Raw genomic sequence first — 72,089 nt, 5'->3', positions numbered from 1 at the left:
GAGAGAGAGAGAGAGTGCATAGCACGGAGCTTGCCCGTGCCTTGCCTTGCTTCTGCATGCGAGGGTCTCGTTGCCAGTGCAGTCCACACACACACACACACACACACACACACACACATAGAGAGAGAGAGAGAGAGAGAGAGAGAGAGAGAGAGAGAGTAGCACCCTCCCATAGCTCTCACCAGCTCCACCCACGGTAGTTGTCAGCACTTGCATCGGCCCACATGCAAGATGTCGCCTACACTCACATCCTCCAACCACCCTCTCTATCCCCTCTCTTGTCCAGATGGAAAGTGCGAAATGGAGGGATTTGGTGAGATTACCTTCAAAACAAAATGGGCACCACCCTACTCTGCTCATTAAAAAAAAAAAGTTGCTTAGTGTGGCTTGCCCTCAGTTACTCAGTAGTGCCCTCTCTCAATGGCCTGCTGCTCGTGGTATCATATGCCAACAGCTCGCAGAAGCTTGCACAGTAGCCCTCAACGGTTGGGTAGCCTCAGGCTTGGAAGGGCACCAAGGTCGACCGGGCCTCTCTCTCTATCTCTCTATCTTGTTTTTAATTATGTACATCTCCTAATGGTCATTTTGCAGGCCTCGTGATTTCATCACTTTTTTGGCCTGCCCAAAAGGGCTAAGGCCATAGTGATGTGTTCCCTTTTTGTTAGTGAAAAATCTCATATGTAAATTTTTGGCCTATCCAAAGGGCAAAGGCTATAGAGATGCTTTCTCTTTTTGCTGACTAAAATAGAAAAAAGATGTTGTATTTTCAAGCATTTTTTGATAGGCCAAAAATGCTGATTGGTTGAAACAAGATAGTGGGCACTCATTTAAATGGAGAGTGTGTAAATCTAACGATGGACATGTCTTGAGTTTCCAAATATGAAGTGAATGTTCATTGCTCATTTACAAAGGAAAGGATATATATATAAAATATATATTAGTTTAAAAAGACAGGGGTGGTTGTCCATGTGTCTGCAAGCACACATGCCTGAAAGGGTGCGCACATGAGCCTGAGAGTCCACAGCTACGGCTAAAAACCGTGACCTGGATGGAATCTTACTGCCGCTGCGTCAATGCGTTTAAGTAGGGCTTGCTACACAGTTAGCCGCTGCGGCCCTACATTCCAGGTGCTAAGCAAAATAGGAGAGAGCGATTTCCATGGGTTAAGTGCTCTCATGTGCGCGAAAGGGCTTCTGCGGTAACCTCCTGAATTCCCGGCTGAAGTACTATCTGTGTTTTGAAGATCTCATGTGCGTAGCCTTTGATGCCCCTCTCTTTCTTTTCCTCTGTGTGAAAGGATATCTATATATATATTAATTTTATATAATATAATATATTAGTTTAAAAAGATCGGGGTGCTCGTCCATGTGTTTGGAAGCACACATGCCTGATGCCCCTCTCTTTCTTTTCCTCTGTGAATGATCCACGTGGCCTGCTAACGTGGGATCATGGATGCTAACGGCGACCTGCCTTGAACATTTTCATGAGTGGTGGGATGGGTCTTATCGCATTGGGTCACGGGTGATGGGATTGCACTAAAGACTATGTTAGGGTTATGAGAGATTTTTGACTATGCACTCCTCCACAGCGCTACGTTTGGGATGGCCTCTCCAGCCATGGAACTTCTCTGTGTGTGGGCTCTTCCCCCCTATGCCATGATGTTGCACTGCCTGCTTGGACTATCGGAAGCGCTATCCATGAATAGCTTATTGCTAGTTTCTCTCATGTGAGTGAGCTGTGTTTTTTTAGGCTACCTTATTTTCCCTCTTAGATAGAGCAGGCATCTAAGTGTGTTTCTTTCTTGCTTGCAGGACAATTAACTGAAGGTCGACGATAGGGCAAGGTGTTGATTACCATCCTCCAACATTGCCATAGAGGGTTCTGTTCTTCGAACGAGGGACCGCAAGGCCTTTTTGCATGTGATCTGCCGCCCATCCACTGTCGATGTAAGTGCGCTATCTGGGATGTGAAAGGAGCCTGTGAAGGTGGCTTGTGATCCACTTATGTCTAGTTCAAGAACTTCAGCCCTCAAGGCCTCGGATGCATGGGCATACCTCTGGTTGTGGTCCCCCCAAGTTTGACGTCGTCGACATGTTGACCTAGCTTGCCTCAGATCACATTATCCCTGCCTTGCTGCATTGCTGGTCCCAAGCTTGTTATTTGTGTCTCAACTTGTCAATCCCTCCCACTGGTTGTGAGCCTACACTCAAAAGCTCATGATCATCTTGCTTGGAGAACACGCAGCAAAGGCAACTTGGATATTTGTTTGCGTTTTTTAGGTTAAAGGTGTGGCGAGGTTTCTCTTATTGAAAGCTTGGTATAACGCTTTGTCTGTTGTGCATTTATTGTTAAGGATATAAAGCACAACACAGTGATAAGGAATCCCACAAGCCATTATCTAGAGCTGCATCACTCACTCTCTCTCTCTCTCTCTCTCTCTCTCTCTCTCTCTCTCTCCCCCCCCCCCCCCCAGGCACAAGCATGGGCCACTGGATGACCACCGTGCTAGACATCTAACAACATTGCCACCATGGCGGTTCCCACGTGTACCATGCCAAACTAACACTGTCCCATGCTTTCTCGGTTTGTACACTTCTCTGCAAATGCACTCTCAAATTCTCCTTCGATCGCTCCTTTAAGACATCCTCATAAATCTACCAGCAAGTCGTCATTCAACCATTTGATTGAGTTTCGAGGCAAGTCTCTAGTTCTCGCTTGTTGGTTGGGACTTCGGGGCTCCAGAGTCTGAGTGCCCTTGCAAATTAACACTCATGAGATCAGTGTGGCAAACCCTGTTTGATATTTTGCAATTGTTGACGAAGGTGGGATTAAGATTAGCTGAACTGCAGGTTTTGTGTTGCAGCTCTAGCCATTGTGCAAAGTGGGGGGGAGGTAAGTAGCAAGTGGGTTAGGTGGGGTCCATGCATAAGGGCATTAGCTCAGGGAGGAACACTCTGCCCAGTTGTAAAGCTCTTGCATTTTGATAATGTGTCATTTCCATTTTTGAAACGCTTATGCTCATGCTTAAGTTTGTTGGCCACAGATTTTGACCATTCGTGGCCCTTTTCACTCCTCTTGGTAAGTGTGAAGCAAATTGCATTTTGTTTAGTTCTGTTCTTACTACCGGTGGATTTTTATTGTTCTCTTGTAGCAAGCTTGCAAGAGTCGGCACAGAGGCTCTAGGGAGCAGTGATGCGGTGCTCCACACATCAACAACACTCTACCTGTTTTTTGTGATGTGACTGCTTCAGTGTTCTTCCCCTTCTTGCAACTTAGTCTCAATTTTTAGTATCCTTTCAGATGTTTTTGGCATCATTACTAGGTTCCCATTTGTTCCTCTTCTTTCAACTTAGACTCATGTTAACTGGGGTTCTCAGGTGTTACTTAATCTGAGTCACTTAGTCTTCTTTGGTTCTCAAAAAGTAGGTTTTTTTTGCTGGTTTTTGATGCTCAAAAGTCAAGGTTGAATTTGAATTGCTTTGTGTATTGTTGTGCCATGTTGTTGCACAAAAATTGCTCATGTATTCTTTTTTTAAAAAATAGCCTAATGCTCAAGCTCATGTTTGTATGGTTAATTTGTGTTTCTATTTTGTGTTTGTTTGTTGTTAGCGCTCTAATGGTTGTGCTTGTTGCCTAATTTAAGTCACGAAGTTGTGGCTATGGGAATGTTGCCACCTTATTGTTTTGAATGAAGGTTGTCTATAGTTAACCTAATGATTTTAAAAAATATGCAGGTAAAGGGAAGCACAGGGCTCCAGGCCTGAGGCTGTAGCTAGTTCTCATTGCTCGCAATGCCAGCCCAATAACGCATAGGAAATGTATTTTACAAAGCAATTCAAACTAATGTGAGTGATTAGACGATAGATGATGCTTTGCACGAGTAGCCTTTGTGGCCTCTTTGTGATGCATTGCAGTCTTGTGCAAACCTTTCATTACAAAGCAAAAGTCCAGTATGAAGTCGCTTGGAATGCTCCATTCACCTTTCCTACGCATATTAACATATTACAAACACGCTTGTCACAAGAATCCGACTCAGGTTCCATATGCATTATGTTGAAGGTTGTTGGTGGTAGAGTGGTTTTGTGATGTCTTTTTGCGTAAGCTTTAAAAGATAAGTCTTCTTCGAAGCAGAATAAGAACTCGTTCTTTTGCATGGGTGTAGGTCCAAGAGCGCTTTGATGTGGATATCAAAGAGCTACCTGAGCAAATTGTTGCTATGACTGTAAGTTCTCATTTTTAAGCTGCTGTGTTGTTCTTTACCTTTCGGAGTTAATAAAGCCCTTCTGTGTCTTTGGATGATGATCATCTTTTATGTACTTGCAGTGCCATCATAGAAGATGTCGTTGGTTTTCAGTGAGCTTCACTTTGTACAAAGGAGCAAAGGAACCTTGTTAAGTGCCTCAAATTTGTTCTGGTGGAGTTGTTTCCTGAGTTGGAGGAAAGTGATCGTTGAGGTGTCTGCTTGGAATAATGTTGTTTTTTTTTCAAAGCCTATTTACTTGAGTGAAGCTGGAATGATTCAAATATCTGAAAAGCAGCTCTAGTCTTTAGCATGGCTGGGGTTATTTGTGCTTTGAGGCATGAGCTTATTTGCTTTGTGCCTAAGTAACCTGTAGAAAAGGTCAATTATTAGCCGAGTAGGTTTTAAGGGTTTCCTACCATGCTTAGCTAGAATTGGTGGTAGTTTTTGTTATCTGCTATTGTGTCACTTGAGAGAGTGTTAAGCTTCTGCCTTATGTTGACCTTCAGTTTTTAGTCACAAATCAACTCATGTCTGGCTTCAAGTTAAAAGACATGGTTATCATTGTACTGAGAAAAGATTTTGTATTTTTTTTTAACAAATCAGTTCATGTCTGTTGTGAAGTTAAGACATGGATAATGTATTCTAGGAGAGCTTCATTGATATCGAAGCCCAGGTTGTGTTTACTTAAAAGGGACAAGGGGACAAGTTTCTTCTCCTGTTAAATATGCCGTTTGTGAAGGCTTCACAATATCTCTGTTTACAACAGACACAGATGACATCATACATAACAGGTATTTGCAAAAAATGTGATGAATTGTCTTTCAATTCATGTAGATGTATCTTGCATATATATATGTAGAACAGATGTCAATTGTACACAGAATTTTGAATTTAAAAGGTTTAGAATGAACTGTTGTCTTTAATCATTAATAGCAGTGAGCAGTGGGTTCTTGAAAGTGGCATGCAATGAATACTACTGTCATGAAAATGTTGAATACTGGAACAATCTACTACATAAATGAAAGTGAAATTTTAGTTAAAACTTTGGAGAATGGGAATCTTACACACACACACACACACAGCTACTCTTCCTCTCCATCACCCTATGCCAGTGGCATCGTGGTGGTCCCTAAACAACCACCTCAACCTCCCAAAGCAATCCCATGTCACCAACAAAATTCTCTCAGCCTTCCTCCTTTGCTCCTCTCCCAGAATCTCAATAAGGTCCCGGTCCTTCGAGGCCTCAGTTCTCCCTTTATCGGCTGCTGACTTGGCACCCCTTTGTGAGCCCTCTGTAAATTTCCCATGAGGTTGTGCAAGGTCTGGAGCAGGGCCCACGTCACCTCAAACATCTGGTCATTGGAATACAGTGGTGGAGGTGTCACATCCCAACTCCTCAGGCTTCCTCCCACCCCCTTCTCCCCTTCCATTGTTGCGTGTTGTTGCTCATATGGATTTTGGGCCTGTTGCTTCTGGATCACTGTCGTTGTCAGTATTGGGTAGCTCAAGCTCACTCAAGTGTTATCACTAATAGTAACTTGCATCATCCTCTACTTCAGCATGTTAGGAAATAAGACGTAGCTAAATAGATAATTGAGTAGATTACTTAATGGAGAGAGACAGATTTATACACACAAGATTATAGAGTAGAGAGAGAGAGAGAGAGTACACACGATATAGGTGGTTCACCCAATGTGGGCTACGTCCACGGGAAAGCAGCCACTCAATGGCTTGAGTACTTCAAAATAAGAAGTAGTTTACAAAGGGATTATACCCTTAATGGAGCTCCCGCCTTGCTTCACTCTCACCACTTCACAATCACCTTGTTGCATCAACTTCACACTATGAAATGTGTGTAGAAATGGCCTCTTTTTATAGGCCAAAAAGGGCTGCCCTCTCTTATGAGAGAGAGCCATGTGTAGCCGCCCTTGAGAAGACAAGTCCGCTTTTGAATTCGGCCACCGGCCATTGACTTCCGACCATCGGCCATCGGCCATTGACTACCGGCCACCGGCCAACCGACTGGTTGTTTTCCGACCACTTTCCGGCCGCCGTCCAGCCATAATATTCCGGTGAAAAAGAATATTCCGGCGGAAAAAAAAGTCTCGGCCTTTAAAGTTGCCCCTGATTCTTATCCGCGAAAATTTTGGTTTCCGGTGAGTGATTTTCCTTCACGCACGATGGCTTCTCCTCATAATGGGGGCCTTACAAATGTGCGCTTTTACCACATAAAATTACAAGGGTAAATCAGGCTCCATACTTAACAATCTCCCACTTGGAGACTGATCTCCAAACCAAACCTGTGACTGCTTTCCATTCTGGCTTCTTATCCTTGAATGCCGATTGAAGATGAGCAAAAGCTCAACTTCTCCTTGTTGACCACCTTTGTAAACAGGTCTGCAGGATTTTCACTTGTATGCACCTTTCCTAGCTTTAGTTGTCCCTCTTCCAAAAGAGTGCGTATGAAGTGATATCTCACCTCAATGTGCTTTGTCCTTGAATGAAAGGCTGAGTTCTTCGCAAGATGGATAGCGCTTTGGCTATCACTGTGCAAGACACAATTGTCTTGTTTGAATCCAAGCTCTTCTAAGAATCTGTGAAGCCACAGAATTTCTTTGCTTGCCTCCGTCATTGCTACATACTCTGCTTCCGTGGTAGAAAGTGAAACCATTTTCTGCAGCTTTGAAGCCCAGCTTACTGCTGTGCCTCCAACCGTGAACACATAGCCAGTAGTGCTCCTTTGAGTATCTTTGTCACCTGTCATATCTGCATCAGCATATCCTTCTAGAAAAATATCAGTTCCTCCAAAATACAAAGCATTTGTTGTTGTCCCTTTTAGATACCTTAGTATCCACTTCACAGCTTGCCAATGCTCTTTACCTGGGTTGTCCATGAACCTACTCACAACTCCCACTGCATGTGCAATGTCTGGCCTTGTCCAGACCATAGCATACATTAGAGAACCTACCCCTGCAGCATATGGAACTTTAGACATATAGGCTATCTCCTCTTGTGTCTTTGGACACATATCCTTCGTTAGTTTAAAATGACCAGCCAAAGGTGTAGAAACTGGTTTTTCATTTTGCATTGCAAACCTTTCTAGTACCTTCTTGATGTAATCTTCTTGAGATAGCTTTATTGTCTTCTTTGTCCTGTCCCTTGATATTTTCATACCAAGTATCCTCTTTGCAACACCTAAATCTTTCATTGAAAAAGATTTGGACAGCTCCTCTTTTAGGTCTTTGATGTCCTGCATGTTAGCACTTGCAATCAACATGTCATCAACATACAACATTAGGATGATGAATTTCCCATCTCCCAAATTCTCCGTGTAGACGCAGTGATCCGAGTTGCATCTTGTGAATCCATGATCCAACATCCATCGATCAAACTTCAAGTACCATTGTCTTGATGCTTGATTTAAACCATACAAGCTCTTCTTTAATCTGCAAACCATTTTCTCCTTACCTTTTACTTCATACCCCTTTGGTTGAAGCATGTAGATTTCCTCCTCTAAGTCACCGTGAGGGAATGCCGTATTTACATCCATTTGCTCGAGATTTAGATCATGAGCAGCCACAAGGCTTAAGACAAGCCTAATTGAGTTCATTTTTACAACAGGAGAAAATATTTCATTGAAGTCAATACCTTTCTTTTGAGAAAAACCTTTTACCACAATCCTAGACTTGTACCTTTTCTTCCCACCTTCTTCTTCCTTTAGCTTGTACACCCATTTGTTTTGAAGTGCCCGCTTACCTTTAGGCAACTCAACCAACTCCCATGTTTGGTTGCGATGTAGTGAGTCCATCTCCACTTGCATGCTCTTCGTCCATTCTTCTTTGGATTCATGTTGCATAGCTTCTTCATATGATTCCGGCTCTCCAGAATCTGAGATCAAGAGATGGTTGAAGGAAGGAACAAACCTTTCTGGAGGTCTACTTGCTCTTGTAGATCTTTGGGGAATAGGTTGAGGCTCCTCATTTGGTTGACGTTGTTGCACATTGTCACCGTTTGCAGTCCTTGAGTCTTCACCGTCCTCAAGCTCCATGTACTCATCACCTGTTTCTTTTGTTTGTTTTCTTTCCAAGTAATCTTTGTACATATTTTGTTCGTTAAAAATTACATCCTCCTTAAGATTTTACCATCTTCAGGATTCCATAGGCGATACCCAAAGTCTCCTTCTCCATAGCCAATGAAGAAACACTTTTTGGACTTTGCATCTAACTTTGATCTTAGGCTTCTATCTATGTGCATGAAAGCCTCACACCCAAACACTTTGAGAAATGCATAATTCACCGGTTTACCTGTCCATGCCTCTTCTGGAACTCCCCCATCCAATGCCGTTGAGGGTGACCAATTGATTAAGTACACAGACATACTTACAGCTTCCGCCCAAAGCTCAAGCGGTAGGCCTGCATGTAGCCGCATGCTTCGTGCTCGTTCCATGATTGTCCCGTTCATCCTTTTCGAAATCCCATTTTGTTGAGGTGTCCTTGGGGTTGTCCTTTGCCTCCGAATGCCATTGCTAGCACAAAAGCTTTCAAAAGCTTGGCTGCAATATTCGCCTCCATTGTCGGATCTGAGGCATTTAACCTTGGTACCTGTTTCATTCTCCACAAAGGCTTTTCACCTTTGAAATATGGAAAATACATCGGATTTATTCTTCATGACATAAACCCATGTTTTTCTAGTCGCATCGTCTATGAATGTTACATAGTACAATGAGCCACCAAGTGATGGTGTACTTGCAGGACCCCAAACATCAGAATGAACCAACTCAAGTTTTTTATTTTTTCTTTCATTTCCTGATTTTTGAAATTTTACCCTCTTTTGTTTACCATAAACACAATCTTCACAGAACTCTAAGTCCACTTCTTTCAAACCTGGTAGAAGCTTCTTTGTTTGAAGGATTTGCATTCCTTTGGCACTAATATGCCCAAGTCGGTAGTGCCACACCACACTGTCAACTTCTGTAGTTGCTGCACAAGCTGAAGGTTGCGTGCTAACAGTACACAAGTAAAGTGTACCGACTTTTTCACCCTTGGCAACCACCAAAGATCCCTTTGAGATCTTCCATTGTTTGTTTCCGAATGCAATGTTGTGACCTTCATCATCCAATTGTCCTGTAGAGATCAAATTTTTGCGAAGAGAAGGAACATGCCTAACATCTTTAAGCTTCCATTCATTTCCGTTAGCAGTTTTGACAGAAACTGTACCTTTGCCGACAATCTCACAAGCTTCATCATCTCCCAAGTATACATACCCAAAATTACCTTTGGTGTAGTCTTGGAAATGTTGCTTGTGTGGTGTCGCATGGAATGAAGCCCCGGAATCTACTATCCAGGAATTAGACACATTGTCTAATGAGAGAATTAGAGCATCTTGCTCTACTTTACCTGCCACATTGGCCTCCGATGTTGGCTTGTTGTCTTGAGACTCTGTCTCCTTCTTCTTCTTGGACCAGCAATCCTTCTTGACGTGGCCCTTCTTGCCGCAGTTCCAACATTCAAGAACTGACTTTGTGCGTGACTTGCTCCGCCTTGAGCAATCACGACTCTTTTGGTTTTTGAACCTCTCCTTAAGCCTTCCTCTTGTTTCCACTGATAGTGCAACACTTGATGATTCTCCTGTGCTTCTCCTTCGCATTTCCTCGCTTAGGAGAACACCCACAACATCATCAAACTTAAGAGTATTTGTGAATTACTTACAGCCATCACAAGGCTGTCCCAACTATCCGGTAGAGATGATAGTATAAGGAGAGCTCGCACTTCGTCATCGAAATTGATTTTCACTGATCGAAGTTGACTTATGTTTGTGTTAAAGTCATTTAGGTGTTCTGCAACTGAACCATTCTCTGCCATCTTTAGATTGAACAAGCGCTTCATAAGAAATACCTTATTGGATGCCGATGGTTTCTCGTAGAAGTCGTCAAGTGACTTCATCAAGTCCTCCGTGGTCTTCATCTCCGAAACATTGAAGGCCACCGTTGACGCCAAGCTTAACCGGATTGTTCCCAGTGCCTTTCGATCAAGGACAATCCATGCTTCATCTGCCATTGTTGCGGGCTTCTTCGCAAGACTGCCTAGTGGCAAATAGAGGTCCTTCTGGTAGACATAGTCTTTAATCTGCATCTTCCAATGTTGGTAGTTTTTGCCATTGAACTTCTCAATCTTGAGCTTCCCTTCCTCCGCCATAACTCCCACTCAATTCAAGGAATCCTTTCCTTGAGATAATTTAGCTACGAGCAAACCTTGCTCTGATACCAGTTGTTAGGAAATAAGACGTAGCTAAATAGATAACTGAGTAGATTACTTAATGGAGAGAGACATATTTATATACACGAGATTATAGAGTAGAGAGAGAGAGAGAGAGAGTACACACGATATACGTGGTTCACCCAATGTGGGTTACGTCCACGGGAAAGCAGCCACTCAATGGCTTTAGTACTTCAAAACAAGAAGTAGTTTACAAAGGGATTATACCCTTAATGGAGCTCCCGCCTTGCTTCACTCTCACCACTTCACAATCACCTTGTTGCATCAACTTCACACTATGAAATGTGTGTAGAAATGGCCTCTTTTTATAGGCCAAAAAGGGCTGCCCTCTCTTATGAGAGAGAGCCATGTGTAGCCGCCCTTGTGCGAATAAGTCCAAATCGGACCCTCCAATCCGCCCATGTGTGGCCGCCCTTGAGAAGACAAGTCCGCTTTTGAATTCGACCACCGGCCATTGACTTCCGACCACCGGCCATCGGCCATTGACTACCGGCCACCGGCCAACCGACTAGTTGTTTTCCGACCACTTTCCGGCCGCCGTCCGGCCATAATATTTCGGCGAAAAAAAAGTCTCGGCCTTTAAAGTTGCCCCTGATTCTTGTCCGCGAAAATTTTGGTTTCCGGTGAGTGATTTTCCTTCACGCACGATGGCTTCTCCTCATAATGGGGGCCTTACAAATGTGCGCTTTTACCTCAGAAAATTACAAGGGTAAATCAGGCTCCATACTTAACACAGCATAGTCATAATCAGAAAAATTGGTATCCTATATCAATATTAGCATACCCCAAAATTTGGCAAAAATGCAAGTATTTGGTTATACTTGGCTTCCAAGCTTAGAATTAGGGGAGGGAGGGAGGTTTGAAAGATCTATCATCTGAGAAAGGGAGACAAGCAAAGTACAGCACTGGTGATTTCCACAAGGGGATTGATCATGGGGGGATTGGATTGTAGATCTTGAGAATCTTGACTTGCATCGAGTTGCACAAGCAGAACCTCCTCTGGCCTTGGCAAGAACACCTATAGACGATGGTGGGCAAGGGTCAAATGCAACATTGAGTAGTAGTACTTAGCTCCCGCTCCCCTTTCCCACTATGGTAGGCTATCTTCTTCATTATGATCACCTCTTATGGCTCTCAGTAATTGAACTCTGTTAGGCAGCCATGGAACTAACATATAATGACAAACTTGAGATTAAATTGGTTTTCTCTCAAAATCTAACCAGAGTTGGTCTAGCTATATGGTGGTCCCGAGGTGGGTGTACAGGCAGACCATTGGACTTCACAACAAGCGTATGTGGGATTTTACTGTTGTTCATGGCCTTCAGTGTGCTTAGCATGAGCTTTCCACCTTCCGCCACGTAATTCGACCCTTTCGTGCTCCCCGTGCTTATCTCCCATCTTGACCTCTTTAGAGCTACACTTAAATAATTTGTGACCCTAAATAGTTACATGGTAGGCCTCGTTATTTTATCACTTTTTTTACCTTGTTCTCCTTTTTTTTATTATTGGTGAGTGTTGCAATGAGTGCTCAGAAGAAAGTTATGACTAAGGGTAGTGGGTTCTTGAGTGCATTTAAGGATGTTGCCAGCATGGAGGCAGAAGGTAACTTGTGTTGGTGGGTGAAAACTTAAAAGGCTCTCAAGAAGGTGCAGTTACCGAAATGGTATCATTGTGGAGGTTTATTTTTTGAGGTTCTCACTTCTTCATTAGATGAGGGTAGTGACTATGCTAGTCCCCTAAAACCCTAGGTCCCTTCCCTCACGTTCTATCTTTTGCTCACTTTCTCTTTCTTGCCCTATGCTTTTCTGAACAATCCTATACATTTATATCGGGTTTTCAAGCCCTCGACCGCTCTTCACCTAATGCTTCACAAGTCTCTTTGCAGGTAGTGGCTCGGTTATGCTCGACTTCTTGCATAGGAGCATCTCAAGCCGTTTTTCAGCGCTTTCCCTCTCCTTTCTCCTCATATGTTAACAACCCCATGTTGGAAGAGCTTTTCAGTACTTATAATTTTAAAGGCACACCAAAAGATTAAAAGAAGGAAGAGAGCGGAGTCTCAGGGCGGGTTCAGACGAGCTCGTTGGTAAAAGAGGTACAAAAACTTTTCTCCCACCTTATTTGTTCACATAAGGCGACGACAGCACATGTATCAAACCTTACAAACAAGCTTTCAACTAATCAGTGATAATGCAATGGTGAAGTGGATGGCATGATTAGGGCTTCTTACACTCAAGCTGCATGATGTTTCCATGCCTTGACTAGTTTTACTCGGTTAGATCATGTGAGGCATAAATTTTATATGTAAGATACATGTACGATAGTTTTCGTCATTGATTGTCGTATAAGTGTAGAAAGGGGGGTCATATTCCCTAGTATGAGTCATATATAGGGGTTTTATCACAGGTGTCCGCTCGCAGGTGGCATCCCGTTTTGTATATAGAGTGAATCCCCCGGGTCTCTCTCTCTCTCTCTCTCTCCAGCTCGAGGTGAGAGCAATGAAAAACTCCATTACCATTGTGTGCATCAACATTTCTCTCTCTAAAGCTCTCATGATCAATAATTTGAATTCAAAGGAGATTGAGATGCATTCCCTCTCTTTCTTTTCTCCACAACATAATCCTTTTCTACTATCTCTGAGTACTCTCCACTCTTTCCCTCCATAGCTAGATTTTCGTGACTTGCAGCAATCACCATTACACATTCTCTCTCTAATTTGCTTGATTAGCTAACAAACATGTCATTCAATCCCCCTTCATTGCATGACATTCCTAATAGGTTAAAATGATATCTATTAAACACTGAATTGGAGCAGGAGTACGCTACTGTGCGACTTGGCACATCAAGCCCTAATACTGCAGATCAGCTATACGGAGCATTGGCCGGTGCAAGGCAATCAACTTATGGGTTGATGGCCACATTTACCCTGGTGATCCAATGACCAATGCACCACTACCCTTTTGTAATGTCATTGAGCTTCTACGTTTTATTCCATCAAACTACTTGATGTAATACTCTTCTTTCTCAAGAGATCCAACCATAACAGATAAGAGCAAATGTAAGAGAGTGAGACTAAGGATTTATGGAGAAAAAATTGTGGAAATTTCGGCAAAGTCTCCACTGTTCAGAGATCAAAATCTCACCCAAAATTCAACATAAAATCAATGCGTAAACCGTAAAAGAGTGCTGACAGGGTATCAACTAGCATATACTACTCAAAAAACATTATTGAAACAGTGCCAACTTGGCATCAAAGCACATATACCCTTCTATACATATCCTATAGAGAGGCCATGAATCAGGATTTCCAGCAACCTTATCCACCTCACGTTGGGTAACCCGAACCCCATTCCTCGGCTTCAAAAAACCTCACGCATGACCCTCACAAAAGGCTATGCAGACACAATGACTTGCCACAGTCTCAGAGGCTCTTCCAAAACGGATTCTCAGAAACTGTTAGGACTGCCAAATCAAGACAAAATATGCTCCACAATGGCAAACTGGTAGTATCCGCAACACAACGTACATGGGTCATAATAGGCACTGCTAAGCTCAAGGCATGCGCTCAAACAAGCGCCAACAAGTGTGCAAGCAAATCCACAAATATATTAAACTTTTCTCCCTGCGGGGATTCAATGCACCAAAGCACAAGCACTCTCAATACAAGTCCCACCTAAAGTGAAATCACTAATATGCTTGTAAACATTTACCCTCACCAACAAATCGGTAAACTATCAAGACATGTGATAGCCAACTAGACTAGATCAAAGATCAAACCATAGATGTTATACATCATAGCCAAAGGTGCATATGGCGATGCAAATATGAGCTCTCCAAAACGCATGGAGAGCTCAAAACATTGTGAACGCATGAAGTCTTCTGCTAATGGCAAGATGTAATTCCACTTGTACCTACCTCTCATTTCCAAGCTCTCTTCTTCTCTCTCTCTTTCTACAATGCCAGAGAGTGTGTATGTGAGAATTCGGAGTCGATGTTGTCGTCGGCTTGCCGATGTTGATGCCGGATGTCACTCCTCTATAGAAGAGGCACCTCACCCGAGCATGTCGATGATGTAGGTGTTTGCGGGAAATGGTGTCAATGCTAGAGGAGAGCCAATGTGCTCTCTCTCTCTCTCTCTCTCTCTCTCTCTCTCTCTCTCTCTCTCTCTCTCTCTGCCAAAGTCACCATGCCGTTAAGATGACAAAAATCGACGAGAAATTTAAATGTTGAAGAAGGTGTTTGTGTGTATGTGCATGTCCGAAAACTCTGTGTGTTTGTGTCTTCGAAAAACACACCTTTGAAAGGCTGAAAACACTGCCATGCTTTCAATCAATGTCGTTTTTGAAGTGTGTGTGTGTTGTGTAGAGCCACGCTCTGCCCACAACCTCTCTTTGCATGATACCGAGAGGGTTGGGTCTAGAGCGTCCCTCTCTCTTCCTCTGTCTTGAGCTTGCATAAATCTCTTTCTCTACATGTGCCACCTCTACCTTGCATTGAAAATTCCCAACTCTACCTCAACAAATCCAAAGAAATTTTTTTTAATCAGCGCTTCCTCGTTTGGGTTTCAAATGTCCAGTGCTACTGTAAATTCTAAAGTTTTGCTTGCTCAAATCTCCCTTGCGCTACCTGCAGGTTAAAGAAAACGTTTGCGTGGCCATTTTGATTCAATGTGGCCTTCAAAATGCTGAGTGTTATTATTTTGCAAGGATTTAATGTGCTCTCTCATAAGCTCTTCTCCAAGAGCTTTCAAGCCACTCACCAAGCTCAAACTCCAAGCTGTCATCACGAGCTTCCACTGTGTGCAATTTGAACTCTATGCAGCAACTCAAAGTTCAATCGAACTCAAGTTCCACTTTGCAGATATTAGTGCTAGCAACCATAGGCTTGCTGTGAAGCTCGTGCGCATGCGGAGAAGGAGATGAACATCATGGCTCTAATACCACTTGTGAAGTGTGTGTGTGTGTGTGTGTGTGTGTGTGTGGATGTGTGCGTGTGTGTAGTGTTATGAGGATGGAGAGCGAGAGTGCAGAGCGGGTATAGCACAGTGAGGATAATACCCTCACGCTCCTTATTCTATTTACTAGTTGGCTTGAGCCCCAACACTAGGTTTATTTCGTTGAATGGAAAATGTGACAAGGGAAATTCTCTGGAGTACACTTTGTCAACAAGCGCTACTTTTTATGCCAATAAGTTAGGCATCTCTGGTGCCACACGATCCTCCCCCTCCCCCTCTCTCTAAGAACAACTCAGACGTTGTGCCTCATAGCAAAGCGCCTCCATTTATGTCAATAAGCTAGTACATTCCAAAACAATCTCACGTCAAGAACCCAAGCCTCTCCGGCACCGGACCATGGTATCATAGGGTGGGTGTAAATGAGCCAGTCGACAGACTCTCGCATTTCTAACTTCCTCCATTCTGAGGTTCACATAAGAGAGAAGTATTGCTCATCCAAATGCTCATGGATAAGATAAAGCTCTCTTCTTTTGCCCACTTAATGTGTGTCATGCAATATGCACCACCCTACCCTCGCTCTATCATCGGATCATCTAAACCCAACGACAGAACACAAGGTCCGAAAAAGAAAGCTTTCCGGCCCTCCAATGTTTGCAAGCCATGCGAGCAAGATGCCCCGAGCCTTTTAAACTCTTAAAGGTGAACAGTGCTGTTGTGACTCCGTCTTATTCCTTCACATGTGGGGTAGCACGCCACGTAGGCGGATTGACTTGGCGTTTTCTGGTCCAGCTTTTGCCCCCCCACTCTCTCTCTGTCCTGCTGTGTTTGTCATACTCTTTCCTTTGCTCACAAATTCGGCGATGGCGGCCTCTTTGTTTGGTGCGGCAGACTTGCCTATCGCCTTGCGTAGCAGGATGCCCTCCTAGTTTTGTCTATGGGTCAAGCGAGCTCCTCCCCTTCCGTAGCAGTGCAACAGGCGCTGCGGGAGAGACGGCATCTCATCAGCGATGCCCTCTCAGGCGCTCAAGAGCATGGCGATCTGACCATGCAACTCTCTGATGAGTGCTTGGCCTGTATCTTTCAGAAGCTCTCTCCCAAGGACCGGAATGTGTGCTCCCTCGTCTGCAAGCAATGGCATCGCGCTGAGTCCAAAGCCAGGGATCGCCTCGCCCTCAAAGCACACCATTCTCTGGACGCTGTCATGGTTCCTCTCTTCTCCAGGTTTGAATATGTTTCTTGCCTCTCTCTCAAATGTAGCAGAAAGGAGTCCAGTATAGACGATGAAGCCATTCTTCTGGTCGGGCGCCATTGCAATCACCTTACAAGGCTTAAGCTCAAGAGTTGCAAGGCCATCTCTGATTATGGCATCGGGCAGTTTGCGAAAGATTGCGGCTCTCTTAAGAAGTTCTCTTGTGCCTCGTGTGGGTTTGGGTCCTCTGGCCTCAACATGCTACTTCAGAACTGCCCCAAATTGGTAGATCTGTCTGTCAAGCGTCTACGCAGGCTTCGGGACAATCCGGAAGCCATATTTCCAGGTGCTGGGAAGCTCCAACGCCTCTGCCTCAAGGAAATTATGAGCGCCCATTTGTTTGGTACGCTTATTGCAGGTTCGAAGAATATACATACACTTGTCTTGGCACGGAACCCCGGCCTTTGGGATCAGTTTTTCGAACTCATTGCCAGTCATTTATCCGAACTGGTGGAACTTCATGTTGAGACCTTGAACATGGGTGATATTGCCTTGAAAGCTCTCTCCATGTGTTCCAAGCTCGAGATACTGCACGTGGCCAAAGTTGCCGATTGCTCTGATCATGGATACACCGCTATTGCGAATGGATGCCGAAATCTTAGGAAGCTACATATCGACGATCGCAAAATGGGTAGAATTGGTGATGAGAGCCTTCTCGCCTTTGGCAGGAACAGTGTTGAGCTTCAGGAGCTTGTTCTTATAGGAGCAAATGTGTCCGTGAGGAGTTTAGCTCTCATAGCATCAAATTGTGTAAAGCTTGAAAGAATGGCGCTTTGCAATAGCGAAGCGGTGGGTGATGAGGAGTTAGTGTGTATTGCAGAGAAATGTGGGTCTTTGAGGAAGCTTTGCATCAAGAACTGCCCGATTTCAGACCGTGGTTTAGCAGCATTTGCATGTGGGTGCCCCAGTTTACTTAAAGTGAAGGTGAAGAAGTGCAAAGACATAACAATAGCGTCGGTAACATGGCTTCAAATGAACCGTGCAACTCTGGTGGTGTCTTTAGATGGCCCTCCTGGGCAAGCTGAGGACCATGTCGCACGCACTGAGAGTGTGCGAAGAGGCAGAGAAGCTGGGTTAATCCGAACGCCTACATCATTGTTTTGCAGCAGATCTACTTTAAACAAGAACAGGATAGTTTTGGCTGCGGGCAATCTTCTCAGAAAGTTTCCAAAACCGAGCTGATCATTTGTGATTTTCTGATGCAAGCATGGATTTCAATAATTATGCTTCCATGGGGTGGGGGTGGGGGTGGGACCAATCATCTCTGTTGTAATCTAGATGTGTACATGATTTTATGGTGCTTTTCTGTTCATTGTACTTTTTACACGAGCAAAGATTGGAGGAACGGTATTGGACTTGTAATATTATTTCTGTAATGCCAAGGTGGTTATTTGCGCTGCTGGTTTGGGTGTGCGTTGTTACATGGTATGATTTCCTTTTTTGTAGTTAATACTACTTTGAATCCCAAGTAATATGAGCAACAGTAATTGGCATATGGGGTCCAAGATCACTACCACGTGCCCTATTTAATGACTTTTGAATGGGTAAAAGTATGCAAAGGTAGTTCTTTGCGCCTGCAGTTGGGTGCAAGTTGCTACATTGTATGATTTTCCTTTTCATAATTATTCTACTCAAATTCCGGAAGTATGATGAGCAGCCGGAATTGTCGTCAGTCAGTCTTTGCACATGATTCCTTACTCTCCTAGAGCTACGTGGTCAAGAATCAGTGGTAGGTGCCCTATTAAAGACTTTTGAATGTGTGAAAGGGACTATAATAAAGAAGGTTTCAGTGGTGGTTTTTTAACGATTTTTTGAGTGAGGAAGAGAGCTTATCTTGATAATAACATTCTTATGCATTGGAAAAAGTGCTGAGATCTTATGGCTTAATGAACTTCGTTGATTTAGCAATGCCGTGTCTGTTAACCCATGTTGAGTGTGTGTGCATTGTTCAAAAATTGCTTCTGTATTATGGGCCATTTTACTTGTTCTTGTACTTGAGCAGATGTTTGGATTATTTACGGCTCTTGGTGTTGCTCGTCTTGTTGCTTATTGAAGCCCTATTGGCTCTCTGCATTGTTTTCTGTTTTCTGTTCAATTATGGGGAATGACACAGAATCTTGCAAGCAAAGCTTCATTCGATGTTTTTTGTTTGTGCCATTTCAAGCACCTCACATATTTGTCTCTTTCTAACCAATTCAAAACACGCGTATGGTATCAAAAAAGGAAAGACTTCTCACCCAGTTGGACACTTTGTGCTAAATTTTGCTTCTGAAATGGTGTGATTTGAGTTTTGTGCAAGTTGGCCTTAACATCAACATTGGGGGGCTTCTGCAAATGGGATCATACCTTAGTGATTATGGTGGATGAGTGGGTGCAAAACAGCGCAAGTTCAATACCCAACGGCGTCTTTTCAGATTCTCAAAAGAAAAACTGTGCCTCAGACCTGTTGGCTATATGGTAGCGACCACGATTTCTTAGGTGGAGACTTCCTGAGTTAGAAAACTTTGCTTTTAATTTACATTTTTCTTTTACTAGTGCATCTTGCATGGCTACTATCACATTCACAGCATATGGGCCATCGTCAAGCTGAGTTATCATTTTGCATGATATTGATAACTCTTATATCAAATGCATACAATATCATGACATGTACTGATATCCTTTAATCACTTGTAAAATTTGCACCATGCGAAAAATTCTTCCATGAAACCGAACAGCCCACTTATTACTGATCATTTATCCTATGTTGTTTATCGAAATTGTGAGTTAATCCCTCTTCCTTCTTCTATATTAGCACTAAAAAGAAGTGTAATCATGTTCGCAAACTCTGGCAACTCTCACGCGCTCATGAACTATTGCATCATAATATTCACCATTTTATATTCATCTCAAATATTTGATAACCACCTGTTTGGTTGAAGAGAAATTTGTGTCAACACATAAACCGCTTCAAATTCATATTAAAAGGTTAATCCAATCAAGATCAAACTTGCCCAAAAAACATATGTCCGCACTTCAATTTATGCTTGTTTGCAACTTTAAAGCTCACACTTTTCTCATAAGCGTTGAATCAACCTCAAGATTTTCCATGATAAAAAAAGAGCAGCATTTGTATCTTAATCAAATGACATAAATGGATTTGAGAAAAGCCATGATCCAACTTTACAATACAACTTAGCTGCTTGCATACTCAACACGATTCTAAGATAGGTTAGAAAGAGGGCCATGGGGGGCAGATCCGGGCCCCCTTCCTTTCCAAAATTGGAAGACCTAGTATAGGACGAGCCCATGACAGCAAAGTCCACTATTATAACTAGTTATTCAAGCAAAACAAGAGTGGGGACAAAATGTTGAGCTCGTTAGTCTTATACAAACAAAAGATTGGAAGAAATGATCAGCATTGGTGATGCTTATATCTTGTCTTACAGCACATCCAAACTGAACCCTCCCAAAAAAAATGTACTTGACAAAACTGACCACTTCGAAGGCATTTCAACAAACCATTTCAATGGGATCTTGTAACTCTTCATAGCTGCTTCAGTACCTGCTGGATGGACCTGATGGATCACTTGAGAACATATGCTTTACCCGTGCCAAGATGGAGTCCTGTGAAGGATCATATGGATGGTCTTTCGACGGAATTTCCAGGATGGCTGGCAATGGCTTATTAAATTGATCAACAACAAAGCGGATCATGTTTGCCACCTGTTGAGAAAAGCAGAAACCGTTTATGGTTAGTGCATGAGAATGTTTAGAACTGTATTCAAAACCACATGGACTGCTTCATTGACCCCCCTTCTCCCTCCTATTCCACCTCCGCTAGCATCCCACATCCATGGCCGGGTTTAGACGAGCACGGCGGCAAAGCGAGCTCCTCTCACTTGCCTCTGTGCTGCAGTTCACAAGAAGCGGAGGCAGAACTTCGTTTTAAAGCTGCAGCAGCCGGTGCAGCTTCCATGAGCCACAGGATTCTAGATTTACTCTGGCCGCCCGCGATTCATGCTGAAAAGCAGATGGTAGAGCTTCTCTTCTGCGCGGCCGGAGGGGGAGGGGGGGGGGGGGGGGGGGGGGACATGTTCTGGTGGGTCCGGAAACGAGACCCTTCATTTTGCTCCAATGAGCTGGGGACAGGATGGCCAGCAATATCTTCCACCGGCTTGTCTGGACCCAGCCTATAGAGAGCCATCTCAGCAACTAAGTCCCAAAAGTGGAGAGCACACAAGGTACTCACAAAAGAGCCCGTAGGTTCAATCAGTAGGGAATAGTTGATCAAATAATATGAAGGACCAGTGCCTCGCTCAGACCTGCTGCCCAATGCTGAAGGGGCACTTACAGCAGTCTACCGGACAAGTCCAGATGCAAACAGCAGATAGGCATCTAAATTGGGCATGCAAACGAGTTACGACAAACTCCTCAACCAAGGCCCCTCCTGTCTCTGATGTTTGAACTTGCATCGAGTCATGGAGACTTCTTTCCTGGTTAGATAGGAGGGATGTACACCACCAGCAAGGGTAGCACCTCTTTCCGAATGCCCCCATCGAGACTCTTTTATAAATTCTTTTGATACATCACAATAACACAACCCTTACTCTATCACTGTCCATCAAGATTCAAAACATTTTGTTTTCAAAACAAAGACACAAATGATACTCACATATTGACTTATAAGAATTATGGCAATGTCCTCCCTTGCTGTAAACTCCTTGAAGGCTTCTTCTATAGTTTTCACTGAGGTCTCTGCATAATACAACTAGTTTTGTCAGCGTTCTATCTTAGCTGAGCAACTTCAAACAACAATTGCCGACTTGACAATCATTAAAGAATTTCCACAAGAGTCATGCCAAACCTAAATCCATTCCAATCCATTTGAAAGAAAAAAAAAGACAAAACATGGCCAGTTTCCGAAAGGAATTGCTTGAAAAGAGAGAACAAAAAGTGTTGCTCAAATAGAGCATCTCGCTTGCAATAGGCTCTACTATTAGTTGAGGGGAGAGAGCAAAAAGTGTGCTCAGATAGGGCATCTCGCTTAAGATAGGCTCTTTTATTAGTTGAAAAGAGAAAGCAATAAAAACACCATAAATGAGCATAAGCATATCATCACACAACTACAAACATGGTTTTTCATGTAACATACTGAAACCGGCCTGTTTAAACCAAAAAGGGCGGTAGACCTTAGACTTAAACCTTATTTGCTTTCACCCATTTAATTTGTCGCCCACTTTACCTGTACTTTCAAGACACAACAAAGGGGAAAGGGATACAGGCTGCTAGATTGCACCTGTATGAGAAGACCGACACCCGATTGGCCCCTAAATAGGTGCCCCTTTCGGTATTTCTTTATTCTTTAAAAGAGGGAATAAACGTTGTGGTTCCCTACAAGCTGCCCCGCACAACCTTGGCTGAATTTCAACTGTTCTGGCCCAATTTCGGTAGCATCAATGTACTAGGACCCTTCACAATCAGTATTCCCACGCATTGGATGACTTTCCCGACGCATACGGACACTTTGCAAAACCTGGCGAGAATCTGCAGCACGCTGAATTCTCTGTTTTCTGCCCCGAAAATGCGCCAGATCACCTATACAGCGGTCCCCTCGCGTCCCCGAACCTCCTGGGGGTATTAGGGTCCGTTTAGGGCCAAAACCCTAAACCTGCAAAAATACACAGCAGGCTGTAATTCACTGTTTCGGGCTCCGTTTTGCGTGCCGGTCGCATTCGTACCCATACCTCGAGCTCCCGTACCTCGAGCGCCCTTTGAATCGGACGAGATTTTGCACGTGAAACCTCTCCGAATCACCTGTACCTGCAGGGGATTAGCCGCTAGCTAATCCAGTACCTGTGCAAGAGGCTCTTGCCTTGACAATCGCGCATGAACCCACACAACTGTACATTGGTCAATTGAAAAGCCCACTAGAGGGGCATAACATACTGTCATAGGGGAGAGAGAGGGCAGTGCGTAGCGTGAAGGGCATCACTCCTGGCACCGCACTATACATAAGAGGGAAAGGAAGCACTCCATAGCTCTCAACCTGTGACAGAGAGCTCCAAAATGAGCCTCCCAGCTATAAATTCAGCGCTACCTTCTCTTGCATGAGGAAAGTGCACAGAAATGTGCCACTTGGCACATTTACAGGCTATTTCCCGTTTCAGGGTTGCCGCCTAAAAATCTCCCGACCGGTTGCCCAGTTGACTTCACGGCATAGTAATAACATGTTCCCCTTTTCATTCCGGAGGTAATGACGCGAACACATTTTCAGGTCCCAAAATAGCAGTTTCCTAAATTTTAGGAGATGTTGCCATTGTATCTTTCTAGGTCATTCGACCCTCTTTGTACACTGCAGCCACACCAAGAACTGAAATGTAGCCTCTGTAGCAAAGGATTCCACTTTGGCTAGTCAATGACCCCACTTTGGCTAACCATAGTCCTTGTCCAACCTTAGTGCTCTCTTGCCCTCACGCCTGGACTCCCTCTGAAGTCTGAACAGTTCCACACTAGCTATGCAATGCAGGGCAGTTAGATTTCCAGAGGGGTGTTTCCAAAAAGTGAAAATGAATAAATAATAAGAAAGAAATCAACAAAAAGGATAGATAGTAGTCACACGCTGGTGACATACCCCCCTCTTGAAATCTCAAACGTCCTCGTTTGCATCTATGCCGTACATGCTCACAGTCAACATTGGTGTGTTCAACACCTGTCGACACATGTACGACACATACATGCTCATTGTCAACCTTGGTGTATTCAACACCTCATCGACACATGTATTGCCTGCGTGTGAACCCTGTCCCAATGACATAGTGGTAGCTTTGCACTCTGCCATTGCTTTGAGTCATTAACTTTCCAATGACAAAATGGTAGCTACGCATTTTGCCACTGTCTTTTAGTACACGTTGGATCCAGTAACACTTTCGAGCATACCCAAAACGACAGTTTAAGAATGTAGTTAGACCTGTACCCTTTAATAGAAGCAATTACTGTATCCTTGACAAACTGACAAGAAATACTCACTTCTATAGCACTAACCAAACTTTTGGACTTTCCATAAGAGCAATTGCCAAACTGACAATCTGTACAACTCCAACATTCATGTAACATGTACTTGATTTGAGCTCACTTTAAATAACATGTACATCATTTCTTTCAGAAGCCATTGTCACACTGACAATCCATGTAGCTTTGAAACTCAAGGGGTCAAGGTAGGTTGCAAATTGAAGGCTTCAAGGTAAAGTGATAACAGAGTTGGTGACTCTGCAAGTTCACCTTCTTCCATCCACTTAGCATCCATTGGTGGATAGTTTCTGAACTTCACCAAGTAACGCCTAGCAACCTTGCCTTTCACTTTTCTTTCTTTATGTGCCAAAATCTGTTCCGGGACCAAGATCTCGTCAAGTTCCTCGACTTCCGGCTGATCTTCAGCTAGCATATCCTCTGGCACATCACCCACATAGGGTCTGAGAAGACTCACATGAAACACATTGTGAATCTTCCAACTCTCAGGCAATTTCAGCCTATATGCAACATCATTGATTATGTCGCATACTTGAAAAGGCCCATAATAACGCATGCTGAGCTTTGAAAACAGTCTTTCCTTGCCCTTCATCTTCTTTAACCTTGCCTTTTCAAAGCGTAGAAGCACCCAATCACCAAGTGAAAATACCACTTCACGACGGTGACGATCAGCTGCTTTCTTTTGCTTTGCCTGAGTCTTTTCTAAAGCCACTTTGACCTTCTTGTACATTTCATCCATGTCCTGAACATACTTGTCTGCTTCAAATATCTTGTCCTTTGTATGCAGAATGGGAGGAACTTTCTTGCCACCTTCAACTATCTCAAAAGGTGCCTTGCCAGTTGATGAATGCACTGTATTATTGTATGCATACTCCACCAATGGCAAATACTGCTCCCACTTTCCTTTATGCTCTGACACATAGCACTTCAGCAGATCTAGGACAGTAGAATTTGCCTCTACCGACTACCCATCTGTTTGAGGATGAAATGACAAAGAGAATTTGAGCGTTGTACCCATATTCTCAAACAAGCCTCTCTAGAACAAACTTGTCATGCGTGGATCACGATCGCTAACAATCGACTGTGGCATGCCATGATACTTGAAAATATTGCTCATAAACAAGCGTGCCATCTGATCTGGCTTTATCTTCTTCCTGACAGGAATAAAATGAGCCTGCTTGCTGAATCTACATATGATGGTCCAAATACCATCGTTTCTTGTCTGCGTTCTCGGAAGATCAAAGATAAAATCCGTAGCAATACTTTCTCATGGTTTATCTCGAATAGGTAGTGGTTGCAATAACCCTGATGCCTTTTGCCTGTCAAACTTGACCTTCTGGCATATTAGGCATTCTCGCACAAAGGCATCCACATCTCTTCTCAATGTAGACCAGTAGAAGAATATCTCAAACGCTTTAACTGTAGCATCGATACCACGATGCCCTGCATTCAGTGGGACATGACTCTCTTCCATAACTTTGCGTCACAATGGCTTTGTGACGCACAATCTGCCATGCATCATCATGAACCCATCTTTGAGAAGATAGTGTTCATGACGTTGTCTATCCATTAGCTGCTCGAAGACCCTTGCGAAATCTTCATCATTTGCATACTATTCCCTCATATCATCAAGTTCATGATGATAAGGAATTGACACAGCTGAAATTTGTGGCTTCCTTGACAAGGCATCAGCCACAACGTTCTTCTTGCCTTCCACATGCACAATCTGAAAATGGAACATGGACAAGATATTTGCCCATCGCATATGCTTCTCAGATAAGTTTGTTTGTGTCAAGAAGTATCGCAAGGTCTGATGATCCGTTTGGACAACGAAATCTGCACCTAGCAGGTAGTGTTTCCAACTTAAGAGCGCATGAATGACGGCCTGGAGTTCTTTTTCATAGACTTGCATAGTCTTTTCTCCCCCTTGCAAGATTCTACTCTCATAGGCTACTACCCTGCCATCTTGCATTAGCACTGCACCAATGCTACTACCGCAAGCGTCACACTGGACCACAAATGACTTCCTAAGATCTGGCAAGACAATGACTGGATCTGAAGTCATCTTTTCCTTTCAGAGATTAAAAGCTGAAATCTCTTTTTGTGTCCATTTGAAGGTGACTGCCTTCTTCTGAAAAGCATGTAAAGGTGAAGCAATCTCAGCGAAATATCGGATAAACCTTCTGTAATAGGAGCATAGTCCCAAGAAGCTTCGGACATCGTGCATCGTCTTCAAATCTGGCCATGACTTGATCGCTTCAACTTTAGCAAGATCCATTCTGACACCATCCTTCGAGACAATGTGTCCGAGAAAATGAATCTCTTCCAAAAAAAATTCACTTTTCTTTGCATTGATGAGCAACCTATGGCTGCGTAGCTCTTTGAACACAATGGCCAAGTGATGCCTATGCTCCTCTTCATTCTTTGAGTAGACTATCATGTCGTCAAAGAATGTACCAACAAACTACTTGTGTGGACGAAAAATTCTGTCCATCATCCTATTGAACGTAGCAAGAGCATTTGTGAGACCAAAGGGCATCACTAAAAATTCGTAAAGGCCAAACGTCGTTCTAAAAGCAGTCTTGTGCACATCCTCTGATCTAATGCGGATCTGATGGTACCCACTCTTTAGATCTATCCTGCTAAACATAGCTGCTGCTTCTAATTTGTCCAGAATATCATCAATTCTAGGTATAGGGAACCTATTCTTGATGGTATTCTTGTTCAGTGCACGGTAGTCGATGCACATACGCCATGAGCCATCCTTTTTCTGCACCAACAACACTGGAGAACAGAATGGAGATGAACTGGGCTGAATCAGCCCCTTTTCTAACAGCTCCTGTACTTGGCTCATTATCTCTTTCTGTGGGGGAGCAGGAGAGAGAGCCCACTTGCTATTCTATGCAATGAGAGTGAAGGAGAAGAGGAGAGTGGCGCAGAAGAAGCACACGCAGAAATATACGTGAGAGAGAGAGAGAGAGCTCGTAGAAGTTTTTGGGAAAAGTCACAATAGTCCCAATTTGGGCTTGACCTTTGAGTATATGAGTAAGTGACTAGGGGGCCATTCACACTTGGGCCCCCTCACTTATAAGTCTTTTAACTTATAAGTTAATAAGTACAAGGCACTTAGGCCTTTATTCCCTAACAACCTCCCACCTAAAGGCAATGTACCTTGGGAGATCAAAGAATCAGCTAACTATGATACATCAACTGATCATGCACTTACTCATCCAACACCCATCATCTGACGGCAATATGCAAACCGCTCTGCTGGAAGACTCTTGGTCAAAAGATCTGCAGGATTGTCATCTGTGTACACCTTGACAAGTGTAATGCTCTTGTCATCAAGCACACTCCTGATAAAATGATACTTCACCTCTATGTGCTTTGTCTTGGCATGAAAAACAGGATTCCTTGCAAGCATAATAGCACTCTGACTATCACAGTGTAGCACAGGAACCGGTGACTTAATGCCAAGCTCTTCTACCAAACGCATGAGCCACAAAGCTTCTTTGCATGCCTCAGTGGCAGCCACATACTCAGCCTCAGTGGTAGACAAAGCATCACATTTTTGCAGTCTAGAAATCCAAGAAACTGCACCTCCTGTGAATGTAAACACATATCCAGAGGTAGACTTCCTGCAATCTGGATGTCCAGCAAAATCTGCATCTGTAAAGCCATGCACAGATGTCTCACTCTTCCCAAAACAAATGCACAAGTCTTTAGTGCCTTTCAAGTATCTCAAGATACACTTCACTGCTTCCCAATGCTTTTTGCCAGGATTGCTCATGTACCTGCTTACTACTCCCACTGCAAATGCAATGTCCGGACGTGTAGCAACCATAGTATACATCAAACTGCCAACGGCTGATGCATAAGGAATCTTGGCCATTTCAGCCCGCATATCATCTGTGTTTGGGCAGTCATGTGCAGACAGTTTTACATATGGAGGCAGCGGAGTACCAAGTGCCTTTCCCCCATCCATATGAAAACGATGTAGCACCTTATTAACATAATCTCGTTGAGATAGATACAGACGCCTGTTAGGTCTATCTCGAGAGATACGCATGCCCAAAATATGATTAGCATCACCAAGATCCTTCATGTCAAAGCGATTCTTTAAGCTTTGCTGTAATGCATCCAACTCCGTGACATTTTTACCCGCAATAAGCATGTCATCAACATACAAAATCAGCAATAGACGAGATCCATCACTTGCCGTTTTGATATACAAACAGTGATCAGAATTACTTCTTTTGTATCCTTGAGACCTCATGAATGTATCAAACTTGTGATACCATGCACGAGGAGACTGTTTCAAACCATACAAGCTCTTCAAGAGTCTACATACTTTCTTCTCTTGCCCCTTTGACACAAAACCTTCTGGCTGCATCATATAGATCATCTCAAGGAAATCGCCATGCAAAAACGCTGTTTTGACATCCATTTGCTTTAACTCCATATCTTCAGAAGCAACCAGGCCTAAAACAAGACGTAATGTGGCAAGCTTTACAACAGGAGAAAAAATCTCATCAAAATCAACACCATGCTTTTGCTTGTACCCTTTAGCAACCAAACGTGCCTTGTACTTAGAAGAAGCATCAGATGTGACCTTGGTCTTGTAAACCCATTTACATGGCAGAGCCTTATGCCCTTTAGGCAAATCAACCAAGTCCCATGTATGGTTTTTCTCCAAAGACTGCATTTCCGAAACCATTGCTTTGAACCATTTCTTACTGTCTTCCCGTTGCATAGCCTCTTTATAGCAAGACGGCTCACCACAATCAGTAAGCATGACATAGTCCAAAGACGGTTCATATCTATCGGGGGGCCTTGTCACCCAAGTAGACCTACGTACCCAATGATCCATAACAGGTGGATTTTCAGCCTGTAAACCATCAAAAACAGCAGGCTGTTCAGCCGGTTGCATCGCAACAACGGGCGGTCTAGGAGCATCAACCTGTTCCCCTACCTGTGGTGCATCAATGGCAACTTGTTGGGGCTGATTTTCAGCAGCTAATGGCTGATTTTCAGCACCATTTTCAGCATGTAAAGGCTGCTGAACGTTGGGCCTTCTTGGCTGTCCATATGTAACATCTTCACGAAAAACAACCCGGCGCACTTCCTCGACCTTTGTGGACTGTTTGTGCATGCAATTCTCATTGAAGATGACATCATTGCTGCGTATGATTTTCCGTAATGCGGGATCCCATAATCTATACCCCATTTCACCATCCTCACCATATCCTAGGAAAATGCATTTATGAGACTTTGGTTCTAGTTTGGTGCGCAGTTCACTCCGGATATGAACATAGGCCTCACAACCAAACACTCTTAAATGTGCATATGAGGATGGCTTGCCAGACCACACCTCCTCAGGCACCTTTCCACCCAAAGCCTTGCTAGGTGAGCGATTAATCAAGTGAATAGCTGTTTGCACAGCTTCTACCCAAAAACCATGAGGTAATGCAGCATGTGACAGCATACTCCGAACTTTCTCTTGGATAGTCCGGTTCAACCTCTCTGCAACTCCATTCTGAGAGGGATTAAAAGGAGCCGTGAGCTCTCTTTTAATACCTTTAGTAGCACAAAAGTCAATAAATGCTTTTGATACATACTCCCCCCCATTGTCTGAGCGCAAAGACCTAAGCTTCTTGTCAGTTTGATTCTCAACAAACGCAAGAAACTTCTTGAAAGTATCCAAAACATCGCTTTTAGCACGTATTGGATACACCCACACCTTACGTGTAGCATCATCGATAAACGAGACAAAATATTTTTTTCCTCCTAAGGACAACTGTGGCATTTCACATACATCGGAATGCACTAAGTCTAACCTGTCAGACTTCAAAGAAAGAGACCTTTTGTGCGGTGTTTGACTGTGCTTACCATAAATACAGTGCTCACAATGAGAAAAATCAGCATATCTCAAACACGGCAAATAACCACAACGAGACAGAGTTTCCATTCCTCTTTTACTCATGTGTCCCAACCGGCCATGCCACAAAGAAACACTTGGCTGCTCGGTTACGGCGACAACATGGTCACGCACACTAGATACATGCAAAGGATACAAAGTGTCCGATTTACAACCCTTGGCTACAATCCGGGCCCCTTTACAAATTTTCCACTTGCTATCACCAAAAGTGGTGTGATAGCCTGCATCATCTAGCTGCCCTATACTAATCAAACTCTTCTTGAGTTGTGGCACATGGCGCACTTTGTGCAAAACAAAAGTCATACCATCAGCAAAGGAAAACTGGACACTGCCAATACCTGCAATGTCACATGCATAGTTATCTCCCAAATAAACAGTGCCCTGCACCTCACCTGAGTACTGTGTAAACCAATCCCTATGAGGTGTTACATGAAAGGAGGCACCTGAATCAAGAATCCAAGTATACATGTCCACATCAGAACCCATAGCAAGGGTATGTGCATCCACAGAAGAGGCATTGAGTACATCAGTGCTGCTGTCACTGTCACAACTACTAGCAACATTGATTTCCTCAATCAACACAGTGCTCTTCTTGGCATTTCCCTTGTCCTTTGCATCAGTTTCAGCACCCTTGTTCTTCTCTTTCTTCCACTCATAGCATTCCCGTTTATAATGCCCTTTCTTTCCACAATGATGACACACAACATCTTTCCTACGAGATTTGCTGCGTGCCCTGTCCTTACTGTCAGATTTCTCCCTCTGTTGAGACCTGCCTCTCAAGTGCAATGCATTAGAAGACCCACCTGTGGTGTTCTTCCTGTTCATCTCTTCCATCAAGAGAGAACTCTCTACATCTGCATACTTAAGTGACGCACTTGAGTTACTAAGAGCTGTCCGGAATACATCCCAACTCTCGGGCAATGTGCATAGCAGAAAAGTAGCTTTGAACTCCTCATCAATCGTGAATTTCAGCTCTGTCAGTTGGCTGAAAATAGAATTGAATTCATTGAGGTGCACTGACATGTGCGTACCCTCCTTCATGCGGAGATCCATAAGCTTCTTAAGCCAATACACTTTACTAGCAGCACTCTGTTGTGCATACAACTCGTCTAAACGCTTCCACATGCCCCATGCTGTCTGCTCATTCTCTACATTGAAGAGTAAATTGTCAGACACCGAAAGCATGATCGTGGAGCGAGCCAACTCGTCCACTTCTTCCCATTCTTCAACCTCCATATCAACCGGTTTCACACCCTGTAACTTAATAGGTTTCGCCTGTTTCTTCTGCAACATCACATTATAACATTGCTTCTTCCATATAGCAAAGTTATGGGCACCTTCAAGCTTGCGAATGTGCAACAAATTGCCACTTTCACTGCTAGAAGCCATTCTGAGTGATTGCAAACACTGAAACCCTGTTTTGCCGACCTAAACACGCCCAAATGTGCGCAATCGGGCAAAAAACAGCTTGCTGTTACAGAAAAACAGCGAGCAAATTTCACGCGAAATCACCCCAAAACGGCGTACATTCATTGCCAAACCCTTACCAAAGGTTTCCACAAGGTGTATACATCATTTACTTGCTGAAATTCCCTGTTTTGGGGCAAAAATCAGACCTGTAAACACCTGTTTTGCTGAATTTTCAGAACCTCGTTGGTGGAAACACCTGTAAGATTGACCTGTGAGACTTGCCCTAATGAAATTGCATCAAATTGACCCCGAAATTGGTCAATTTCAGCAGAAATAGGCTGCTGTTCGCCAGTTTTTGAAACCCTAATTTTGGGGAAACTGTCACCGGAGGTCGATTCTACACGATGAGAGGATCCCTTCGCGACAGAGTTGATCGAAAACGGTTGAATATCCTTCCCGCAGCGAGCAAGAACAGAATTCTGATCTGTGTTGCGAAAATGGCTCTCTTGGAAACCCTAAAGCTCTGATACCATGTGTGGGGGAGCAGGAGAGAGAGCCCACTTGCTATTCTATGCAATGAGAGTGAAGGAGAAGAGGAGAGTGGCGCAGAAGAAGCACACGCAGAAATATACGTGAGAGAGAGAGAGAGAGCTCGTAGAAGTTTTTGGGAAAAGTCACAATAGTCCCAATTTGGGCTTGACCTTTGAGTATATGAGTAAGTGACTAGGGGGCCATTCACACTTGGGCCCCCTCACTTATAAGTCTTTTAACTTATAAGTTAATAAGTACAAGGCACTTAGGCCTTTATTCCCTAACACTTTCTGCTGAGCCGCACTAACCCTGTACGGAGGCTTATTTGGTGGGCTACTGCCTGGCACCAAATCTATCGCATGGTCCTCGGGTCTCTCTGGCGGTAATTGAGACGATAATGAATCGGAAAAACAGTCACTATACTGTTGTAAAAACATTGACCTTTCTTTATCTAACACAGATAAATTTGATTCATCACAATCTGACACTTCACGTGCAAAAACCAAGTACGCAGAAAGATGCTTTTTCATTACAAAAGTAATAGCAGAAGCTGATACAATGGGAATAGACTCCCCTTTAAGCTTTACATCCAGAATGTGAGTCTTTCCCCTGCTCTGTACAGTGATCTTTTTGTTGTAGGCATCCATGATTCCCTGTACACGAAACAACCAAGGAATACCTAGCAACACATCACATCCGTCCAGTGGCATGATGTAAAATTCTTCAGCATCTACATAGGACTGGATATGTAGGCGCAACTTTCCGATGATGGGTGTCACAGCCTCTGTATGGCCAGGACATGCCAAACCTGCCTCTGCTGTATACCCCATCTCTTCAGGTCTGATTCCCAACTTTGAAGCCAATTCTGGGGAAATGAAGTTGGCTTTGGTACCTGGATCAAAGAAGATAAGCACTGTTTGATCCTTGACCTTTCCCCATGCTCTGCAAAGCTCACTTGCATCTGAATTTGGCTTGTCGCCCACCATATATAGCACTAGACCAACCATGGGCCTCTTTCCTTTCTGTCCTCCTTGTCTTTAGAATCAGCTGGCCTTTTCTTTTGAGGACAATTGTAAGCAATGTGGCCAGGCTGCTCACAGATAAAGCATTTGTTCTCGACCTCAAGACCTTCTTTTGCTCTTCCGACTTGCAAGGAAAACGTCTTTTCCATTTCTTTGTTGGTCCCTTTTCTGATTCAGCCGTAGCTTTGCCTTTCCCTGCATTGGCTGACTCCTGAGCCCCTTTAGGAACCTCATTGGGAACGTACTTCTTCGCTGAATTTTTCTTGGCTGATCCTTCCTTGACGCCAGTATTAAATTCACAATCTTCTCCCTTGAGTAAACCATTGCCAGTGTTTGCTACCTCGATGAGCTGCGTCAAAGTAGTGACTTTGGTCTTCGTGCAGTACTTTCTCAATCCTTTGGGTAGGCCACAACAGTATTTTTCAATATGTTCTGTCAATGGCACAAACCTATAGGAAGTTACTGGAAGTAGAGCTTTCCAAAACTTCCAATTGTAGTCATCCAGATTCTTGCAAGTAGCAGCATTAAGCTGGTGCCATTCTGTCATGACATCTGCTTCAAAGTCATCAGATAACCATGCTACTGCAAAAATCTGCTTGAAGTAAATCCATGTGGACGGAGCTTGCCCTTGAAGCAATAAAGTTGTCCACCATTGTCCCGCATTCCCTATCAAGAAAGTGGCTGCCTTGCGGACCTTTGAAGCCTCTGTAAAGTTTCCCCCTGTACAGGCCTTGTCAAACTGTTGGAGGAATAAGAGAGCCTTCTTCCTGTCATCAAACCCTGTAAAGGTCGGGAATGTCACACCTTTGCCACCTTCTTTGTACGGAGTTGGCCTCTCCAGCGGCGTTAAGTTGTCGTATGGAAGTGACTGAAACATGGGAACACTGTTAGGGTTCATCTGTGTTTCTTGGCCGCTATTAAGTTGACATGGAAATGCCATATTTGGCTGTTGATTTGTAATTCCAGCCATACCAAAATTTGCCTGTGGCATCCCAAATTGGCCCTGAGTGCTTTGAAACCCTGGTAGCATGCCCGTGACATCATACATGGGGTTAGGCATCATTGTTTAAACACCCCCGAACACTGTTCCTAGCATGTAAAACTGATTTCCAAGTGCATGACCAGCCATGCTCTGGAATACCGATCCACCTCCAAAATAGCCAGGGTGTACTGAAAGTGGTGGGAAGACTTGTTGCATAGCCTGTAGAATGCTTCCCTGCCCATTAGAACTAGCTATAGGCTGCTGAAAGGTGGCTGGCTGAACTGGTACAACTTGAAAGACTGGCATTTCAACCACCTGTTCTTGCACCTTAGGCACAAGTTGTGGAGACTGCATGATCTGCGTCAAGTGTACAGGTGTTTTCATTGACTCTGCAGTATGAATCACCTGTGCTTGAGCCTTAACAGGCTTTTGAATATAATCCAGTAACCCAACTTGCTGAGATGGAAGAGGAGGTTGCAGAAAGGCTAAAAACCGTTCTGCATTACTTGTGTGAACATAGCCACAGCAGTAGCCAACTGGGTCCTGCATATATCATCATCCGTCTGTGGTGGTCTTGAAGACTCACCCACTTCATGTGTCTGTTGACCTTGCGAAGAGGAAACCTCTTCAGTCACATCATCTGGTCTGTCAGCCATAATTGCAATTTCCTGTGTCTGGTCTATGATCCCTTGTGTCTTCAAGCCCAAACTGACCAAGGCTCACTTCTATGGGAAAAAGTGATTTAATCCCCGCGATGGAACCATGAAACCGGCCTGTTTAATCCAAAAAGGGCGGTAGACCTTAGACTTAAACCTTATTTGCTTTCACCCATTTAATTTGTCGCCCACTTTACCTGTACTTTCAAGACACAACAAAGGGGAAAGGGATACAGGCTGCTAGATTGCACCTGTATGAGAAGACCGACACCCGATTGGCCCCTAAATAGGCGCCCCTTTCGGTATTTCTTTATTCTTTAAAAGAGGGAATAAACATTGTGGTTCCCTACAAGCTGCCCCGCACAACCTTGGCTGAATTTCAACTGTTCTGGCCCGATTTCGGCAACATAACTGTACTAGGACCCTTCACAGTCAGTATTCCCACGCATTGGATGACTTTCCCGACGCATACGGACACTTTGCAAAACCTGGCGAGAATCTGCAGCACGCTGAATTCTCTGTTTTCTGCCCCGAAAATGCGCCAGATCATCTGTACAGCGGTCCCCTCGCGTCCCTGAACCTCCTGGGGGTATTAGGGTCCGTTTAGGGCCAAAGCCCTAAACCTGCAAAAATACACAGCAGGCTGTAATTCACTGTTTCAGGCTCCGTTTTGCGTGCCGGTCGCATTCGTAGCAAGTCCTCGAGCTCCCGCACCAGTAGGGCTACTTGCCCTTTGAATCGGACGAGATTTCGCACATGAAACCTCTCCGAATCACCTATACCTGCGGGGGATTAGCCGCTAGCTAATCCATTACCTATGCAAGACGCTCTTGCCTCGGCAATCGCACATGAACCCACACAACTGTACATTGGTCAATTGAAAAGCCCACTCAGCCCACTACAGGGGCATAACATACTGCCATAGGAGAGAGAGAGAGAGAGAGAGAGGGCAGTGCGTAGCGTGCAGGGCATCACTCCTGGCACCGCACTGTACATAAGAGGGAAAGGAAGCACTCCATAGCTCTCAACCTGTGACAAAGAGCTCCAAAATGAGCCTCCCTGCTATAAATTCAGCGCTACCTTCTCTTGCATGAGGAAAGTGCATAGAAATGTGCCACTTGGCACATTTATAAGCTATTTCCCGTTTCGGGGTTGCCGCCTAAAAATCTCCCGACCGGTTGCCCAATTGACTTCACGGCAGAGTAATAAAATGTTCCCCTTGTCATTCTGGAGGTAATGACGCGAACACATTTTCAGGTACCAAAATAGCAGTTCCCTAAATTTTAGGAGATGCTGCCATTGTATCTTTCTAAGTCATCCGACCCTCTTTGTACACTATAGCCACACCAAGAACTGAAATGTAGCCTCTGTAGCAAAGGATTTCACTTTGGCTAGTCAATGACCCCACTTTGGCTAACCATAGTCCTTGTCCAACCTTAGTGCTCTCTTGCCCTCAAGCCTGGACTCCCTCTGAACAGTTCCACACTAGCTATGCAATGCAGGGCAGTTAGATTTCTAGAGGGGTGTTTCCAAAAAGTGAAAATGAATAAATAATAAGAAAGAAATCAACAAAAAGGATAGATAGTAGTCACACGCTGGTGACACATACAGACTTCACGCTATCAGAAAAACCTTTTGAGCATAATGCCAGCTGAAAATAGCGTCACACACTGATGATGTCACGTGTGCATCTAACCCTATGTGCATGTGGACAAGCTATCTCAGGTCTAGGGTTCAAGTCAACCTAGGAATTGTTATGGCACCTTTGGGAGCCTGTGCGTAGGCCGTGCATGTCCACGCACTTAGATTAGTTGCATATCCTCTGATTGCACATAGCATGATCATCAGCATGGCATTCAGTACCCATCGTAAGCATTTTAATAGGCATTTTAGGTCATTTATTTACAAGTGACTTTTGGAATTCTTTTGGAAGTTTGTTGGGAAGTTTGCCCGACCCAACTATGGGCTCCTATATAACAAACCTAGCGCTAGCAGAAGAAGGCTGAAGATAGAGCAGAGCAACAGTTCCTTGCATTTTCTCACAGAACCCAAGAACCTTGAAGACCTTAGCGTTTCCAACAAGTACCAGAATCAGCCGGCGTTTTTCTGCTCTTCCAGATCAGCAAGCGTTATCACATTCTAGCACCCACCCTCGTGGTACCTAGCCAATGCGGTAGCAGATCCTCACCGCAAGTGCATCACCGCGACATATCAGCCCTAGCGTTTGCAGATCAGCCCATTTCTGCCAGCGTTTTCATTTTCAGCAGTTACCATCAGCATCAGATATTCGTCGTACTTCCCCCAATATATCAGATCAGCCTAGCGTTTCCATTCTTTAGCAGATCAGCCCAGCCTTTTTGCATTTCAGCAGTAGTCCGATCTCCGCGGTAGCAGATCAGCCCCGCAATACCGCCCCAGTCACAGATCCACCGCATCAAAACCTAGCGTTTTCAATTTCAGCATCGACATCGTCGTCGTTGACATTCTCGTCGTCGCCCTCATCGTCATGAGCATCGCTATCGTCATCATTGTCGTCGACATCGTCGGCAAGTCCATTGTAGAATAGACCTCTCTTGCCATAGAGAGGGGGGCCCTTGGAGGAGGGTTTGAAAACCATCTTGTCGTCTCTCTCTCTCTCTCTCTCTCTCTCTCTCTCTCTCTCTCTCTCTCTCTCTCTCTCTCAGCACCTTCATTCACAGTAGCATTCACTTTGTTTGTGATCACTGCACTCTCTCTCTAAAGGAACGGAAGGCTCTCCCTTCCGTAAGTAAAAGGAACCCTTGAGCACAATTCGGAGCACTCATCTTGAGCAATATCAACATTCACTTCCGCTGCACCTTACAGATGACACGTCACGCTAGACCAGAAGAAAGAGAGAAGCTAGAGTCGACCAGCTTCAGCACAGGAAAAGCGGACCAAAAGCAGGCTATCCAGCCCCACAGGCTGCTGACATGGCACATTGGGTGACAATAAAAGCAGTCGACTTTCTGGGCGTACATTCACTTCCACTGCACCTTACAGATGACACGTCACGCTGGACCAGAAGAAAGAGAGAAGCTAGAGTCGACCAGCTTCAGCACCGGAAAAGCGGACCAAAAGCAGGCTATCCAGCCCCACGGGCTGCTGACATGGCACATTGGGTGACAATAAAAGCAGTTGACTTTCTGGGCGTTTAAAGAATATTAGAAGCTGAAAGCTTTTGGATTGTAAAAGCAAGGCCAAAGGTACTATAAAATAGTACCTTGGGGGAAATGGTCCACTTTGCGAGGTGTGGCTCTCCCTAGCAGTTGCATCTTGTAAAGATCAATATTAATGAAATACAGGAAGGGTGCCTAGTTAGCGGCCAGTGCTTCTGGGGGTGGAACTCCACCACTCCGTGTCTTGTCGAGTGTGTTAATCTCTTTCCAATTCAAGTGTGTTAATGTATTAAAGTGATTCCACAACGTATTTTCTGTTGGCACGTGGTGCCCTAGCGAGTACAATGGTATAAGAGCTTTAGTCGTTTGCAAGCAAACCCATCCTATATCGACATGCAACTGGAACCCATGATTTTGGATAAGTATTTTCAGTTTCTCGTCAACGAGTTATGAAAGAGGAGGTTCGTGAGCCTAGGTTGAGTGAGTTTGGGCAGCGGAGGCTGTGCGCACATGTGGAGTGCAGAGAGGCAGAAAGAGGGTTGAGCGCTTGCTACGAAAGAGAGCAACGTAAGTTTTTTATAAGTCCAATAATCTCAAGTGATGAGGTTTTGGACCATTTTATTAAAATGGGCCATTTAGTCACTTGGACAATGTGAACACCATAAAAATAGTCCAAGTGGCCAAGGCCAATAAAATGAGGTATATTGCCTGTACATGCCCAAAATGGTGGGCTAAAAATATACACAAAATATATCTCAAAAGCTCTCGAGCAGAGCTACGCGGTGGAAATGATCTGGAAGAGATCGGGAGTGACCTCTGGGCATTTACCTCCAACAATTTCCTACTTAAAGGCCCATATCTACTGCCCAATGTTGAAGCTATGTAATTCCCACCATCTATAGGCAATGCTTATGTTGTGCCTTCAACAAATTTTTGGTAAGAGCATCTGCATGCGTGCTGATTTTGATCAATGAGGCCAAACCATCATCAAGCAGCTGTCTTATAAAATGGTATTGCATATCAATGTGTTGCACATGAAACATGGCATTTTTAGCCAAACACACTGCAATCTGGCTATCACATCGAAGGACACGCGTGTCATTAGGCAATCCATGCTCGCTGACAAGGCAAGCTAGCCATATGGCTTCTTTGGAAGGCTCAGTGACTGAAATATATTCAACCTCAGACTTCAGTAGTAGAGAGTGCAACTATCCTCTGAAGTCTAGAGCACCATGAAATAGCACCAACTGCCAAGGTATAAATGTACCCACTAGTGGACTTGCAGGTATCAACATCACCAGCCATGTCAGAATCACAATAGCCCTACAGTTTTAATGGACCTTTTCCATAACACGGGCATTTGCTTTTGGTCCCTTTCAAGTACCTCATTATGGCTTTACAACATCCCAATCTTAATCTAGATTAGAGCTCTTGATACCTTGGGTCGTTCGCTTCGCAGAAAAATCTCATCCAAAAAGGAATCTGGAGCTCTTGATATCCTGGGTCGTTGGTTTCCCAGAAAAATCTTATCCAATAAGATTTTTTCATGAAACACAAATGCTTACATATGCATGTTGCAAGGCATAGAAGCATAAAATCGCCATGAGATGTTCAACGACTCCCTCATCATTCCTCTCGTAAAACCTAAAAAGGTCCGAGCTGGGGGATATAGAGGCCTTTTACAAGGTTCAAGGATACAACCAAACACTCCCCAGACATCTAGTCTGCGTCGTTTTGAGGTTCAGACAATACCAAACCAGCATTTCTCATTACTCCACCAGGGAGTAAAATCACCAATCACTAAAACCAGTATTAAAACTGGTCAAACAATTCAAAGCGGCACCAAGACGGGTTCAAAACAGATACTATCCATTTCAAACAAATTCCAAACATGGCCACCAAACAAGTTCTCAAATAGAATTCAAAAAACTACTAATTCAAACGAGAAAGCATTCTCGACATCAGTCGAGCTCGAAAGTCAATGAGGCTTCCATCCTGAAACCTACACCAAAATTAGAGTTAGATTTCTTCCATAAGGTTGTAGCCAACCGCAGCATGGTCCATAAGCTCTTGGACAGTCGAAACATGCCTCCACAGACAGTGTTCTTGTGGCGGTGATGGTAGCCCCAAGATATACCAGTAACACTAGACCTCTAAGGTTATCAGCTCGAGAAGAGACACCTATTGCGAGATGTCCAAAAATTTCCAATTGTAATCTGCTAGGGTTTTTGTGGCAAGCATTTCAGGATACCCCACTCTGCCAGAAGCTGCACTCCCAAGGAAGTTGTCAAAAGGCATGTAACTTCGGGTAAAAATTTTCTTGAAAGCTTGCCAAGTCCTTGGAGTGTGCAGCTTGGTAGCAATAGACATCCACCATTGCATGGCACTACCTCTGAGAAAAACGTCGGTTGGAAAATTCTTTGATCCTTCTATTGCAAGTGATCTTTATGGCTTATGCCCTGTTTGCTCTTTGGTAGGACAAACTAGACTCAAACAATTCAAATCGGCACCAAGACAGGTTCAAAACAGATACTATCCATTTCAAACAAATTCCAAACATGGCCACCAAACAAGTTCTCAAATAGAATTCAAAAAACTACTAATTCAAACGAGAAAGCATTCTCGACATCAGTCGAGCTCAAAAGTCAATGAGGCTTCCATCTTGAAACCTGAACCAAAATTAGGGTTAGATTTCTTCCATAAGGTTGTAGCCAACCGCAGCATGGTCCATAAGCTCTTGGACAGTTGAAACAAGCCTCGACAGACAGTGTTCCTGTGGCATTGATGGTAGCCCCAAGATATACCAGTAACACTGGACCTCCAAGGTTATCCGCTCGAGAAGAGACACCTATTGCGAGATGTCCAAAAATTTCCAATTGTAATCTGCTAGGGTTTCCGTGGCAAGCATTTCAGGATACCCCACTCTGCTTGAAGCTGCACTCCCAAGGAAGATGTCAAAAGGCATGTAACTTTGGGCAAAAATTTTCTTGAAATCTTGCCAAGTCCTTGGAGTGTGCGGCTTGGTAGCAATAGACATCCACCATTGCATGGCACTACCTCTGAGAAAAACGGCGGTTGGAAAATTCTTTGATCCTTCTGTTGCAAGTGATCTTTATGGCTTATGCCCTGTTTGCTCTTTGGTAGGACCTGTGTGCTTTCAAAAAAGCACACACTTGAAGCTCTGATACCACTGTAACGGGGACGGGCACCACATGCCAACGGAAAAGAACAGACTGAACAACTTTAAGCACTTCAAATAACAACTGAACTGAAAGAGATGCACGACACACGAGACGGGGAGTGGCGGAGTTTCACCCCGAGAGAGCACTGGCTATCACGAGGACGTGGCAACTCTTAACTATGTCACGAGGACGTGGCAACTGCTAACCTTAGTTGTTGATTTCTTTCCAATGATTTTTGTTTAATTTTTGAGACCCTCTTTTGGAAGTTGCAAATGATCGGACATTGTGTGGCCAATGTGAACGGTGGTTTCACCCGCAGGTGGGAAGTTGGTTGGCACTGAAATTCGTATAGTAAGAGGATGTCTAGGCTCAATTCTAGATCATGTAGGTCCCCCGTTGCACTTAGCAAGTTGGTGGATACTAGGAAGCGAACTCAATAAAGGCATAGAGCCAAGGTGGGGTCACCAAGGGAAAATACCCAACAGTGGGGCCACATTGCATTTTTGGATGCGGTACCAACAGGGATAGATGGTTAGATGACCAGTGGGAGTCCAACGGAAGCATCCTCTAAAATTTAGGGAAATACTATTTTGGGTCACAAAATTTGTTCGCATCATTACCTCCGGAATAACAAGCGGAACATTTTAGAACTCTACTGCAAAATCATTACCAGATTCAGTTACTGTGGCTGTGCGCAATCGAGACTACTCTTGCCGAATGGTAGTCACTGGCCGTCCAGGACAGTGCTTACGTTGTCACGAGATGGGACACTTGGCGCGAGAATGCCCCACACTGCCACGCCATCGGCGACAACAGCAGCCTGCTCGTGGCACTCATGCTCAGTCACGTGGTCAGTGTCAACAAGCGGTTCCTCCTGCTACTACTCGAGCACCTCCTCAACCTGCAGGTGCTCCTAGAGCTTTGACCCTCCATGTTCCTCCCTCTGCTTCAGCTCCTACTGAGGCAGCATGGTAGACAGTGGGTCGTAACCATTCCTTCCGTCCTCGTCCGCAACCTACAATGCATGCAGCCCCTAGTGTTACCTCTCCTGCTCCCTCTCAAGTTTCAACCACCCCCTTACCCTCTGCTTCTTCCTCCACCTGCTCCTTCCCCTCTTCCCGAGGTCCCTATTCCCATGCAAATGGATCATTCACCGCTACTACCTCTCCCTCCTCCTCCTCTTCCTCCTGTCCTTGCTCTTCCCCCTCCACCTTCTGGTCCCCCCTCTCCCTCAGCAGCTCATACTTACGTCCCACACAGTTTTCTCAACTCTTGCCCTCTTTCCTGGGGCATTCATCGGGCTGAGATGTGCGGTGACTCAGACGGACCATTGCGGGTACAGCTCTACCTTATGCATCACAAGACAGGTTGTGTTCCTTCTTTGATTGGCAGTCGCTCTTAGCCTACGCATTCCTTTTTCCTTCCATTCCACGCTGCTCAGGAATGGTTCGAGGATCAAGTTCTCCATTTTGTGCACGCCCAGACTATGGCTCAGCTACATTTATGGTTGTCTACTTCTGCCCCAGATGTTTAGTCTCCTCACTATCCTTCATGTATTGGTGCTATGGAGTGGAGTGATGTTTAAACTTTATGCTTGTTATTCATTGCCTATGGTCATTCATGTATCCTCAGATGTGGTGCTTCCTATGTCTAGTAAACAAGCTGAGGTTCGCAGTTGGTGCAATGAGACACCATATTTTAGAGAGGGCTTGCGGGTTGCTTTCCTACCGCCTGAAGCTCACCCCTTGGATGGTCTAGCTGCCTCCAAGAAGATAGGTAACTCTCTCTCTCTCTCTCTCTCTCTCTCTCTCTCTCTCTCTCTCTCTCTCTCTCTCTCTCTCTCTCTCTCTCTCTCTCTCTCTCTCTCTAAAGTAAAGAATTTCGAGTGAAAGCCAAAGCCTACAGCCCCACGGGCCGGTTTCACTGGCCCCAAACCTTGGCGCCCCTTTCGGTATTTTTTTATATTGCTTCAATTGAGTACAACTCCCTTGGCTCTATCAGAGTGAGAGCCCATGGGTCATATTTAAATGCCCTTGACCTCTAGAAGCAGTTTACATGAAAAGCATTCAAGTTCCAAAAGCATCTGGCCTCCCAAAAGCAACCAACGCAAAACATGTGAAATCCATACAGCCTGCCGTGTCATCAGCCAGTAGCATAAAACGCGGAAGTCCATACAGGCTGCCACATGGCACTGTCGGTGCAATTCGCGGACGTCTGTCACAACCCGGTGACGTGGCTGCCCATACACACACACCCTCTGGCAAGAAAAGGCGACGTGGCTGGCTGGCTGCAGTGATGACGTGGCTGCACAATACGGTCATGCCCGCAAATCGCGGCACAGATTGCGGAAATCCGTACTGCTGATGTGGAAACGCTATACGGCAGTTTTTTCTACTTTTGGCTACGCAGTCTCAGAGATGAGAGAGAGAGCTCTTGCTTTTGCTTTTTCTACGCAAAACAGCATGGGGGAGAGAGAGAGAGAGAGCTTCAATTTTAAAAGATGCTTTAAATTGCAAGCCTATTATTGGGGCAGATTTTTATGGGAAGCTTTTGGGGCTTTTGATTTTCAGCTTTTGGGACAGTTTTTGGGCTCTGCTTTTAGCACCCCTTGTACTCTTTAAATAAGCAAGCAGGGCCTCATAACTCCATCTGGACGCACAATCTGAGTGTAAGCGCCTGCCCGCACTCTTGTACTTTGAACACAGATTAATACAAAAAGAAAGGGGCGCCAGTCTTTGGGGCCAATAACTCTAGGCACGGAACTCCGACGGGCCAGTGTCGAATCAATTGTGAACTGTGAACTGTTTTGAAGTGGTCATTTGTGTTGTTGCCGTAGATTCTCAACTTGGAGTGTCCAAGTCTGTTACAATGGTATCAGAGCACGGCCGATTTCTCTTCTACACGAAATCCGATCCCTAAATTTTTTTCGCGGCACCTATGGCTTCAGGCAAAGATCAGTCGACTCCCTCTGCATCTGGAGATGCGGGAAGGGATCACAACGAAGATCACACAAGGAGTATGGCCCGCCTTGGCCTACTCAGGCGGAGCGTCAAGAGATGGAGCGCCGACAATTGATCGAAGATGCAACAAAGATGATGCTTAATTTTGCAAAGGACTCGAAATTGGCTAAATATATGAGCAAGACTTCTTTCGAAGAGGTGCACACGCACTGGCAGAAAACCACAAAACCACCCCGAAAACCCGCTCTGAAGAAACCTCCTACTCCCAAGACGTATACAGAGAAAGAATTAGAAGAGGTGGTTGATGCACGAATTGCTCAGCTTTTTGATGCGCAGAACAAAGCTAAAAAGCACAACGAAAAGCAGAAGAAAGGCACTGACTTCCCGGGTTATTTGGGTCGTCAGTCAACATTTGAAAAAGCAAAGAAACCGTCGGCATTTCTGTCTTCTTCGCTCGAGTCTTCTTCTTCTTCTTCTGATGGTTCTTCTAGCTCATCTAACTCGAGCGAAGAAGACAGAAAAGGCAAAAAGCAAAGCAACAGGCAACGCTTCGGAAAGGGCAAGAAAAAGGCAAAGAAGTCTAAATCTCGCCCCGTGATTGACAGTTCTACAAAGGACTCGTCTACAAACAGTTCGGACTCTGATGTCAGCAACTTTTATGCAAAGAAGAAGAATTTTTACAAAGCCAACCAGTACGACTTACGACTTTCTAGAAGACAAAAGCAAGAAAGTCCGAGAGTTGAAGGAAGGTGGACAGTCAATTAAATTTGACACGTTTTCTAGTTATAGAGATGCTTCGAAGGCTTTGTCTTTTGTATAGCATTTTGACATCGCTTTCGCGGGAGGGCGTTCCTCGAAGCACTCTAAGATTCGGAGAGTTGTCTCTTACTTTAAGGGGAATGCTCGAACTTGGTGGTCCACACTTTTATTAAACAAGACTGCGCCAGTTAAATGGCTGAAATTCAAGAGGCTTTTTATTTCTTCTTGGCTGACTTGAGAGTATGAACGTGATATACGAACTGCTTGGAACCATCTTCGGATGACTAAGAAGGATACAGTGGATACTTATTGCGAGAGATTTTGGAGCTCTTTTCTACCCGCCTCTTCATTTAAGAAGATTTCGTTCAAGGAACAGATTGAGCGGTTTACCTTGGGTCTACCTATTGAGATCCGAGATCACTACTTGGAACAAAAGTCAGCTTCCATTTAGGAGTTGATGGGGTTTTGCCATTCACTCTGGCAGTTTGACCTACCCCACCGATGAGATCATGACACAAAGAGCCGAACAGACTTCGACAAATGAAAGTAAAAAGAGGAAGAGCAACCCAGAAAAGAAAGATGCACGACCCAAGCTTACTCCTCAGGAGCGGGCTCGCTACATCAGAGAAGGGAAGTGCTTTGGATGCAGGGAAACTGGACATATCTCCGCGAAGTGCCCTAAAAAGGCACAGAAAGAACAAAACGACAAGGACGACGAAAGGCCTGAGAGTTCAAGAGCAGCTGAAAAACGTGGAAGAAAAGGCAAGATGAAAACAAGACCGGTTCCAGATTGCATGGGTACCATTCCCAGCACGTTGGACGAGAGTACAAAACTTTGTCGAGCTTGGGGCAAAGTGAAAGACCAAGAAGCCCTCATCTTCTTCGATGGAGGAGCCAAGGCCAACTTCAGTTCACCGGAATTGGCGGCGCGGCTCGAAATCACTCCTGATCGAATGGGACCACTTGCAGAGGAAGTTCTAGCGGCACCCGGCAGGGATGTAGCCATTACACCTGTCATTAGCAAACTTCGATTGCATTGTCAGGGGTATTTGGGGCATGAGGACTTTTACATAATGCCTTTGGAAGGTTGTGATGTCCTCTTGGGAATTCCCTGGTACCACAAGAACAACACCGTGGTCGACTATTGGGCGAGGAAAGCGACATTGACCAAAGAGAAGGGCAAAACCATTGTACTTGACATAAAACTGAAGGGCGAGTCTGTCCCTATTGTATCGGCTTCGGCCATTTCTAAATTAATGAATTCCATCCCCTTCTTTCAGTACACTGTTCGGCTTGGACGTCATGTACTTGCAGCACAGAGAGAGGCCCGCCCTGCTGCAGCACGTCATTGGTAGGAGGAGGGCCTCACAGTCGAGTTCTTGGCAACTTTTTGGCAGAGGCTGTGGGACTCCAGACAGCCGAGGCGCGTCACTTTGTTCCAGTGGCTTGTTGTACACAAAGCCACAGCAGTAGGGAGCTGGCTAGTGCATAGTGGTCTCTCGGCTGCAGTGTGCAGCCTGTGACCAGTTGGTGGAGAGTCAACATCACTGTCTTTGGGACTGTCCCTCGGCCCAGCAGGTGTGGCTACGAGTTCTTCGGTTGATGCCTGCCCACTCCACGACTCGATAGTACACTTGGGGGGCAACGGCTTGGTCCACCCTCACGGGCCCGGCACTTTAGTTTGAGCTATCTTCCACCAGCAGGATGATAGTGATGCAGGGGGGCGACCTACACTACAGCCTGCTAACAGATCTTACTCCACAGGAGTGGTGCAATGAGAGAGAGGAGTGTTGGGAGCTCATCAGCGGCCTAGCTCTCTGGTTCATCTGGCGGGCCCGCTGTTTCCGCATCTTTGAGACTCGCCCTGTGCCACCAGCAAAGACTGTTCGTGACTTTTGGCTAGAGCTGATCCATACTCTCAGAGGACAGCTTGAGGGACTACAGGGCAGCTCCGACCGCATGTGGGAGCGCCGCGAGGCTTTCCTTCGACTCTAGCGCCCTGGGCCTTTCTACACCATTGTCCAGGGGGTGCTCAGATGGCACTACTGTCCACCTGTGTGGCTCTTCCCTCCTCCCATCTCTTGATTTAGCCTCATTGTATATATGCTGTTTTTTCATTGGGAGAGTCTCCCCATCATGCTTGTTGTAGCCCTCTCCTGCACAGGTGGATGTAGCCCTATGGGCAGTTTTCATTAACTAATAGAAGGATCTTTTTCTCGAAAAAAAAATAAAATAATGAAATCCAATCTGTTTGTTTACTCGATCTTTTTGAAAGAGTTGAGTGTTGAGGATACGACAAATATGTCTGAACTTCATAAAGAACGCCAAGATTTTCTCCACTCTCATGCCGATTGCTTCTCAGAGGGCCTGCCAAGCGAGTTACCACCCGCTCATCCTGAAGATCATACCATTGATCTGATTCCTAGAAGCACGCCACCGAACCAGCCACCTTACTGTGTGAGCCGAGCCCAGAACAAAGAGATTATGAACCAAGTCAAAGACCTCTTGGAAAAAGGTCTTGTCCGGCCTAGTACTTCACCGTATTGCTCTGCTCCTGCAACATTTAACCGGATGATGGACAGGAATTTTCGAGAGTACAGGCTATTTGTTGGCACTTTCTTTGACAATATCATTGTTTTCTCCAAGAATGAGGCAGAACATAGAGATCATCTGCTTCAGGTCTTTCAGGCATTACGAGATCACAAGTTAGTGATTAATGCGAAGAAAAGTGAATTTTTCCTATCAGAGATACACTTTTTGGGACACATTGTGTCAGCAGGAGGAGTGCAAATGGATCCGGCCAAGATAGAGACTATCCGTGATTGGCCCGATTTGAAGAATGTCCATGAAGTTAGAAGCTTCTTGAGATTGTGTTCGTACTACAGGCAATTCATTCGAAAGTTCTTTGTGGGTCCCCACGAGAAAGGGACTCCTTTCCGTGTCAAGATATGCAAAGGGGAAGCAACCTCTGCAAACTTTCAGACTTTGAAAGAGGATATATATACCCAAATGAATCCAAGATAAGCCCAGATTCACCCTTAAAGGAAAGTGCAAGGTATAGACCCATGGTAGTCACCCACAAGACAATATAACCATCCGCTCCATCATGCATAGTATTATTGAATACCACAACATCCCCACTAACGTCGTCAGTGCCCAATAGTGGGTGTAGAACTAGGTACTAACATATGCTCCCAAACACAACACACACCACACGCACACACACCTGAGCATACATCAACACAAAGTTCAACGTACTAAGTTTCTATCATGACTCTGGAGATCAAGGGCAGACTCAGCCATAATGAAGCCTAGCACTAAAAGAAGCATTAAATCGAAAAAATTAGCACAAAAATGAGGTAGTTGATAGGGCATACGCACCACAAAAGATAGAAAGAATTAATTGACTATGGGACCAGTTTTGACTTTGCCGGACTTCCAGAAGTCATTTGAAGTATATTGTGATGCTTGTGGTCGTAGTCTGGGTGCGGTCTTAATGCAAGAAGGCCATGTCATTGCTTACGAGAGCAGATTGTTCTCAAGGCCAGAATTGACAGCACAAATTTATGAGAAAGAGCTTTTGGCAGTTATCCATGCTCTTACTCAGTGGCGGCACTACCTACTCGTAGCAGATTTTACTGTCTTTACAGACCATCAAAGTTTACGCTACTTCTTGTCACAGAAACAGCTATCGGAAAAGCAGATGCGGTGGGCGAACATCTTGTCACAGTTTCACTTCCAGATTGTCCATGTTCAGGGACAGAAGAATTTGGTGGCAGATGCTTTCTCTCAGAGGCCGTTGGTTCTGGCTATTTCCGCGATACATCATAGGAGCTTCGAGGATATGGTCAACCAGTATGCCACAGATCCGGATTTTGCAAACGTTTTCACACGGATACGGGATGGGGAGACAATAGCGGGATATTCAATTCGGGATGGCTACTTGATGAGGAAAACCATGTTGTGCGTTACATCTTATATCTCGGATCAGAAGACTCAATGGGAAAAGTATCTACCTTTTGTGGAATTTGCCTACAACAACACGATACACTCTTCGACAGGGAAGCCGCCATTTGAGATTATTGAAGATGTTGTGAAGGTTCCACCCTTCCTAAGCACGAAAGCTAAGATTTTTGAAGCCGATGAGTACACGCACGACTTGGACACGGCTTTTGCCAAGGTCCGTGAGGCTTTGCAGAAATCTCAGGAAAGACAGAAAAAGGCAGCAGATAGCCATCGTCGCGATTTGAAATTGAAGGAGGATGATTGGGTGCTCTTACGCTTTGAGAAGGCACGCCTGAGAAAGAAGAAGGGAAAGGAGAGGCTTTTTCCAAAGCTTATTATGCAATACTACGAACCTTTCCAAATCTCAGAAAAGATCAATGATGTCTCCTTCCGACTGAAACTGCCTGACGCTTGGAGGATTCACAATGCATTTCATGTGAGTCTCTTGAAACCTTTTAAAGGTTATGTGCCCGAAGATGGGGATACTATTGTTAATCTTTGAGGGATATGGCGGGTGGAGCCGATGGGAATTCATGGCAGCTGGAGCGTGCAGAGCAAGGGCATGAAGGAGCCTGATGAGCAACCCGAAGTGGAAGAAAACGAGGAGATCCTTGTTCCTGAACAGATTTTGGCACATAAGGACACAAAGAATAAGGGTAAAGTAAGAAGGTGGTTCTTGGTTAAATTCAAGAACTATCCTGCATTGGATACGAAATGGATGGAGGAGGAGGACCTAGCAGATACTCCTCAAATTGTGAACCTTTACCTTGAAGCTTTTGGTTTAGCATAGTCTATTCCAAATGAAACCCAGAATGTAGCTTGGCCACAGATCTGGTGCAGTGGGATGCACAAGAGGGGAGTTACTCCGCTCCTTTGTCGGAGATGCCCCGAATTTTGAATACTAGAGTCACTGATGTCTCTTTAAGCTTCAGGGATACTGAGAGCTGACAGTATTCTGCTCTATGACTTTATGAAATGGAATTCCGGAATATGAAACTGATTTGTTCTTGTCTTGTTTTAAAGTGCAGGAACTGATAGACGAAATGACTACAACATTTTGGTCTGAATGATCGCGAATAGACATGGTTGCAATAGGGGTTAGTCAATCGGGCATCTATGAGCTCCTAAGTGGATCTAGATGCGATTGCTAACTGCATTGTCGATAAATCATGGTCTAAGATCCGAATGAATGTTGAATGTGATTGATGTCATGTGATGTGAATGTCGATTGGTACATGTGCTAGATGGTGTGCTCCTAGTGCGTCGGTACTAACAGTCAGTGTCCGCTAAGGCAGTTTATGGCTTCTGTCTATTTTGCAGGTGTAATCGAGGGCCATTACAATGCTTTCAAGAGGGGGGTATGTCACAACCAGGTGACGTGGCTGCCCATACACACACACCCTCTAGCAAGAAAAGGCGATGTGGCTGGCTGGCTGCAGTGATGACGTGGCTGCACAGTACGGTCGGGCCCGCAAATCGCGGCGCAGATTATTGCGGAGGTCTGTAGTGCTGACGCGGCAACATTGTACGGCAGTTTTTCTACTTTTGGCTACACAGTCTCAGAGATGAGAGAGAGAGCTCTTGCTTTTGCTTTTTCTACGCAAAACAGCATGGGAAAGAGAGAAAGAGCTTCAATTTTAAAAGATGTTTTAAATTGCAAGCCTATTATTGGGGCAGCTTTTTATGGGAAGCTTTTGGGGCTTTTGATTTTCAGCTTTTGGGACAGTTTTTGGGCTCTGCTTTTAGCACCCCTTGTACTCTTTAAATAAGCAAGCAGAGCCTCATAACTTAGAGCATCTGGACGCAGAGTCCGAGTGTGAGCGCCTGCCCGCACTCTTGTACTTTGAACACAAATTAATACAAAAAGAAATACCGAAAGGGGCGCCAGTCTTTGGGGCCAATAACTCTAGGCACGGAACTCCGCTGGGCCAGTGTCGAATCAATTGTAAACTGTGAACTGTTTTGAAGTGGTTATTTGTGTTGTCACGGTAGATTCTCGACTTGGAGTGTCCAAGTCTGTTACAATGTCCGTACAGTTGCCACGTAGTCAGTTTCTACGCTAGAGATTGTTGTGTGTGTATATTGGTCCTGCTTTATTTTAAGGTCTTCAGGTCACTTGGGCCCCATCAGACGGAGTTTGCAGGTTCGCTCCGTTCTTCAATGGCTTGACATGTCAGCAGTTTGTGACATGATATGCCAGGATTAGACATAAACCTACTCACTACTCCCACTGCATAAGCAATCTCAGGTCTAGTGGCAATTATAGCATACATGAGAGAGCAACAATCTGAAGCATAAGGTATTCCCTTCATAGCATTTATTGCATCATTTTTGGGCAATCACTTACACTCAACTTTACATGTGGCTACAATGGCACACTCAAAGGCTTAGCATCAACCATATTAAACCTTTCTTGAGACAAATACAACAGTTTCTGTTGCCTACTATCGCTCGTTATGCGCATGCCCAAAATATGTTCGGTTGAACCAAATCTTTCATTGCAAAAGCTGAATTCAATTGGGTTTTGAGAGTGTCAAAAGTGCTCTTGTTCTTCCCGACTAAGAGCATGTCATCCACAAATGATACAAGAATCACTGGGTTGTTGTCCGCATCTCTTTTTATGTATATGAATTCAATTGGGTTTTGAGAGTGTCAAGAGTGTTCTTGTTCTTCCCGACCAATAGCATGTCATCCACATACAATACAAGGACCCAGGTAGTATGCATGATGTGATGAGTCCCTCTCTTGTTGAGAGAGCCCGCCTAGAAGTTAGTCAGAGATCTCCTATGGAGGTCTCTGGCTTTGTTCCCGGTATGGACGCTCTCATCACGGAGGAGTGCCTTGATGTGTTGTTTGCAATTCAACAAGCTGCCTTCACTAGAAGATTTGTTGTCTCTCCTCTCTCAGGATGTGATATGATTTTGGGCATTCGATGGTTTCGTGATGCTAACCCTCTCATTGATTGGGAGGCTAACACTTTCACTCTCAATGCCAAAAGTGATTCTCCCATTGTCATTCATGGAGAGGACATTGTTCATTCTCCATCTCTCATTGCTAATATGCAGGACAAGATTGAACGGATTCATGAGAAGGAGACTCTCTTAGTCTCTTTTTCTCCAAAGCATGACACACGGGATTTGCATGATTGTGAGCAACATGATGATTTGATTGACAATGATCAGCATGATGATTTGGATGATAAAGATAAGCATGATGATTTACTCACAAGCATGATGAGTTGCATGCAGAAGATGTGATTGTTCACAAGGATGATGTGTTAGTTGATGCTTTTTCTAGCGAAGCTAACCTCGTTGCAGATTCGATCAATCACGAAGGATCGATCTTGGCTCTTGAGCCTAGGTCCAAAGAACCCTTACAGGAAGTATTATGTGTTCGCATGATTGATACGCACGCATTGTTCGAGTGTCTCATTCGTGATTGTTTCCTATATTTTAGTCAGCATCTTTATGTGATCCCTTTTACTAGGCATGACATATTGTACGTTGAGCACGTTTCACTCATGAATGCGCACGAATGTATGCGGATTATTCATGAAAAGCTGAAAAGTATGCATTCAAGGAAGTCACCTTTCCTGTCTCTTCCTTGGCATGACACATTCGTAGAACGAGCACATGAAAGTATGAGCACCAAGCATGGGCATTTCTGTTGTGAATTGCCAAAGTGGCTTGCTCTAGATCAAAAGAGAAAGATTCGATCTCATTGTTTGCATGTGTTTGATGAACGGTTTGGCACTCCGTCTCTTTGTTCATCTCCATTGCATGCACAGTCTTTGAGGAAGACAAGATTTTTTCCATTCACTTTACATGGAATGGGTATGTTCATGTTTTTGTGTTGGAAATGGTTTCAGGAATTTTCAGCCATGGAGATTCTTGAAGAAGAAAGAAGCATGACACTCAACGAAGTTAAAGCATCGAAGGAGCCTCAGAAGACTTTGTGTCGCTTTCGGCGCGGCCCAAAGAAGCAAGCGTTGCAGACCTTTATGAAGTTCAAGTACCGCACGACCCACACATTAGAGTGGGCCGGCGAAGAGTCCCTTTCAGGATTTCGGATGTTATTGGCGACATCCCTCGACTCCATACAGTTCGGTACCAGTACCTCACTTTGAAAAGGAGGAGATGTCACGTGACACATCCAACCCTATGTGTCCGTGGACAAGCTACAGTATGATCAGGGTTCAGTCAGTCCAGTCAGTCTAGATTAGAAGTGATCTGCCACTTTTGTGAGTCTATTCGTACCGTGCATGCCCAGTCACTTAGTATAGATGCATATCCTTTGGTTGCACACAGCATGATCATCAGTATTCCCATCAAAATCCATCAGATTTCATCAGGGAAATTTTCCGGTGCATTTAGCCTATTTTACCTATTTTTGGCATTTTTCACTTATTAATTTAAGTGACTTTCCAACAAAAGTAGGTAGGGCAATTTGGGTAAGAAAATATATAAGCAAACCAAAGTTAGCACTATTTGGCAGAAGAGGCAACAAGAGCCAAGCTCAACACGCAACTTCTCAGCAGGACCTTGGTGGATTCCCTCCAAGCAAGACCCCCAATGCTAGCGTTTCTTCATCAGACATCTCTAGCGTTTTGACCCCAGCTTGGCGTTTTTGCATCAGCTTTGTCATCGCCAGCAAGTGCCAGTGTCTAGCGTTTTTGCATCAACTTCATCGCCAGCAAACCCAAGTATCTAGCGTTTTTGATAGACCCCAGCCTAGCGTTTTTGAGAACATCAGCCCTAGCGTTTTTGAATGAACAACGCTTGCAGATCCCAGCCCTTGCAGATCCCAACCTTGGATATCCCAAGCAAAGAAGGACCCGCAGATCCCGCCATAAAGAAGTAGCAAATTCAGCCGATAAAGACCTCAGTTTTCAGCCTTAAGCAACCTCTGTTTTCAGCCCTAAACCTGCAGAATTTCAGCGACAAAGACCCACAGAAAAATCCCCAAAAATCAGCGTTTTTGGACCTGCAGCAGATTTCAGCCCATAGCGTTTTTGGAAAGCAGCAGAAGGATTGCAGATTTCAGCCCTTAGGTCGACTTCGTCATCACCGTCGTCATCGTCGACATAGCCTAGACTTGTATCAATCACATGCATTCAATTTGTACAATCAATAGTAGACCACTCTCGCCAACGAGAGTGAGGCCTTCGAAAGAGGGTTTTACAACGTCTCAGGTGTCGTATCTCTCTTCTCTCTCTATCTCTCACTCTCATACACTTGCACGCACACTGTCCATTCACTTTATTTGTGATCATAGCATTCTCTCATTAAGAACGGAAGGCTCTACCTTCCATAAGAACAAAAAGAACCTTGAGCACAGTTCAGAGCACTCATCTTGAGCAAAGCGCAAACATTCATTCTGCTGCACCTAACATAGCATCAAGCTTGCTCCTCAACTCAAGCCTTACATGCACAAATGCCTCACAACCGAAAATGCGTGGGTGGTCATATCAAGCGGATTTGCCAGACCAAACCTCTTCAGGGATGCCTGTCACAAACTGCTGACGTGTCAAGCCACTCAAGAACAGAGCTAACCTGCACATCCCGGCCGAGGAGCCTAAACCCTAGAAGAAGCAGTAGAAGAAGTTTTACCAACTTGCGTGACCCTATTCGATGGGGCACAAGTGACCTTAAGGGATTAAATAAAGCGGGACCACACATAGCGTAAAAACTGATGATGTGGCAGCCTGTACGGAATCCTGGATTTTACGTTGACATGCTGACGTGGCAAACGTACAGACGTTCGCAATTCACACTGATGATGTGGCGCGCTGGTTGCTTTTGGACCAGATGCTTTTGAGTTTGAAGCATTTCATGTAGCTGCTTTTGAGGCCAAGGGCCTTTAAATATGTGCCAAGGGCTCATTCTTTGGCACACTTTAGTATGAAGGTGCAAAGGATGGAGTACTAGTGTTGTACCTTGTTCGAGCAATATAAAGAAATACCAAAAGAGGCGCCGAGGTTTGGGGCCAGTGCTCTCTCGGGGTGGAACTCCGCCACTCCCCGTCTTGTGTCATCTATCTCTTTCAGTTCAGTTGTCATCAAACTGCTGTATGAAGGTCAAAGCCTTCAGTTGATCCTCAGTTCCTCTGAAAGTTTCAAACTTCACTCCTTGCCCACCTTCCTTGTAGTCCTTAGGCTGACTAGAAGGAGCCACATTATCATAACCAGATGCCTGCAAAAGTGGTGCTCCATAATTGCCCATTCCACCACTCGCATCACCTGTTTTACCTATCATATTTGCATTTTGGGCGTATGGCTGCGAAAAACCAGCCATACCAAATTGTGTTCCAGGCACTCTAAATTGGCCATAGGCACCCTGAAAATGTGGTTGGACACCCATGTTCGCGTACATAGGGTTACGCATGCTTGTTTGCATTGTCCCGAACACATTCCCTAGCATATAACCTGTGGAAGATCCAACCATAGCTTGAAACACTGAACCACCTCCACAGTAACCAGGATAAGTAATAGATAATGGAAGGGTCTGACGCATAGCTTGTTCATTACTCCCTTGACCATTCACGAACGGTTCCTGTCCAGCTAAAGCAAGTTTCTTTGGATCATTGGACACTGTTGGTTGCTCAACCACATGGGCTTTCCCTCGAGCATCACGAGTCCTCTGCGCATTGGAAATCTACTTTTCCTGCAACGGCTCGGTCATGCCCTGTGTAGGAGACTAAAAACCCTGTGTCGAAGCCTAAAATTCATGTGTAGGAGCCTGTAAGAAATCTTGCATCCTTGGGTTGCTAGCCAACTGCTGAAACTTGTCCATGCAGCAACGCAGTTGAACTCTAAACAACATGTCCTCTTCTTGAAGAGTTGAAGGAACTTTCTCTGTGCCATGTGAGGAAGATCCCTCCTCAGGTACTTGGTCTCTCTTCTCTGTCATAACGACAAGCTCTGTGTTGCTTTCAGCCACAACAATCCACGATGCACCTTTTGAAGAAAAAGTTTTATATATACCTAGATGAATCCAGGATAAGCCCAGATTCACCCTTTAAGGAAAGTGCAAGGTATAGAGCCATGGTAGTCACCCACAAGACTATCTCGGCAATGGAACCATATAACCGGCATGTACCCAGTAGAGGGCGGTACTATTTCAATTACCTGTTAACTTAACACAGAGCACTAAGAAGGAGTGAGAACACAGATGCATCCAGCGACTAGAATGTCACTGCGCACACGAGACTGACACCTTGTAGGCCCCAAAGATTGGCGTCTTTTTTGGTATTTCTTTATTCAACTTAAAGTAGACAATCCGAACACTTAGTACAAGCTTTCACAAAGCTGTCCAAATCTGGCAAGGGCTGAAAACGCAGGTTTTCGACCTGATTTTGGCAACATAACAACGCAAAAACCCTTGTAGGTCAAAAGTACCTGTCCATGACGGATTCCCTCACTATCTGGAAGCTTTCTGGTGAGCAGTCACAGAAATTCAGCGTGCTGTAATTCTCTGTTTTTCACTGTCGGGTGCCCAAAAGCCTGTACACACATCCCAATGCTTTCACGGGGCTCCCCTGGTGTTCCCTTGCAATTTAGGTGCGAAACCCTAAACGCTGTAATTCTCTGTTTCGGATCGTTTTTTGCGGAGCGAACACGCCTATGTGCGTCCCAAGGGCTCCCGCACGCAATGGGACAGTTCCCTTGTGAATTGGACGAGTTTTCACGCGAGAAAACTCTCTAAACTCACAATCTTCCGCGATGGAACTGTGCGTACCTGTGGGGGATTAGCAATTAGCTAATCCGGTTCCTGTTCTGAAGGCTCTTGCCTTGGCAAACGCGCATAAACCCCCAGAACTATACATGGTCATCTAAGAAGCCCAACTAGAGGGGCATTACCATATGTGCCAAATGGAAGAGAGATGCACAAGAGAAAATCATCGTGCTACATGAGACAGAGGAAAAGGCAAGCTTTCCATTAAAGCTGTAGACTTGCACCCACTACTCACACACACATTGTAGGTCACTTGTGTAGAGTAAAAATCAGCCCCCTCTCTCTCTCTCTCTTGGGCGCCCCCTCCAACTGAGGTGTCCTGCAAATTGCTCTACAACTGTCAAGTGTCCAGTTTGCCCCTTTGAATTAATTCCCTAGTTCCCACTCAGTTATAAAATTGTAAGTGACTTTCCGAGTGGCCCAAACTTCATTTTGTGCACACAGGTTTCCATACTCATCAGAATTCAATGCTAACTGGCCCGACCAGACCGACCTAGACTCCTGATGTGGGAAACCTATTCGACCGCAGCCGTTTCACACTGGCCATGCAATGTCCACTTGCACCTTTTTCACGGGTTTCGGGAAAAACAAGTAAAAATAAAGTAAAGAAAAATATGTAATACATATTTAGAGGAGGCAACAGGAAAAATACACCTCCTGGTGACACCTAGCGTTTTCCAACCAACAAGAAGCAAATAGCGTTTTGAATGCACATCAGCCTAGCGTTTTCTACATCAGGACCAGCCTAGCGTTTTTAGTAGATACCACATTCCAGCGCCATCAGATTGCAGATCAGGCATAGCGTTTTTGCATCTTCCAGATACCTCTAGTGTTTTGCAGTTTTCCGGCAACAAATCAGCCCCTTGCATCAGAGTTTTCGGTTTTCAACACTTAGACACCGCAGAATCAGTCCCTAACCTCGCAGATCTCACCTACCCGCAGCAGATCCTCGCCGTACCGTTAGATCAGCCAGCGTTGTCGGATTCAGCCCGCTGTCTGCAGATTTCAGCATCTGCATTTTCAGCGCATCACCGTTGCGTCGTCCCCATCGACGACACAGTGTCAGGATTCAGTAGTTAGCAGATTTGTAGATTTCAGCCCCTAGCGTTTTCAGATTTCAGCCCGTCCTCGTCCTCGTCGTCATTGTCGTCGACATCGTCAGCAAGTCCATTGCATCTAGACCATTGTGCCAGATTTGTGCAATCAAGGAAATCCGAACTGAGTAAGAAAATACGCGTAAGAACGCAAGCACAAGAATAAAGATGGGTTCAATGAAGCTTTTTATGAAAAGCAGGAACATTCGCGGGAGGGCAGATGTTTTCCTGCGAGGAGTCTGTGTTTGCATTGCATCTGTGCCGTGTTCTGCACCCGGGGACGCCTGGAATGTGTTCGTGTAGCATTGTTTTCACTAACTGAGTGAGTTTTTAAAGTTTGAACAGGTTCACACTTTATTTTATAAAGTGGCCGGTCACTTTTAAGTGACCAGCCCTCTTATAATAAAATAAAGCAAGGCTCTTCTAAAAAAGCCTACGTTAAAAAAAAACTCAGTGCTAATAAGCTACGCAGGGTTGTACGGCAGCAGCGTTCTCTCTCTCTCTCCTCTCTCTAGGGCGCCAGTTCTTGCTTTTTGGGGTCACTATTCCCGCCGGGTGCCAAGGCCTATAAAAGAGGCAGGTAGCGTTCAGTTTTGGAGGAGGGATCGCAACAATCCAGAAGTGCAAGCGCTGGAGAATCTGGTAGCAAGTGCCGGCGACGGATTTCGCGAGAGTTCGTGTGCCGACGGAGTGCAAAAGTCGCTTTCTCGAGCGAGGAGCAACAGGTATAATTTGTCGTTTACACATCGCGAGTATTGCTTTGTGTGGTTGTTTTGCAGGAATCCTCCCTCACGGGAAGTATGACCTTTGCGTCTAAGTTCCTTACGGGAAAGTACGGCTTCGCGCCTAAGTCCCTTACGGGAAAGTACGGCTTCGCGCCTAAGTCCCTTACGGGAAAGAACGGCCTTGTGCCCAAGCCCTTTTACGGGAAAGAACGACCTTCGGGTCTAAGATTACAGAACGAAGGGGTTTCCTCGGGTTCTCGTGCTTGTATATGAATTCTCCTTGAATAAAGAATACTCTTGACGGGGGGGGGGGGGGGACCAACCCATCTTCTGGTCCCCAATACTGTGTCGATCTTCTCCCTTCTCTCACATTTGCAAAGTATTTTATTTTTCAGATTTCTAAGTGCTCGTGTACACTCCTGTTTTGTGAGTGGTATCAGAGCTCGGACTCCTCTCTTTCTCTGCAAAGAAGGACGATTCCGGGAAGAACGGGAAGAACCATGTCGAGCCAAGGGAGAAGCGTTGAAGAGGAGCTTCAACAAGTGCGAGCTCAGCTTGCGGATTTGCAACAAATCTTACTATTGCCAGATGTCCAAAAGTTCTTGGGCGGAATGAAGAAAACGAATGGAACCGATGCAGCCGGGCAGCCAGACCACATTGTTGGCGTGAGACCACAGGAGGAAAGAGAAGAACGTGCCGAGGTGCACAAAGGATCTTCGGATCGGAATGAACGGCCTACTCCAAGGAAAGGCCAGGAAAAAGCGCTCTCTTTGTTAGACGAGAGCAAGGACATCTCTATCTCATCTCCATCTTACTCTCCTGATTACACTTCTACTTCTCGATCGTCTCGTCAGAAGAAGAAAGCCGCTACTACTACTACCCTACATCAACCTAAAGATAAGCCACGATTCAAGAAGCATGGTCGCAAGTCTCAACATCGCATGAGAGTCTTCAAATCGGGCGACAAGGACATCAAGTTCGAAACCTACAACGGACGGAGAGATATCTCCAAGCACTGTCCTTCATCAGACAGTTTGAAGTCGCCTTTACCAATGGGCACTTCACAGAAAGATCCAAATTGCGCCATGTGGGGATGCACCTCAAGGAAACGGCCAGTAATTGGTGGTTAGCCAAGATTCTGGAAGGTTCTCAGGCCAGAACTTGGAAGAGATTCAAATCTGAATTTTATGAACAGTTTCTTCCGCCTGACTTCGAGCACGACATACGGAAGGAATGGGACTGGCTCGCCCAAAAGGAACATGAAAGAGTAACGACCTATGTGGACAAGTATTGGTCGGTTCTTCTGAAGGTCACTCCCTTCATGAAGATTGCCGACAAGGAAAAGAAACGAAAGTTCGAAGCGGGTCTCCAACCGCAGCTTCGAAAGAGTATGAAAGTGTATCCGCATGATACTCTTCAGAGGATGATGGAGTCAGCAATCATTGCTGAGGATTTGCACTCAACTGGGACGCCCAGCAAAATGGATCATAGCACTTACCATGCGAGACAAAGAGGGGTCTACGATGACCAATGGGGCCAAGGAAGAAAACGTCCTCCATCTAGGGACTATGATCATTCTAAGAAGCCAGAGGGCAATGGCAAGCGAACTAAGTATCTTTCTCCTACTCAACTTCAAACTTTCAGAGAGGAAGGAAGATGCTTCTACTGTGGCGAGAAAGGACATATGAAACCGGATTGCCCACTAAAGCAGCAACGTCAAGAACAAGCCTCTACAAGGCAAGAGAAAGCAAGGAAGGAACCCGCTCCACCAAGCTCGAACTCAATTCCAGATGTTCAAGGAAACACAGAAACGGAGAAAGGGAAGCGTCAACTTCTGAAGGGCTGGGGGTCTTTGAACAACCAGCGAGTATTGATTCTTTATGATCCAGGATTCACAGATAACTTCATCTCCCTGGATACTGCGGAACGTTTGTGCCTCACACCGACTCAGCTTGGCACACCGGTTACATCCGGATCGGCATTCGAGGGGTTGACAACCAATGCAACTCCCGTGCAAGGACAGCTCAATCTTCGGATTGGCGAGTACAAGGACCGCGAATCATTTTCGATGGCACCCATCGAGGGATGTGATATCATTTTGGGTATGCCATGGCACTTCCACATGACACCTATCCCCGATTATGTGGAAAAGACCCTCACTTTTGATCATGGGGGTAAGAAAATAAAGATTCATGCTGATGTAGGAGATTGGCAGTTCCCAATTGTAAGTCATATCTCCATTAAGAAAGAAATGAAGAAGTGTGTTTCTGCTTACTTGATTTTTGCATGTGAGAAGGATAAAACTAGTGGGGATTCACTCTCTAGTCTGAACATTAAGCGTTTTCAATTTATTGATAAGTACAAAGATTGTTTCACGGAAACACTTCCTGATGAACTCCCTCCGGTACGCCCAGAAGATCACCGCATAGATCTCATCCCAAGTAGCTCGCCTCCCAATCAACCCCCTTATCGGGTGAGTCTTGCTCAGCAAGAGGAAATTTTGAAGCAAGTCAACGAGCTTCTAGAGAAAGAGTTAGTACGGCCAAGTGCTTCACCCTACTGCTCTCCAGTTCTACTGGTGCAGAAGAAGGATGGCAAGTTTCGAATGTGCATAGACTATAGGTCTTTAAACAAGATCACAATCAAGAATCGCTTTCCGATCCCTCGGATTGATGATATACTTGATAAGTTGCAGGGTGCAAGTGTCTTTAGTCACATAGACTTAAAGAGTGGGTATCATCAGATACGGATCGCCCCTGAGGATGTCCATAAGACTGCTTTCCGCACAACCTTTGGACTATATGAATTTTTGGTAATGCCTTTCGGCTTGACCAATGCTTCTACGACGTTCAATCGCATGATGGACCGCATTTTCAACCCGTATCGAGCTTTTACGGGAGTATTCTTTGACGACATACTCATCTTCTCTAAGTCAGAAGAGGAACATCGGAAGCACTTGGACCTAGTGTTTCAAGAATTGCGAAAGCATGAGTTGCATGTGAATGCAAAGAAGAGCGAGTTCTTTCTCTCAGAGATGCACTATCTCGGCCATATAGTCTCTCACAATCAAGTGAGTATGGATCCTACCAAGATCCGAGTGGTAGAAGATTGGCCTATTCCCACTACGGTACATGATGTACGTAGCTTCCTGGGATTATGTTCGTATTATCGAAGGTTTGTCCGAGGATTTGCTCATGTAGCAAGACCACTTCATGATTTGACAAAGAAGAAGATTCCTTTCAGATGGGGATTGAGACAACAAGGAGCTTTTGATCGGCTCAAGTACTTGCTAAGCAATGGACCTATTTTGATAGTGCCTGACTTAAGGAAACCATTTGAGGTTCACTGCGATGCTTCAGGCGATTGCATCGGAGCAGTGTTAAACCAAGAAGGCCATGCAGTGGCCTACGAAAGCAGACGGCTTAAGGATGCAGAGTTGCATGCATCAATCTACAAAAGGAACTCATAGCTGTGATTCACACCTTATCCAACTAGAAGCACTATCTTCTAGGAGCGGATTTTGTGATCAAGACTGATCACCAAAGTTTGTGGTATTTTCTTACGCAAAGGAAACTATCTAAGAAGCAGATGAGATGGGCAAACTTTTTGTCTTTCACTTCCAGATCCTTCACACGGCTGGGAGAATGTGGTCACGGACGCATTGTCTAGGCGGCCAAGGGTGAACGCTATCACTTCGGTGTATCACCAAGAATTAGAAGCACTACCGGATTTGTATCCGAATGATCCAGACTTCTCCACCGTTTGGGGAAAGCTACATCGTGGAGAAAATGAGTTTCCCTATTCCATTCGGGACGGTTATCTCTACCACCATCAGGCCATATGTGTGGCGGAATTATTAAGAAAGAAGATCATGGATGAAGCACACGCTTCGCCTTATGCAGGTCATCGGGGTATTCTCCCTACAACCTTAGCAATGGAAAGATATTTCTTTTGGCCTAGCCTTCAAGCAGACATTGATAAGTATGTCAGGGAATGCTTGGTTTGCCAAAAAGTGAAGTATGATCGGCATAAGACGCCTGGGTTGCTACAACCATTGCCTGTGCCTAATGAACCTTGGGAAAGTATTGCCATGGACTTCATCATGGACCTCCCTAGAACTCAGACTGGAAATGACGCGATCTGGACCATTGTGGACAGGTTTAGCAAGCAAGCACGCTTTATACCAATCAAGAAAACGATCAAAGCAGATCATATGGCTAGGGTCTTTCTGGCACAGATCTTTAAGCATCATGGAATGCCTAAGTCTATTGTGAGTGATCGAGATCCTCGCATGACAGGAAATTTTTGGCGTGCCTTGATGGATAATCTTGGTACGAAGTTGAATTTTTCATCTGCCTACCATCCTCAAACGGACGGGCAAAGTGAGATAGCCAATTCCACACTATTGGATATGTTAAAAGCTTATGTGTCAGACCGGCAATCTGACTGGGAGAAATATTTGCCTCTTGTCGAGTATGCGTATAACAATACCATACACTCATTGACGGGGAAAACACCTTTTGAGATTCTCTATGGTAAGCCTTTGCTTCCACCGATCCTTTTAACTAAGGATAAGATCTTTGCAGCAGATGAATTTGTCCGGGATTTGGACACAGCCTACGGGCAAGTTAGGAGAGCTATTCTACGCTCTCAGGAAAAGCATAAGAAAGCTACAGACAAGCACAGGAGGAATCTAGAGTCTAGACTTAACAATCGGACAATTAGTCTTACTCAAGTTTGAGAAGGCAAGACTTAAGAAACAAGCGTCTCATAAGGGGAAGGTGGTAAAACTTTCTACCCGTTATTATGGGCCGTTTAAGATCACTGAGCAAGTGAATGATGTCACCTTCCGATTAGAGCTACCGCCTAATTGGAGGATCCATAATGCTTTCCTGAGGTTGAGGAAACAGAAGAAATACTCCAACCGAAGCAGATAGTAAGTCATCAGGAGCGGCCTCTCAAGTCCGGAAAAATAACACGGAAGTATTTGGTTAAGTTTAAGAACTATTCGAATCTAGATGCTCAGTGGATGACGCAGGAGGAATTAGCAGCTTATCCCGAGATACTGGAGGTATATGTCCAAGCACTACAGTTGAGGTCAACTGTTTAGAAGCGAGAGGGATGTTGCTAATTGGACTATTCTCTCTTTTTTTTTTAATGATTAATTTCTTTTTCTAGGATATTTTATTGTGTACACTAAGAACTGTTAAAAGATTGTAGCTACAAGAAGTGCCATCAAGAACGGACAACTCTGATGTGTCACTTGATGGGTGACGGTAAACATCGCGAAGGAGTTTTCGTAAGTTCGGTGGAAAGGGCCGGGTTACGAGTGCCCCTGATGCGTCACATGATGGGTGACGGGTGCATCGGTAAGGAGGCATTCCTTAGGCTAAGGAGGAAATCCGAACTGAGTAAGAAAATACGCGTAAGAACGCAAGCACAAGAATAAAGATGGGTTCAATGAAGCTTTTTACGAAAAGCAGGAACATTCGCGGGAGGGCAGATGTTTTCCCGCGAGGAGTCTGTGTTTGCATTGCATCTATGCCGTGTTCTGTACCCGGGGACGCCTGGAATGTGTTCGTGTAGCATTGTTTTCACTAACTGAGTGAGTTTTTAAAGTTTGAACAGGTTCACACTTTATTTTATAAAGTGGCCGGTCACTCCTCTTATAATAAAATAAAGCAAGGCTCTTCTAAAAAAGCCTACGTTAAAAAAAAACTCAGTGCTAATAAGCTACGCAGGGTTGTACGGCAGCAGCGTTCTCTCTCTCTCTCCTCTCTCTAGGGCGCCAGTTCTTGCTTTTTGGGGTCACTATTCCCGCCGGGTGCCAAGGCCTATAAAAGAGGCAGGTAGCGTTCAGTTTTGGAGGAGGGAATCCAACAATCCAGAAGTGCAAGCGCTGGAGAATCTGGTAGCAAGTGCCGGCGACGGATTTCGCGAGAGTTCGTGTGCCGACGGAGTGCAAAAGTCGCTTTCTCGAGCGAGGAGCAACAGGTATAATTTGTCGTTTACACATCGCGAGTATTGCTTTGTGTGGTTGTTTTGCAGGAATCCTCCCTCACGGGAAGTCTCTCACGGGAAGTACGACCTTTGCGTCTAAGTCCCTCACGGGAAAGTACGGCTTCGCGCCTAAGTCCCTTACGGGAAAGAACGGCCTTGTGTCCAAGCCCTTTTAAGGGAAAGAACGACCTTCGGGTCTAAGATTACAGAACGGAGGGGTTTCCTCGGGTTCTCGTGCTTGTATATGAATTCTCCCTGAATAAAGAATACTCTTGACGGGGGGGGGGGGGGACCAGCCCATCTTCTGGTCCCCAATACTGTGTCGATCTTCTCCCTTCTCTCACATTTGCAAAGTATTTTATTTTTCAGATTTCTAAGTGCTCGTGTACGCTCCCGTTTTGTGACATAGACCTCTCTCGCCATAGAGAGGGGGCCCTTGGAGAAGGGTTTGAGAACCATCTGGTGTCATTCTTTTCTCTCTCTCTCTTAGTCTCAGCACCTTCATTCACAGAGTCATTCACTTTGTTTGTAATCATTGCACTCTCTCATTAAAGGAAAGGAAGGCTCTCCCTTCCGTAAGTAAAAGGAACCCTAGAGCACAGTTCGGAGCACTCATCTTGAGCAAAGTTCAACATTCACTTCCGCTGCACCTTACACTCTGACATATTTATCTATGTCAACTCGTAGTGTTAGCCAATAAAAATATTTTTCTAAGGCCTGTCTCGTGGACATTATGCTCGGTGCCCTACGTAAGGAGAAGCGTGTGCTTCATCCATTACCTTTGTTCTAAGTGGACATGCCACACAAAGAGCCTGATGGAAATAAAGATAAACCATCTTTAATAGAATAGGGAAAAACTTCATTACCACTTTGTAGTTGTTGCTAGATTTCACCGAAATCGGGGTCGTCATGGTACATCTCGGGTAGAGATTCCAATTCTTGATGATGTATACTTGTTATGGCATTGACTTGTGTCGTCGAGAAAGAGCATCTGCAACCACATTCTTACTTCCAAAAGTATGCAGAAATTGGAAGTGAAACATTAAAAGGAAGTTGACCCACCGCAATTGTTTCTCACACAACTTTCATTGAGAGAGAGAGTATCGAAGACTTTGATGATCTATCTTAATCATAAAGTCTGCTACCAAGAGGTAGTATTTCCAAACTGAGAGAGCATGGATGACTACCATGAGTTCCTTCTCATAGATGAAAGCATGAAGCTCCGCATCACGATGTCGTCTACTTTCATAAGCTACTGCGTGGCCTTCTTGATTGAGGACTGAGCCAATGCAATCGCAAAAGCATCACAATGTACTTCAAATATTTTCCGAAGATCAGGTACAATGAGGATGGGTCCATGGGTGAGAAGGTACTTGAGCTTTTCAAAAGCTTCCTTTTGTTTAGCCCTCCATACAAAAGATATCTTTTTCTTTGTGAGATCATGGAGAGGTGCAGCTACATGAGCCAAATGGTGTATAAAGCGTCTATAGTGAGAACAGAGGCCAAGGAAACTTCGGACATCATGAACCGAAACAAGTTGTAGCCAATCTGAAATAGCTTGAACCTTTGTTGGGTCCATGCGTACTTGATTATGGGAGACAATGTGTCCCACATGGTGAACCTTTGTCACAAAAATTCTAGTAGAAGAGCCTCTCAGCAGTACCAGTGCTTGGGCAACCATCAGCCTGCGTTTTCAGCCCTATGATCGCCATCAAATTTCAGCCCTCGGCGTTTTCAGCATAGCCTCGTCACAGTTGCAATCCTTGCCGCATTACCACCAAAGTTTTCAAATTTCAGCCATCTTCATCTTTAGCGCTTTCAGTTTTCAACTCATCGCTGTTCCTGGCGATAGTAGATCAGTCCACACCCTCGTCGTCGTCATCGCATTACCAAGCACCTCCGCAGCACCGCAATACAAGTACCCCTCGTCATCGTCGACGCACTACCCCAACATCTAGCACCCCTTGCGTTTTGGCTTGGCTCCTTCCTAGGTTAGCATAGGGATCATCAGGACCTTCGTGTCCTTAGCGCCCAAGTACCCGCAATACCAAGTACCAAGAACCCGCAGTACCCTTCAGTATCTAAGCAGTTTCAAGCATCCGCATGAAGTACCCATTAGCATCTCAGCATTTAGCATCATTGTATCAACATTTTTGTGCAAGTAATAAAGCAAGTACTTGCTCTGGCAACAGAGCAAGGGGGTCCTTGAGGGTGGTTGGGACCCGACATGCCGTGTCATCTCTCTCTCTCTCTCTCTCTCTCTCTCTCTCTCTCTCTCTCTCTCTCTCTCTCTCTCTCTCTCTCTCTCTCTCTATTGTCTTCAGTTTCAGCTTCTCTTTCAAGTGACATAAAGTAACCCTTGTATTTGTGCGGAGTACTAGATCCAAGATAAATCCTTAAACAATTCCGCTGCATCTGACACAAACAAAGTGTCAAGTCACATTTATAACAGAAGTGGTCAAACCTCGTGGGTACCGAGGCAGCTAACTGAGTACTCGTATTCTCATCCTTGTCAAGCGTGCCTTTGCCTCTCTGCTCTAGTCCATTTGCTTTTGGCTTCACGATCTCGAGCCAAACAATTTGCCAGTTTCCTTGACAATTGTGTCAATGCATAGGCCGCTAACTGGATGGTTGATTTGCTTTCCATAGCCAATAGTTGGGGTTGGTCTTGGTTTGTACTCAAGGCCACTCGTTGCATTAGACAATCTTCTTACCAAGCCAAAGACTTGCTTAGAGTTCGTCGTGACCACCGTTACAAGTCACTCAGCATAAAATTGCCCACAACCATCTTCTAGGCATTTCAAGATGCACACAGAAGCTGGCAATTCCTTGTAGCGTTTCAAAACACTCTCGAAACTGCGGCTTATATGCCAGATCTCCCTAGCATATCAAAATGCTATCAGAAAACTCTCTTTGATGCCCTCTGTGTTTCAGAACGCCTAGTGAAAGGAGACGGTTGGCCTACGCTGTCGTCCTTTGGCTTTAGCGCTGCAATCAACGTTTCAAAACGCCATTGCATGAGCTACACCCGGCGATGTAAGCCACTGTGCGATTGCGTTTCAAAACGCCCGACAATGCAAGGCGCCAATGATGCTCCTCGTTGCGGACTGACCTCAAAACGCCACTGCCTATCAAGATGAATTCAAAAACGCTGGCGTTTTTTACTCAATTCCACGGTGGCTAGGTTCTCCCCGGCAATTGCTCCTTCTCAGCAAAACGCCTTGCTCCACCAAGGCTCTGATATCATGTCAAAGTCGACGATGCGGAAGCGTAGAGACCAAGGGGAGAGAGAGAGAGAGAGAGAGAGAGAGAGAGAGAGAGAGAGAGAGAGAGTCTCCTGAACCAACCAACCTTAGCAATGAAATAACTAATGCAAATACAATGGGGGCTGAGGGTTGATTATATAGCAACCTCAATGAATTGCCCTACCCAGACTTTGACAAATAAGTAAAATAAATACCTAAAAGCCAAACTAAATAATGGGATCACATTGGGCAGTTCACTTGAGATGCCAAAACTCTAACAACTATCTCCTCCCGCATGATAGTGGTAAGTCTTGGAATATCTGTTTTTGCTTATGCATGCCACCTCAAGAGATCGAGAACTCATTGTCCCCAAGGAGCACCTGTCTGCAAGATCAGTAACCTCGAAGTCTAGAAGAAGTTTGGCTAATTAGAGTTTTATAATCATCCCAAGGAGGATAGGACTGGAAAGACTTTTGAATAAGCTGCTCAAAGCTTGCACCCATGTTTGTTCTTTTCCAAAGAGAGCTGTTTAAGACTTGAGTTCAAACCATTCCAACAATAAGCAGTTTGAATACCAAACAAAGTTATGGAAGTGCGCATGCATCTAAAGGTGCAAATTGCTAGGGTGATATTATTTCTGCATAAATTTTGAATTTTCCAGTTCTTCTTGATCAAGTGCAACTGCTCAAAATTACTAAAAAAGCAGAGAAAAAAGATAACACCCCTTCATGTAAGCATCACGATGGAGGGAGACTAAGCAACTTCTGCAACCATGTGCTCCTGATAAAAGAAATCTCTAATCTAAATGGAAAGTGGCCACACCAGAATACAATTCTAAACAGATCTTGTGTGTTAAGTTCCGTGAGAAAATCGCCACGCTCACAAATTCGAGTAGCCAAGCATAGCAAGCATACGCAGAGAAAGAAGAGAAAGAACCTACTGTCGTCTACAATCAAATAGTTGGTTTTCCGCCTGAGATCGACATTGCCCACACCTGCGAGCAGAAAGCCCGTTACGGTATCCTGTACGTCATTACAACACTCTTCGTCAACATGAAAGTCGAGCGAATCACTTGTTCTGCTATGATCAAAGATTCAAACCTCATCGCCGATTATAGCAAGCAGGGCTGAGTTTGTTGCCATGGTCGCTCTGCTCGTCACACACCGGCAAGGCTAGTCGTTTCTCTAATGTATGTAAGAGTTAGTTCACATGAGGGTGGTGTTGGCATTGAGTTCACACGGAAGTATCTTGAAGAGGTTCCAAGTTGCAAAACGTGAGAGAAGGGTGGAATTTCCATTTCAAGAGACTTGTTAAGAAAAAAGTAAGTGAGAGAAGAGGAGAGAGAGTGTAGAAAAGGTTTTGGTTTTTCCTAAATTCAATGAGAGAAAGTTTTTTTCCATTTGTCCTCATGTCTGGTTTCCATCCTCTTCGGACTCCACCCCCTTGGCATATAGCCAAGTTGCAACTTGTTGGCAACATATTGCCAATTTTTTGGTGGAAACGTTTCATGTGAACACAAAAATTTGGCAACATGTTGCAAACCAAAGGCTCATGTGAAAAAGATAGAGGTGGTAGTAGTAGTGACTCTAAATTGGGAATAATCTTAAAATGGAAATATATTCATGTCAATAAGAGCAAGGTTGTACCTGGGGGTGAGTAGGGATATTGATTACTATTTTGGATTTAGTCCATCATGTCATTATGTCACTTCCTCCACAAACTTTATGTAGCAACTCTAAATTGGTGGAAAAGATAGAGGTAGAGACTCCCAATTGGAGAATAATCTCAAGACGAGTGGAATTCTACTCTTGTCATTTAGAGCTAAGTCACACCTAGGATGAGTAGGGATAATGATTACTATTTTGGATTAAGTCCATGTTTCCTCCACAAAAGTAAAGCTTTTAAATGACATTGCTAGCACTTTGAAAATGCAAGGGCTTAAGCTAAATTTAAATTCTAGAAAGGCTCACATTGTTTTCAGTCGTGTCATATCCAATTAATGGCCAACCATGTTCTTGTGGGAACCCATTCTCCCTCCATTCCTTGCCTTGGGTGCTACCTTATGCTAATTTAATTAATTTTTCTCCCTGCTAGCACGAGGTGCGACTCTGCTCTTAGAAAGAGCTCAAAGTGTGGGAGGTTAATGAAATTGTGAGAATAGGCCATATGTCATAATAATCAATATCTAATTCTCCTAAATGATTTTCTCATATTAAACTGATCATTTAATGTGGGGAAGTGCCAAGGGAGAAAAAGCTAGAATATTGGTTAAGCCAGCAGACCGGCCACAGTAGGGATCCAAAGGAGGGAAAATAGGGATCCAAAGGGGGGCCATCTGCAAAAGAGCCATGTGCAACAATGGGCTAAAAAGACCCCACCCAAGGTTCAGCCCATTAAGACTTCCAAAATGCTAAGGTTCCAAAATTCAAAGGTTGTGTCCAAAGGTCAACCCTAGGGAAAATTGGAGGCTTTGTGTGTGCCCTAAAAGTCTTTGCACATCCCTACATGGGAGGGGGCGAGCCCCAAAGGTAGGATGAGAGAGAAAGCCACACACACACACACAGGCTCCCTTTACACAAAGGGAATGAGGGACACATGTCAGCTCCCTAGGCCAGATGCCCACAAGGTGTGCCCAATTCCTATTGGAAGACCCTTGAAGTGGACCAATGAGAATTAAGCTAGAGTAAATGTAGTTTAATTAATTTAAAAACATTTAATAAAAGAAACCAATGAGAATTAAGTCTCCTAGAAGACTATTGGGCAGTCTCCCAAAGGGTCCAATGAGCATTCAGAAGCCCCATGGCTTGCCTGATTTCTATTGGCCAGGAGACAAAGGGGTCCAATGAGAGTTTAGTTTAATTATTTAATTACCTAAAGCTCTCACAAAAGGGGAAAGGGGGACACATGTCAGAAGGCTATCACTTATGCTGACTTGGGGAGGTCCAATGAGGCAAAAAGCAGACCAAATTAGCAGCTAGGGCTCGCCCAAGAGAGAGAGGGGGCTGATTTTTGCTGGGCATTGACACACACACACTCACACTTGACCATGTGTGAAGGAAGAATACTCTATCTCCTCCCAAGCTTTAATGGAGAGCTCATCACCTACTCCAAGCTTGTGAGATAGAAGCCTACATCAACACTCTCTTGGCATGTGGATGCAAATCCAACCAAGAGCCAAGCTTCAATGCATGCTCATCTCCTCTACCAAGCTAATTACTAAGCTAAGCTATGCTAATATGAGTGATTATGTGAGGAGATGTACATCTTTCTCGTAAGATACTCCTTCTTCCTCTCAATCTACTCTCATACCCTGCTAGCTCTCACCATCTTCGAAGGTGTGTGAGGTCTTGGGTCTGAGAACGGGGATAATTCAAGTTGTGTTTGATTAAGTGTTTTGCTTGGTGTATGAAGCTTCCATCTTCATTGCACTAGCTAGTCTTGAAGGAACACAAAGAATTGTATTGTACAATGTCTCTCTTGATGGGAGAAACCATAATACAAAGCCTTTGTCGATGCTATCTAACTAGGTGTTATGCTTTTTGTTGCTCTCTCCACCCAAGCACTCTTGTAATTCTCATTAGGAATCTATTCTAATGAAATGCCCACTATGTTCATGCTAATTTCTGCTACACATAAGTTATTAGGCCATTAAATGTTACACCATACATATCATAAGTTTACATTTTTTTGAAAGAAATCTCATGGGATTATGAAATTTAGCTTTTTTCAAAATTCATAATTTGTCAAACTTCCTATTTTTTAGAATGAGAAGTTGCCCATTCCTTTTCAAAAATTTTGTTTAGAAGTAGCTCACTAAAAAAATGCTCCTCAAAAGAACGTGTCCATGCAACACCACAAAGACAGAGAGAGAGACGAGTAGATTCCTAAAAGATTCTCCCTCCAGCATGTTGCATGGCACCAACATTGCCCATGCAAGCTATTTTCCTCTCCCTCTCTTGCTCTATGTCTCTCCCTCTCTTCTTCTCACATTTCTTTGGCATCGTCATTGTCCGTGCAAGCTACTAACCTCTCCCTTGTTTGTTATCTTTCTCTTCTTCTCTCTTTTTTCATTGCTTCTTGTGCAAGCTCTCTCTCTCTCTCTCTCTCTCTCTCTCTCTCAATGAGAAATTAACAAAATTAAGATGCTCTCCTACCTGCACTCCCATCTATTAGGGTCCAGGCCAATTGGTCGACCGCCCATCACTAGTCATATCTTATTCTTTGTATAATATAGAAGAATAAGGAGTGTAGTATGCTTACCAAGAGCTCCACTACATATGTGTTCTGCTGCATTGTACCGCACTTGCACGCACACGCTCCACGCACACTCACAAAGTGGTATTAGTGCTCGATGTTTCTCGATCTGCTCTCGATGACGCTTGCACAAGCTCGAAAGCGAGCTAAGCCTTGGAGATTAGTGTGTAGATGAATTTACTCGGAGCTCAACACTCTACATAAAGGAAATTATTGGAGCTATGAAGTAACACTATAAGTATGCAACAAAGGAAACACAAAATAGCGTTGATTTTTTACAGAACAATCACAGTAGCACTGAAGTGATTTTAACGATAACATTAATGAGTTCTACAATAGCGCTAGTGTCTTTATGAACCATAATGTTGGAGCTTTTCGAGTTTGATAGCGTTGGAAAAATTGCAAGTTACACTAATGTTGAGGCTCCTGAGGAGGTAGCACTGGTAGCTCTTCTGAGTAGCGTTTTTTTATTGTGCAATGTTATAGAGAAAAGTGAGCATAGAGAAGCTACAGGGAAGAATAAGTGTGTGTGTGTGTGTGTGTGTGTGTGTATGTGTGTGTGTGTGCATACACACACACACATACTCTCGACAAGGAAGAGAAACGAGAGTAGAGAGAGAAAGATCTCAACCGGTCTCTCTCTCAACATTGGCATCTCTCCCTGCCGATTTCTCTCTCAATATCGGCATTGGATAAAGAGAAAAGGGGTTGAGTTTGTCACACACACACA

General features: G+C 44.6%; 1 protein-coding gene and 1 pseudogene across 1 annotated transcript; one reads left to right on the top strand and one right to left on the bottom strand.

Annotated features, from left to right (window-relative positions):
• Window positions 1-16,276: 16,276 nt before the first annotated feature.
• LOC147460774 (F-box protein SKIP2 pseudogene) lies at window positions 16,277-18,139 on the top strand (annotated as a pseudogene).
• Window positions 18,140-19,826: 1,687 nt separating this feature from the next.
• Window positions 19,827-68,351, bottom strand: LOC147460773 (vacuolar ATPase subunit F family protein). The gene is made up of 4 exons (XM_086499437.1): window positions 68,206-68,351; window positions 68,046-68,127; window positions 21,373-21,455; window positions 19,827-20,423 (listed from the first exon to the last, which is right to left on the bottom strand). Exons 1-4 carry the CDS (start codon window positions 68,245-68,247, stop codon window positions 20,256-20,258), a joined length of 375 nt encoding a protein of 124 aa, XP_086355563.1. The 5' UTR covers window positions 68,248-68,351; the 3' UTR covers window positions 19,827-20,255.
• Between the last annotated feature and the right edge of the window lie 3,738 nt (window positions 68,352-72,089).

The sequence above is a fragment of the Adiantum capillus-veneris genome, chromosome 3 (assembly GCF_014529385.1).
Source record: "Adiantum capillus-veneris isolate H3 chromosome 3, ASM1452938v2, whole genome shotgun sequence".
Lineage (NCBI taxonomy): Eukaryota > Viridiplantae > Streptophyta > Polypodiopsida > Polypodiales > Pteridaceae > Adiantum > Adiantum capillus-veneris.
Note: the sequence above shows the minus strand (reverse complement) of the source record. Positions and strands in the feature narration are given on the sequence as shown.

Excerpts from the sequence above, each read along its gene's own strand:
- LOC147460773 (XM_086499437.1), bottom strand. The coding sequence starts at position 68,247 with ATGGCAACAAACTCAGCCCTGCTTGCTATAATCGGCGATGAG. Across the intron at positions 68,128-68,205 it reads TTGCTATAATCGGCGATGAG|GATACCGTAACGGGCTTTCT; the intron begins GTTTGAATCTTT and ends AATGACGTACAG. Across the intron at positions 20,424-21,372 it reads TAATTCTTATAAGTCAATAT|GTGGCAAACATGATCCGCTT; the intron begins GTGAGTATCATT and ends TTTTCTCAACAG.